Source organism: Ranitomeya variabilis, chromosome 1, assembly GCF_051348905.1.
Source record: "Ranitomeya variabilis isolate aRanVar5 chromosome 1, aRanVar5.hap1, whole genome shotgun sequence".
In the NCBI taxonomy this organism is placed as follows: domain Eukaryota; kingdom Metazoa; phylum Chordata; class Amphibia; order Anura; family Dendrobatidae; genus Ranitomeya; species Ranitomeya variabilis.
The window spans coordinates 907594600-907666688 of record NC_135232.1 but is presented as its reverse complement, the minus strand read 5'-3'; the positions used below and the strand labels follow the sequence as shown (position 1 = coordinate 907666688).

Below are 72089 nucleotides of genomic sequence, written 5' to 3'. Positions count from 1 at the left end.
TAGAGACTTGTTACCGGCGTGCACTCACCCAGGGAAACTGGATAGAGGGAAGTTCGGCCTGTGTATTGACTGCATCATATAGCCATGCATTATTAATGGACTGTATGAAGAAGCTGTATGCTATATTGACTGTGTGAAGTAACACAATAAAAGAACGTTTTGTTTGAACTTGTTTGGGTCACTGCCGTTTCACTGTGTATGGTCCTACCGCTGCATAACAATATATATATATATATATATATTATATATACAGTGTGTGTATATATATATATATATATATATATATAACATTCCCTTTAGTCTGGTCTTCTGGTCAGGTGTGAGTGTTGTGAAATTGGATTCTGGGCTCCCCCGGTGGCCACTGGTGGAATTGAACTTGTGTGCATCATCCTCTCTGTTCACCTGTTCCCATCAGGATGTGGGAGTCTCTATATAACCTTGCTCCTCTGTCAGTTTCATGCCGGTCAACAATGTAATCAGAAGCCTTTCTTTGCATGTTCCTGCTACTAGACAACTCCCAGCTAAGTTGGACTTTCGTCCTAGTTTGTTTTTGCATTTTGTTCCAGTTCACAGCTGCTGTTTCGTTACTGTGTCTGGAAAGCTCTTGTGATCTGAAATTGCCACTCTGGTGTTATGAGTTAATACTAGAGTCTTAAAGTAATTTCTGGATGGTGTTTTGATAGGGTTTTCAGCTGACCATGAAAGTGCCCTTTCTGTCTTCCTGCTATCTAGTAAGCGGACCTCGATTTTGCTAAACCTATTTTCGTACTACGTTTGTCATTTCATCTAAAATCACCGCCAATATATGTGGGGGCCTCTGTCTGCCTTTTGGGGAAATTTCTCTAGAGGTGAGCCAGGACTGTATTTTCCTCTGCTAGGATTAGTTAGTCCTCCAGCTGGCGCTGGGCGTCTAGGGATAAAACGTAGGCACGCTACCCGGCCACTGTTAATTGTGCGGCAGGTTTAGTTCATGGTCAGTTTAGATTCCATCTTCCAAGAGCTAGTTCTTATATATGCTGGGCTATGTTCTCTCGCCATTGAGAATCATGACAGTTTGACCGGCCAGAAAGGGTTAAACTATTGGCTGAGAAAGGAGAGAAAAAAGAAGTCTGCTGAAAATTTTTTTTTTTTTTTCTCTAGTTCTGAGTGTGCTCATAATTGAATCACTTGCTAGTCTGCCTATACTGCAGCCTTCCTCTCTTTCTCTCCTTCTAATCCTTGAATGGCTCTGTGTTCACCTGTTTGAAATGGATCTTCAGAGTGTAGCTACAGGTTTGAATAATCTCGCCACGAAGGTACAAAATTTGCAAGATTTTGTTGTTCATGCACCTATGTCTGAACCTAGAATTCCTTTGCCTGAATTTTTTTCAGGGAATAGATCTTGCTTTCAAAATTTTAAAAATAATTGCAAATTGTTTTTGTCCCTGAAGTCTCGCTCTGCCGAAGATCCTGCACAGCAGGTCAGGATTGTAATTTCCTTGCTCCGGGGCGACCCTCAAGATTGGGCTTTTGCATTGACACCAGGGGATCCTGCGTTGCTCAATGTGGATGCGTTTTTTCTGGCCTTGGGGTTGCTTTATGAGGAACCTCATTTAGAGCTTCAGGCGGAAAAAGCTTTGATGTCCCTATCTCAGGGGCAAGATGAAGCTGAAATATACTGCCAAAAATTCCGTAAATGGTCTGTGCTTACTCAGTGGAATGAGTGCGCCCTGGCGGCGATTTTCAGAGAAGGTCTCTCTGATGCCATTAAGGATGTTATGGTGGGGTTCCCTGTGCCTGCGGGTCTGAATGAGTCCATGACAATGGCTATTCAGATCGATAGGCGTCTGCGGGAGCGCATACCTGTGCACCATTTGGCGGTGTCTACTGAGAAGACGCCAGAAAATATGCAATGTGATAGAATTCTGTCCAGAAGCGAGCGGCAGAATTTTAGACGAAAAAATGGGTTGTGCTTCTATTGTGGTGATTCAACTCATGTTATATCAGCATGCTCTAAGCGTACTAAGAAGCTTGACAAGTCTGTTTCAATTAGCACTTTACCGTCTAAGTTTATTCTATCTGTGACCCTGATTTGCTCTTTATCATCTATTACCGCGGACGCCTATGTCGACTCTGGCGCCGCTTTGAGTCTTATGGATTGGTCCTTTGCCAAACGCTGTGGGTATGATTTGGAGCCTTTGGAAGCTCCTATACCTCTGAAGGGGATTGACTCCACCCCATGGGCTAGTAATAAACCACAATACTGGACACAAGTAACTATGCGTATTAATCCGGATCACCAGGAGATTATTCGCTTTCTGGTGCTGTATAATCTACATGATGTTTTGGTGCTAGGATTGCCATGGCTGCAATCTCATAACCCAGTCCTCGACTGGAAAGCTATGTCTGTGTTAAGCTGGGGATGTAAAGGGACTCATGGGGACGTACCTTTGGTTTCCATTTCATCATCTATTCCCTCTGAGATTCCTGAATTCTTGTCTGACTATCGTGACGTTTTTGAAGAACCCAAGCTTGGTTCACTACCTCCGCACCGGGAGTGCGATTGTGCCATAGATTTGATCCCGGGTAGTAAATACCCTAAGGGTCGTTTATTTAATCTGTCTGTGCCTGAACACGCTGCTATGCGAGAATATATAAAGGAGTCCTTGGAAAAGGGACATATTCGTCCTTCGTCATCTCCCTTAGGAGCCGGTTTTTTCTTTGTGTCTAAGAAAGATGGCTCTTTGAGGCCGTGTATTGATTATCGGCTTTTGAATAAAATCACGGTTAAATATCAATATCCGTTACCACTGCTGACTGATTTGTTTGCTCGTATAAAGGGGGCCAAGTGGTTCTCTAAGATTGATCTCCGTGGGGCGTATAATTTGGTGCGAATCAAGCAGGGGGATGAGTGGAAAACCGCATTTATTACGCCCGAGGGCCACTTTGAGTATTTGGTGATGCCTTTTGGTCTTTCAAATGCCCCTTCAGTCTTCCAGTCCTTTATGCATGACATTTTCCGCGATTATTTGGATAAATTTATGATTGTGTATCTGGATGATATTCTGATTTTTTCGGATGACTGGGACTCTCATGTCCAGCAGGTCAGGAGGGTTTTTCAGGTTTTGCGGTCTAATTCCTTGTGTGTGAAGGGTTCTAAGTGCGTTTTTGGGGTTCAAAAGATTTCCTTCTTGGGATACATTTTTTCCCCCTCTTCCATCGAGATGGATCCTGTCAAGGTTCAGGCTATTTGTGATTGGACGCAACCCTCTTCTCTTAAGAGTCTTCAGAAATTTTTGGGCTTTGCTAACTTTTATCGTCGATTTATTGCTGGTTTTTCTGATGTTGTTAAACCATTGAGTGATTTGACTAAGAAGGGTGCTGATGTTGCTGATTGGTCCCCTGATGCTGTGGAGGCCTTTCGGGAGCTTAAGCGCCGCTTTTCTTCCGCCCCGGTGTTGCGTCAGCCTGATGTTGCTCTTCCTTTTCAGGTTGAGGTCGACGCTTCTGAAATCGGAGCTGGGGCGGTGTTGTCGCAGAGAAGTTCCGACTGCCCCGTGATGAGACCTTGTGCTTTTTTTTCCCGTAAATTTTCGCCCGCCGAGCGGAATTATGATATTGGGAATCGGGAGCTTTTGGCCATGAAGTGGGCTTTTGAGGAGTGGCGTCACTGGCTTGAGGGGGCCAGACATCAGGTGGTGGTATTGACTGACCACAAAAATTTAATTTACCTTGAGTCTGCCAGGCGCCTGAATCCTAGACAGGCGCGCTGGTCGTTGTTTTTCTCTCGGTTTAATTTTGTGGTGTCATACCTACCGGGTTCTAAGAATGTTAAGGCGGATGCCCTTTCTAGGAGTTTTGAGCCTGACTCCCCTGGTAATTCTGAGCCCACAGGTATCCTTAAGGATGGAGTGATATTGTCTGCCGTTTCTCCAGACCTGCGGCGGGCCTTGCAGGAGTTTCAGGCGGATAGACCGGATCGTTGCCCACCTGGTAGACTGTTTGTTCCTGATGATTGGACTAGTAGAGTCATCTCTGAGGTTCATTCTTCTGCGTTGGCAGGTCATCCTGGAATCTTTGGTACCAGGGATTTGGTGGCAAGGTCCTTCTGGTGGCCTTCCCTGTCACGAGATGTGCGAGGCTTTGTGCAGTCTTGTGACGTTTGTGCTCGGGCCAAGCCTTGTTGTTCTCGGGCTAGTGGATTGTTGTTGCCCTTGCCTATTCCGAAGAGGCCTTGGACGCACATCTCGATGGATTTTATTTCGGATCTGCCTGTTTCTCAGAAGATGTCTGTCATCTGGGTGGTGTGTGACCGTTTCTCTAAGATGGTCCATTTGGTTCCCTTGCCTAAGTTGCCTTCTTCTTCCGAGTTGGTTCCTCTGTTTTTTCAAAATGTTGTTCGTTTGCATGGTATTCCGGAGAATATCGTTTCTGACAGAGGGACCCAATTCGTGTCTAGATTTTGGCGGGCATTCTGTGCTAGGATGGGCATAGATTTGTCTTTTTCGTCTGCTTTCCATCCTCAGACTAATGGCCAGACCGAGCGGACTAATCAGACCTTGGAGACATATTTGAGGTGTTTTGTGTCTGCGGATCAGGATGATTGGGTTGCTTTTTTGCCATTGGCGGAGTTCGCCCTCAATAATCGGGCCAGCTCTGCCACCTTGGTGTCCCCGTTTTTCTGTAATTCGGGGTTTCATCCTCGATTTTCCTCCGGTCAGGTGGAATCTTCGGATTGTCCTGGAGTGGATGCTGTGGTGGAGAGGTTGCATCAGATTTGGGGGCAGGTAGTGGACAATTTGAAGTTGTCCCAGGAGAAGACTCAGCTTTTTGCCAACCGCCGTCGTCGTGTTGGTCCTCGGCTTTGTGTTGGGGACTTGGTGTGGTTGTCTTCTCGTTTTGTCCCTATGAGGGTTTCTTCTCCTAAGTTTAAGCCTCGGTTCATCGGCCCGTACAAGATATTGGAGATTCTTAACCCTGTGTCCTTCCGTTTGGACCTCCCTGCATCTTTTTCTATTCATAATGTTTTTCATCGGTCATTATTGCGCAGGTATGAGGTACCGGTTGTGCCTTCCGTTGAGCCTCCTGCTCCGGTGTTGGTTGAGGGTGAGTTGGAGTACGTTGTGGAAAAGATCTTAGACTCCCGTGTTTCCAGACGGAAACTCCAGTATTTGGTCAAATGGAAGGGATACGGTCAGGAGGATAATTCTTGGGTGACTGCCTCTGATGTTCATGCCTCCGATCTTGTCCGTGCCTTTCATAGGGCTCATCCTGATCGCCCTGGTGGTTCTGGTGAGGGTTCGGTGCCCCCTCCTTGAGGGGGAGGTACTGTTGTGAAATTGGATTCTGGGCTCCCCCGGTGGCCACTGGTGGAATTGAACTTGTGTGCATCATCCTCTCTGTTCACCTGTTCCCATCAGGATGTGGGAGTCTCTATATAACCTTGCTCCTCTGTCAGTTTCATGCTGGTCAACAATGTAATCAGAAGCCTTTCTTTGCATGTTCCTGCTACTAGACAACTCCCAGCTAAGTTGGACTTTCGTCCTAGTTTGTTTTTGCATTTTGTTCCAGTTCACAGCTGCTGTTTCGTTACTGTGTCTGGAAAGCTCTTGTGATCTGAAATTGCCACTCTGGTGTTATGAGTTAATACTAGAGTCTTAAAGTAATTTCTGGATGGTGTTTTGATAGGGTTTTCAGCTGACCATGAAAGTGCCCTTTCTGTCTTCCTGCTATCTAGTAAGCGGACCTCGATTTTGCTAAACCTATTTTCGTACTACGTTTGTCATTTCATCTAAAATCACCGCCAATATATGTGGGGGCCTCTGTCTGCCTTTTGGGGAAATTTCTCTAGAGGTGAGCCAGGACTGTATTTTCCTCTGCTAGGATTAGTTAGTCCTCCGGCTGGCGCTGGGCGTCTAGGGATAAAACGTAGGCACGCTACCCGGCCACTGTTAATTGTGCGGCAGGTTTAGTTCATGGTCAGTTTAGATTCCATCTTCCAAGAGCTAGTTCTTATATATGCTGGGCTATGTTCTCTCGCCATTGAGAATCATGACATGTGAGCCAATCACCTGGGGAGCAGAATGCACCAAGAAGCAGGATAGGAGGAAGGCAAGATGGTAGAGGCAGTGTAAGGGTACCGTCACACAGTGCCATTTTCATCGCTACGACGGCACGATTCGTGACGTTCTAGCGATATCATTACGATATCGTAGTGTCTGACACGCTACTGCGATCCGGAACCCCGCTGAGAATCGTACGTCATAGCAGATCATTTGAAACTTTCTTTCGTCGTCTAGTGTCCCGCTGTGGCGGCATGATTGCATCGTGTGACACAGGTTGTATACGATGTGCGCACAGTAACCAACGGCTTCTACATCGCAAATACGTCATGAAATTATCGCTCCAGCGCCGTGTATTGCAACGTGTGACCGCAGTCTACGACGCTGGAGCGAAATGGCACTGTGTGACGGTACCCTAATGTTCTGGGTAATTCTCTGCTGAGAAATATAAGGTTCTTGAATTCATACAGTGGGGAAATAAGTATTTGATCCCTTGCTGATTTTGTAAGTTTGCCCACTGTCAAAGACATGAACAGTCTATCATTTCAAGGGTAGGTTCATTGTAACATTGATTTCAATTCTAATGTCTAACGCTAAGATAGTCCCACTCAGATTAATAAAATAGATGAAAAGATTATTAAAAGGACTGTTCTGTCATAAAATAGTCACCAGCGGAATATATCTGACACATAGGTAGGAACTTAAATGTTTACCTCATTGCTGTACTTTTGCTGATGTTGTGAGGTACATCTATATGCTGGAGTCTACTAGTGCGTTGAATTCCAGTTAGGAATGATGAATTCTCTATGAGATTCTTCCGGAGCGTTGTCCTTCCTACTAGTTTCGGAAATACATAGGTTCCTTCATCAGGCTGGTTCTGAGATTGCTTTTTCGTGACATATTGTATGTTGGTGTACATTTTGGTCACTATACAGTGGGAGAAATAAGTATTTGATCCCTTGCCCACTAACACAGACATGAACAGTCTATAATTTTAAGGGTAGGATAATTTTAACAATGATAGAATATCAAAAATAAAATCCAGAAAATTACATTGTATAAATTATATACATTTATTTGTAGTTTGCAGTGAGAAATAAGTATTTGATTCATCTGGCAAATAAGACTTAATACTTGGTGGCAAAACCCATGTTGGCAAGCACAGCAGTCAGATGTTTTTTTAGTTGATGATCAGGTTTGCGCACATCAGGAGGAATTTTGGTCCACTCCTCTTTGCAGATGATCTCTAAATCATTAAGATTTTGAGGCTGTCGCTTGACAACTCGGAGCTTCAACTCCCTCCAAAAGTTTTCTATGGGATTAAGGTTTGGAGACTGGCGAGGCCACTCCATGTGTGTCATGCCCTCAGCCTCGGGCACGGTCTCTCTTGATCAGGGAGACAGGCGCCTATCACGCAGATCCACTGGTTCTGCTCCCCCTATCCGTGGCTCCAGACGATCGGCGGCTCCTTTCTCTGTTTGGAACCTGCATCCCGTTGGCAGTTCTCCTGGAAATGCTCTTAGGAGGCGCGCCCTGCTTCCTGCACATACTTAAAGCAGAAGGGCACCTGTTCCCTATTAAGGCTGTCTGTGCTGTGATGCTCTGTGCATGAAAGCCATCCTCCCCTTAAGGGAGGTGCCTGGGCAAAGTGTTCATTCTTAGGATTGGTGCCTCCTGCTCAGATCACACTCTGCTGTGCTCTGCGATTGGAAGTCTGTGGATTTGTACTATAATAATATCTCTGTTTCCACAGAATCCTCTGATGGCTAGTGTTGAGCATTCCGATACCGCAAGTATCGGGTATCGGCCGATACTTGCGGGTATCGGAATTCCGATACCGAGATCCGATACTTTTGTGGTATCGGTATCGAAACAACATTAATGTAAAAATGTGTAAAAGAGAGAATTAAAATAAAAAATATTGCTATACTCACCTCTCCGACGCAGCCTGCACCTTACCGAGGGAAGCGGCAGCGTTCTTTGTTTAAAATTCGCGCTTTTCTTTCCTTACGTGAAGTCCCGGCTTGTGATTGGTCGCATGCCGCCCATGTGGCGGCGACGCAACCAATCACAGCAAGCCGTGACGTAATTTCAGGTTATTCAGTATTTTAAAATTACGCTCCGGCTTTGTGATTGGTTGCGTCGCAGTCACATGGGCGACGCAACCAATCACAGCAAGCCGTGACGTAATTTCAGGTCCTTAAGGATTTTAAAATTACGTCCCGGCTTTGTGATTGGTTGCGTCGCAGTCACATGGGCGACGCAACCAATCACAAGCCGTGACGTCACGGGAGGCTGGACACGCGCGCATTTTAAAATGCGCGCGTGTCCAGCCTCCCGTGACGTCCCGGCTTGTGATTGGTTGCGGCGCGGTCAACCAATCACAAGCCGGGAGGCTGGACACGCGCGCATTTTAAAATGGGCGCGTGTCCAGCCTCCCGTGACGTCCCGGCTTGTGATTGGTTGCGGCGCGTTCAACCAATCACAAGCCGGGAGGCTGGACACGCGCGCATTTTAAAATGGGCGCGTGTCCAGCCTCCCGTGACGTCCCGGCTTGTGATTGGTTGCGGCGCGGTCAACCAATCACAAGCCGGGAGGCTGGACACGCGCGCATTTTAAAATGGCTTCCCGGCTTGTGATTGGTTGACAGCGACGCAACCAATCACAAGCCGGGACGTCACGGGAGGCTGGACACGCGCCCATTTTAAAATGCGCGCGTGTCCAGCCTCCCGTGACGTCCCGGCTTGTGATTGGTTGCGGCGCGGTCAACCAATCACAAGCCGGGAGGCTGGACACGCGCGCATTTTAAAATGGCTTCCCGGCTTGTGATTGGTTGACAGCGACGCAACCAATCACAAGCCGGGACATCACGGGAGGCTGGACTCGCGCGCTTTTTAAAATGCGCGCGTGTCCAGCCTCCCGGCTTGTGATTGGTTGACAGCGACACAACCAATCACAAGCCGGGACGTCACGGGAGGCTGGACACGCGCCCATTTTAAAATGCGCGCGTGTCCAGCCTCCCATGACGTCACGGCTTGTGATTGGTTGCGTCGCCCATGTGACTGCGACGCAACCAATCACAAAGCCGGGACGTAATTTTAAAATCCTTAAGGACCTGAAATTACGTCACGGCTTGCTGTGATTGGTTGCGTCGCCCATGTGACTGCGACGCAACCAATCACAAAGCCGGAGCGTAATTTTAAAATACTGAATGACCTGAAATTACGTCACGGCTTGCTGTGATTGGTTGCGTCGCCGCCACATGGGCGGCATGCGACCAATCACAAGCCGGGACTTCACGTAAGGAAAGAAAAGCGCGAATTTTAAACAAAGAACGCTGCCGCTTCCCTCGGTAAGGTGCAGGCTGCGTCTGAGAGGTGAGTATAGCAATATTTTTTATTTTAATTCTTTCTTTTACACATTAATATGGATCCCAGGGCCTGAAGGAGAGTTTCCTCTCCTTCAGACCCTGAGAACCATCAGGGATACCGTCCGATACTTGAGTCCCATTTACTTGTATTGGTATCGGGTATCGGTATCGGATTGGATCCGATACTTTGCCGGTATCGGCCGATACTTTCCGATACCGATACTTTCAAGTATCGGACGGTATCGCTCAACACTACTGATGGCAGTTCCCTTTCCTGAATTGCTCTGGGATCTATCCAGATAACACTACAGGCTGGATCTGTCTTTCCAGGATTACACGGAAATCCCTGGATTCTCTCCACTGACAGAGCCAGTATTTTACGATACGATACAATACACTTTATTGATCCCAGGGGAAAATTACAGTATTACGGCAGCAATACAAACAGCAGTACATAAAATATTAGGACACAAATCTTGCACGGGTATACCAACATTACATAACAAATAAAAGTGGGTAGTTCACGTGTATATAAGTCACTGTTAATTGACATTAGCACACCAGCAATCAGTCATTATTGTCTACCGCCCTGAGGAAATTATTATACATCCCCATAGCAGTAGATACAAACGATTTCCTGAATTTCTCCTTCTTGCACCTTAGTAGGATTATACGGCTGCTGAATGTGCTCTTGGAGCGGCCCCCAAATGCAGGGCAGCGGGGTACTCGGTACCGGGTCCCTCGGTCTCGGTTCTAGGGATGTCACGGTGGCCCGATCCGGTCTGTGGCCCTGCTAAGGGGCGCCCAAATAAAGGTGTAGGTAAGAGTTTGTCAAGTGTTCGTGACGCCACCTGTGGTATTCGGTCTGGGTGACCGACGCTGCTAGGGGTCCGCTGGGGTGATGGAATGGCAGCTAGATGGTGTAACTTCCCACAGGTGAAGTATGTCCCCAGGGCTTCCCTTGATGAGTAGATGGTAATGATGTAGGTCACAGTAAATGACGAGGACACAGGGTTGCAGTCTCTTTACCTTTTTACCGAAGGCTTCGGCATCCGCGATCCAGAGCACTGCTAACAGGGCTGGCTGAGACCGGCCGGTCCGAAGACACATCCGGAGTTCCCTTTGCAGGTGGAAATCAGTAGCCTTCCTACTAGCGCCTGGGTGTTGTAGTACCTCCCTGCTGAGCACCACGGGATAGTCCTCACAACTGTCGTGTATGTTTCTGTTCTTTCTCTCCGTCCCCCAGATGATATGGATAGGACGCACCCATATGACGAGGTATGCCTGGAGTTATTTTATAGGGACCCTAGAGACACCCCTCTCCCACAATTGCCTCCGTTGTCTTCATTAGGTGAAAAAGGTGAGGCAGCCAACCTAGAGTTAACTGCCCTGCCGTAGTTTAAAGTAATGTGTAGAGTCTATTACTTCCTCGGCGTTCCGGCCGCCGGCTACGCGCCTCAGAAGGATGTTGCCGATCTTGGGGCACGACTCCTTCTGGTTCTATCGCCTTTGTGTGGTGATCTCGTTTCTCACTTCTCCACAATATACTTTGCTTCGTGTCCTTTCTTAAGATGCCGCCGCAATCAGGTGCAGGCACGGCTCCGTAACGATCTGTCCTGTGCTAGGCCACTGTCAGGATCCCACCCCTGACAGGGACCCCCCTGAATCTTCCCAAGCAACCTCTTCTCTCACTAGATGTTACCTGGGCAAAACCCAGTCAGCTTCTCTCTAACTTCCTATCCGACTCCCAGTTTTACCAGAGTGTGAGGAGTGGCCTAATACATAGAACCTTTTGCTCCCCCTGGTGGCCAGAGTGTGAAGTGTAATGTGTGACTGTGATACCTGGTCAGGTGAACTCTTTTAGTGCCATCAGACGTACCATCACTCCCCTTAGCGGCAGAGCGACATTACTGCAACGACCAGGACTCTGGGGCGCTGCACTCTTCTGCTTCAAGAACAGCTTAAATACCCACTTACGGTTGAATACTGCATGGTACAAGAATCCTAATATACAATAAGTACCAAAAGCATAAGACCATATCTTGACTGATCATCGTATAACATAACTGACTCAGAAAAAGATGACACAGTCTGAAGTAGAAAACTATCAAAATCTTTATTATTAAAAATATTATATCAGGCATGAGGAAATGAAAACAAACAGAAAACAACTAGAAAAAAGCTGCACAGGCAATGGCAGGAGGCATGTGACAGGAGGTCAGATACTCACTACAGTGGTGGGCCACAAATCAGAATGTGCATCTTAGTCATTAAATGTGCTTAATGCCAGGCACACTTCTATATTACCGTATGTTAAATCTGCATGCTAGATGCCGTGGCAATATAACAATGACAAAATACCAGCAAATGCTTGATTACAAAAACCAACAGCGCCACACAATTGATGAAATAAGCAGAGAACATACCATAACAAATAATTACCCACCGCAATTGAAGGGGACTCTCCTGGCACACGCCTCCGCCCCAACGCGCATTTCGGTAAACAACCTTCGTCAGGGGGCACCACCCACCGCAATAATTACCCACCGCAATTGAAGGGGACTCTCCTGGCACACGCCTCCGCCCCAACGCGCATTTCGGTAAACAACCTTCGTCAGGGGGCACCACCCACCGCAATAATTACCCACCGCAATTGAAGGGGACTCTCCTGGCACACGCCTCCGCCCCAACGCGCGTTTCGGTAAACAACCTTCGCCAGGGGGCACCCCTGACGAAGGTTGTTTACCGAAACGCGCGTTGGGGCGGAGGCGTGTGCCAGGAGAGTCCCCTTCAATTGCGGTGGGTAATTATTTGTTATGGTATGTTCTCTGCTTATTTCATCAATTGTGTGGCGCTGTTGGTTTTTGTAATCAAGCATTTGCTGGTATTTTGTCATTGTTATATTTCCACGGCATCTAGCATGCAGATTTAACATACGGTAATATAGAAGTGTGCCTGGCATTAAGCACATGTAATGACTAAGATGCACATTCTGATTTGTGGCCCACCACTGTAGTGAGTATCTGACCTCCTGTCACATGCCTCCTGCCATTGCCTGTGCAGCTTTTTTCTATTTGTTTTCTGTTTGTTATCATTTCCTCATGCCTGATATAATATTTTTAATAATAAAGATTTTGATAGTTTTCTACTTCAGACTGTATGTCATCTTTTTCTGAGTCAGTTCAAGAACAGCTTGTATAGTGGATGTGTATTATTGTTCATTATAGCCCTACACTTCTGAATTCTGTCCTCCAATACCTCCTCAAAAGAGTCCAGATGGAGGCCAACAGCCGCGCTTGCCTTCTTGATAAGTTTGTTGAGCTGCTATCCAGTCTGTATGGGTTCTTTCTGGTCTGGGATTCGCGGCACTGAGGCCTCCTGGTGTTGTGACGGGGGAATCCCTAGGGGAATACCTTGCCCAGTGCTCCACTACATGGTACAATGTCATGATCCAGATGGTCCTCCCCTCAGGCACTTTTTCCCTTTTGTTAAACTTCCTTTAATAAATATCTTTGTTTTTATGAAGCTCATTCTCTTGAGTATTGGGTATACAGCTACCACTGCACCTTCGGTGGTCTAGTGAGTCCACTATACATCATCACACCCTGTGGGCGTAACAATGTGCTTCTTTTAAGCCACTCCTTTTTGCCTTGACTGAATGTTTTGGGTCACTGTCTTCCTGGAAGACCCAGCCACGACCCATTTTTAATGTCCTGGCGGAGGGAAGGAGGTTGTCACTCGGGATTGTACGGTACATGGCTCCATCCATTCTCCCATTGATGCGGTGAAGTAGTCCTGTGCACTTAGCAGAGAAACACTTCCAAAACATAATGTTTACACCTCCATGCTTGACAGTGGGGACGGTGTTCTTTGGGTCATAGGCATTTCTCTTCCTCCAAACACGTCGAGTTCAGTTAATGCCAAAGACCTCAATCTTTGTCTCATCTGACCACAGCACTTTCTGCCACTCACAGAATCATCCAGGTGTTCATTGGCAAACTTCAGACGGGCCTGCACATGTGCCTTCTTGAGAAGGGGGACCTTGCGGGCACTGCAGGAGTTTAAACCTTTACGGCGTAATGTGCTACCAATGGTTTTCTTGATGACTGTGGTGCCACCTGCCTTGAGATAATTAACAAGTTCCCCCCGTGTAGTTTTAGGCTGATCTCTCACCTTCCTCATGATCAAGGATACCCCACCAGGTGAGATTTTGCATGGTGCCCCAGATCGATGTCAATTGACAGTCATTTAGTATTTCTTCCATTTTCTTACTATTGCACCAACAGTAGTCTCCTTCTCACCCAGCATCTTACATATGGTTTTTGTAGCCCATTCCAGCTTTGTACAGGTCTATGATCTTGTCCCTGACATCCTTATAAAGCTCTTTGGTCTTGCCCATGTTGTAGAGGCTAGAGTCTGACTGATTAATTGAGTCTGTGGACAGGAGTCTTTTATAAAGGTGACTATGTAAGACAGTTGTCTTTAATGCAGGTAACAAGTTGATTAGGAGCATCTAACTGGTCTGTAGGTTAATGGTTATAGGGTATCAAATATTTATTTCTTACTGCAAAAGGCAAATAAATGATTTTCTGCACTTTATTTTTGATATTCTAATCTCTCGATGTTAAAATTAACCTACCATTAAAATGATAGACTGTTCATATTTACTGTTCATGTCTTTGTCAGTGGGCAAACTTACAAAAAATCAGCAAGGGATCAAATACTTATTTCCCACACTGTATACATTTTACTTTAATATGTGCCACCTACTTAAACATTATTACATATCAAGTACAACCATGCATGGAAATGGTGTCCTTCAATGGCAATGGCATCTTTCATCAGCATAATGGGCTTTGTCTGCCCCACTGCAAAAATTGTTCAGGGATAGTTTGAGGAACATGACAAAGAGATCAAGGTGTTGACTTGTCCTCTAAGATTCCCAGATCTCAATCACAGAATCTGTGAGATTTGCTGGAAAATCAATTCTGATCCATGGAAACCGTACCTCACAGCTTAGAGAACTTAACCCCTTCCCGACCTGTGACACAGCGTATGCATCATAAAAGTCGGTGCCAATCCGACCTGTGACGCATATGCTGTGTCACAGAATGATCGCGTCCCTGCAGGTCAGGTGAAAAGGTTAACTCCAATTTCACCCGACCTACAGGGACAGGAGCAGTGGTACTTCAGCCCAGGGGGGTGGCTTCGCCCCCCCCCCCCACCCCCGTAGCTAGGATTGCTCTGATTGGCTGTTGAAAGTGAAACAGCCAATCAGAGCAATTTGTAATATTTCACCTATGAAAAGTGGTGAAATATTACAATCCAGCCATGGCCGATGCTGCAATATCACCGGCCATGGCTGGAAACCCTGATCTGCCCCCCGCCACCACCACCGATCTCCCCAGTGCTCCGTTCTGTCCCGTACTCCCCTCCGTCCTCCTGTCCGCTCCCCCGTCCTCCTGTCTGCTCCCCCCCGTGCTCCAATCCACCCCCGTGCTCCGATCCACCCCCCCGTGCTCCGATCCCACCCCCTCATACTTACCGAGCCTCCCGGGGTCCGTTTGTCTTCTCCATGGGCGCCGCCATCTTCCAAAATGGCGGGCGCATGCGCAGTGCGCCCACCAAATCTGCCGGCCGGCAGATTAGTTCCAGGTACATTTTGATCACTGTGATAAAACTTGTCAAAGTGATCAAAAAAAAAAAAATAGTAAATGAACCCCCCCTTTATCACCCCCATAGGTAGGGACAATAATAAAATAAAGAAAAAATATATTTTTTTTTCTCCACTAGGGTTAGGGCTAGGGTTAGAACTAGGGTTAGGGTGAGGGCTAGGGTTAGAATTAGGGTTAGAACTAGGGTTAGGGTTAGACCTCGACTATGTGCACACGGTGCGGATTTGGCTGCGGATCCGCAGCGGATTGGCCGCTGCGGATTCGTAGCAGTTTTCCATCAGGTTTACAGTACCATGTAAACCTATGGAAAACCAAATCCGCTGTGCCCATGGTGCGGAAAATACCGCGCGGAAACGCTGTGTTGTATTTTCCACAGCATGTCAATTCTTTGTGCGGATTCCGCAGTGTTTTACACCTGTTCTTCAATAAGAATCCGCAGCTGAAATCCGCACAAAAAACACTGGAAATCCATGGTAAATCCGCAGGTAAAACGCAGTGCCTTTTACCTGCGGATTTTTCAAAAATGGTGCGGAAAAATCTCACACGAATCTGCAACGTGGGCACATAGCCTTAGGGTTAGGGTTGGAATTAGAGTTAGGGTTGGAATTAGGGCTAGGGTTCGAAATAGGTTTAAGATTAGGCTTGTGGTTAGGGTTATGGTTAGGATTAGGGGTGTGTTGGGGTTAGGGTTGGGATTAGGGTTGGGATTAGGGGTCTGTTGGGGTTACAGTTGTGATTATGGCTAGAGTTGGGATTAGGGTTAGGAGTGTGTTGGGGTTAGTGTTGGAGTTAGAATTGAGGGGTTTCCACTTTTTAGGCACATCAGGGGTCTCCAAACGCAACATGGCGCCACCATTGATTCCAGCCAATCTTGCGTTCAAAAAGTCAAATGGTGCTCCCTCCCTTCCGAGCCCCGACGTGTGCCCAAACAGTGGTTTACCCCCACATATGGGGTAACAGCATACTCAGGACAAACTGGGCAACAATTATTGGGGTCCAATTTCTCCTGCTACCCTTGTGAAAATAAAAAATTGCTTGCTAAAACATCATTTTTGAGGAAAGAAAAATGATTATTTATTTTCACGGCTCTGCGTAGTAAACTTCTGTGAAGCACTTGGGGGTTCAAAGTGCTCACCACATATCTAGATAAGTTCCTTGGGGGGTCTAGTTTCCAAAATGGGGTCACTTGTGGGAGGTTTCTACTGTTTAGGCACATCAGGGGCTCTGCAAACGCAACGTGACGCCCGCAGACCATTCCATCAAAGTCTGCATTTCAAAAGTCACTATTTCCCTTCCGAGCCCCGACGTGTGCCCAAACAGTGGTTTACCCCCACATATGGGCTATCAGTGTACTCAGGATAAACTGGACAACAGCTTTTGGGGTCCAATTTCTCCTGCTACCCTTGTGAAAATAAAAAATTGCGGGCTAAAAAATAATTTTTGAGAAAAGAAATTATTTTTTATTTTCACAGCTCTGCGTTATAAACTTCTGTGAAACACTTGGGGGTTTAAAGTGGTCACCGCACTAGATGAGGTCCAAAATGGGGTCACATGTGGGGGATCTCCAATGTTTAGGCACACAGGGGCTTTCCAAATGCGACATGGTGTCCGCTAACGATTGGAGCTAATTTTTCATTCAAAAGTCAAATGGCGCTCCTTCCCTTCCGAGCCCTGCCGTGTGCCCAAACAGTGGTTTTCCCCCACATGTGAGGTATCAGTGTACTCAGGAGAAATTGCCAAATAAATTTTAGGATCCATTTTATCCTGTTGCCCATGTGGAAATGAACAAATTGAGGCTAAAATAATTTTTTTGTGAAAAAAAAAGTACTTTTTTTATTTTTACGGATCAATTTGTGAAGCACCTGGGGGTTTAAAGTGCTCACTAAGCATCTAGATAAGTTCCTTGGGGGTCTAGTTTCCAAAATGGGGTCACACGTGGGGGAGCTCCAATGTTTAGGCACACAGGGGCTCTCCAAACGCGACATGGTGTCCGCTAACGATTGGAGCTAATTTTTCATTCAAAAGTCAAATGGCGCTCCTTCCCTTCCGAGCCTTGCCGTGTGCACAAACAGTGGTTTGTTACCACATATGAGGTATCGGTGTACTCAGGAGCAATTGCCCAACACATTTTATTATCCATTTTATCCTGTTGCCCATGTGAAAATGAAAAAATTGAGGATAAAAGAAACTGTTTGTGAAAAAAAAGTATTTTCTCATTTTTACGGATCAATTTGTGAAGCACCTGGGGGTTCAAAGTGCTCACTATGCATCTAGATAAGCTCCTTGGGGGGTCTAGTTTCCAAAATGGGGTCACTTGTGGGGGAGCTCCAATGTTTAGGCACACAGGGGCTCTCCAAACGCGACATGGTGTCCGCTAAAGATTGGAGCCAATTTTTCATTGAAAAAGTCAAATGACGCCCGTTCCCTTCCGAGCCCTGTCGTGCGCCCAAACAGTGGTTCCCCCCCACATATGGGGTATCGGCGTACTCAGGACAAATTGTACAATAACTTTTGTGGTCCTGTTTCTTTTTTTACCCTTGGGAAAATAAATTGTTGCTAAAAGATCATTTTTGTGACTAAAAAGTTAAATGTTCATTTTTTCCTTCCATGTTGCTTCTGCTGCTGTGAAGCACCTGAAGGGTTAATAAACTTCTTGAATGTGGTTATGAGTACCTTGAAGGGTGCAGTTTTTAGAATGGTGTCACTTTTGGGTCTTTTCAGCCATATAGACCCCTCAAACTGACTTCAAATGTGAGGTGGTCCCTAAAAAAAATGGTTTTGTATATTTCGTTGTAAAAATGAGAAATCGCTGGTCAAATTTTAACCCTTATAACTTCCTAGCAAAAATAAAATTTTGTTTCCAAGATTGTGCTGATGTAAAGTAGACATGTGGGTAATGTTGTTTATTAACTATTTTGTGTCTCATAACTCTCTTGTTTAACAGAATAAAAATTCAAAATTTTAAAATTGCGAAGTTTTCAAAATTTCAGCCAAATTTCCATTTTTTTCACAAATAAACGCAAAAATTATCGACCTAAATATACCACTAACATGAAGCCCAATATGTCACGAAAAACAATCTCAGAACCGCTAGGATCCGTTGAAGCGTTCCTGAGTTATTACCTCATAAAGGGACACTGGTCAGAATTGCAAAAAACGGCAAGGTCATTAAGGCCAAAATAGGCTGGGTCATGAAGGGGTTAAAATATATTCTGAAGTTCACTCTAGAGGTCTAATAGAGTCTATGGCTCTGAGGGTCAAGGCTTTAGAAGTGATTTAGCAGCACAATATTTAGCTATTATGGCCGATCAGTTTTATGACCGATTGGCATATTTGTTCATATGGACTCATATTAGACATAGTTTTTTGCTTTAACTACATTGGCTATAGAATCAATTACTGAATAGTCAATTAATAATAAATAAAGATTACATGCGGTGTGAGAAATTTTGTCTTCATTATTTACTGACTCTTATTAGCATGTTCAACATACATTGCATATAAAAAGTCTACACACCTCTGGAAAAATGTCAAGTTTTTGTCATATATAATAAAAAAATCATACCAAGAAGAATCATTTCAGACTTTTTTCCTCCTTTAATGTCACCCATAATCTGCACAATTTAATTGAACAACAAATTGAAATCTTTTCAGGTAGAAAAAAAGTAAAGAAGTAAAATATGGTTGCATACGTATGCACACCCTTAATCATGCCTCTGCTAAAAAGTTGATGATGAATTGCACGTTTTAGACCGACAACAACCTTAACCTCTTAACCTCCAATGATGGATATATCCAACATTGGACGACTTCCCCTGTCCCTCATCGCCGGAGCCCGCACCTTTTCTGGCACGTGACAGCTGATCTGATCAGCTGCCATGTGCCCCTAACAGCCGCAGATGGAATCGCGATCCACCCGCGGCTGTTAACATGTTAAATCCCGCTGTCAAACTCGGATAGCGGCATTTAACATGTATGAGTAGGAAGCACGTCATTAACCCCGACCATTGGAGCCCGAATTACATGACCGCGGGTCACCGATGGGTTGGCATGAGAACCCAGGGTTTGCAGGAGACCCCTGTGGTTGTCATAGCCGAATAGCTATGAGCCCCACCCATTGGTCGCTGCTCATGGCAAGTGATGATCGCAGCTTCTAGTCTACCATGGAGACTACTGAAGCAAGTAAAAAGTAAAAAAAGTTTTAAAAATATAAAAAAAATAAAAGTTCAAATCACCCCCATTCACCCCATTCAAAACAAATAAAAAAAATCAAATATACACATACATGGTATTGTCGCGTTTAGAATCGCCCGATCTATCAATATATAAAAAGAATTAATCCAATCGGAAAAACGACGTAGCGATAAAAAAAATCAAAACGTCAGAATTAAATTTTTTCCGTCAGTGGAACATTACAATAAAATGCAATAACAGGTGATCAAAAGATTGTATACACACCAAAAGGGTATCAATAAAAATGGCAGATTGGCACTCAAAAAATAAGCCCTCACCCAGACCCAGATCACAAAAAATAGAGACGCTACGGGTCTCAGAATATAGCAACTTTTTTTTTTTTAGAAACTTTAGATTATTTTTTTACCACTTAAATAAAATAGAATCTAGACATGTTTGGTGTCTGTGAACTCATAATGACCTGGAAAATCATATTGGCAGGTCAGTTGTGGAATGTAACTTTTTTTTGCAATTTCACCAAATTTGTATTTTTTTTCCCATTGTCCAGTACATGATATGGCAAAATCAATGGTGACATTCAAAAGTACAACTCGTCCCGCAAAAAACAAGCCATAACATGGCCATATTGACAGAAAAATAGAAAAGTTATGTCCATGGGAAGAAGGGGAGCAAAATGTGGAAATGCAAAAACGGAAATACCTCTGGTCCTTAAGGGGTTAAGTATGCCTCCAAAATATCAAAAGAATGGCTTTGCCAGGAAGAGACAGATGTTTTGGAATGGCCCAGTCAATATCCAGACTTAAATCGAATTAAAAATCTGAGTGACCTGGAGAGGGCGCTGTACGCAAGAAATACCCTCGGAATCCAACAAATTTGGAATGGTACGTCACGGAAAAGTGGGCAAACATTGCCAGTTCTAGATGTGACATTCTGATAGACTCAAATCCCAAAAGAGTCAATGCTGCCATAAATAAAAAAGTGTACTTCAACAACGTATTAGTTTAAGGGTGTAAATACTTATGCAACCACATTACTTTAGCTTTTTTTTTTTACCACCCAAAAAGATTTTAGTTTGTTTTTCAATTGAATTGTATGGGTGACATTAATTTTTGATAAAATTATTGACTATGATTTTTTTTTTGCATGAAAAAAAAATAATGACAATTTAACATGGATGTATAGACTTTTTATATTGATTGTACATGTATTTCTATTAATTGACATCTTCAGTTAGGCTATACCCATACCCCCGGACGAAGCTAACGTGAAACGCGCGATGGGGCTCAGGATCGCACAAAACAGGTCATGTAACAGAATTTGTACTATTTATTTGGCTATTTACATGTTTGTATGCAGATGTATGGGGCCAAATAGGCTATAGCAGCAAGGATTCCCTATTGGTGGCTGTGGTGTTTCTGTGGAGGTGTAATGTGGATAAAGGTTTAGCACAATGCACTGAGCACTTTATTATATATATTACCACAACACCTCCGCAGGGATAATCACCTCCACCTTATATTGGGGTAGCTCCAAATATATGAATAAGGCACTGTCACAATGAGAGGTTAAGCCATTTTGCAGAGGGGCACCAATACCTTTTGAACAGGTTCCCCACATATCTGCATACACTTAAAGCATATATATAACATGTGTTGCATGTGAAGGTTCTGTGCGGTCTTTTGTATATGTTGTCTCCATTTTTAAATTTCATTTTTTGTTTCATGGTTTTAAAATATTCAATAAAGTATACTTTTTTGTGAGATAAATATGACGTTTACTTCCGGTTTCTTTCTTTTTTGGATTTGTTGACTTTATGGAAGTGTCATGTATATAGGCCTGAAGTTCTATATATGCAAATATAGGCTCAAAAGAGGTTGGGTGCATTCAAATGGACAATAATATCTCAGAAAACCTGTTCTCCATCCTCAGTGTGTTACCATTGCCTAGAGTCTGGATACCACTACATCACATGTATTGTCCATGTGTTCAGCTCGAAATATTTCTCTATTGATTACTATACTATCCAATTCTTATTCCATGTCCTCCTTTCCTATTATCTCCTCTGGTGACATAACCTCACATGAGCCCCGGGAACGTAAGTGCTGACACCGCTGGAACAGCAGCGGCAGATAACATAAGTATAAGCATTTTTATTTTAACGAGGGGCAAGCATTCTGATTGACAAGGGATTGTCCTAGTAGTGGACATCCCCTTTAAATAAAGGTATAAATAACCAGACACTACACTCCTTCCTTCCAGCAGCCTCGCCCCACTCCTGCTTCCTTCAGCAGCAACCCTGGTACCCCTCTCCACTGCAGACGCCACCCCCAGTAAGCAATAAGATGCACGTGTTATAAGCATCAATATTTTACTAAAGTTTTTTTCCTATTTTTCTCTCCAAAATTTGGGGTGCATTTTATAATCTCGTGCGTCTTATAAACCACAAAATGTGGTATAAAGTTTTTTCTTTGCAAATCGGAATTCAATAATTTAGAGGTAATATTACATCTCAATTTGATTATTTATTTAAAATTAGGCAAAATATAAGTCATCCCTCTGAGAGATGAATATCCTAATAATTCCCAGTAGTAAATCTTTTTCCCCATGCATTTAATTGATAATACATATCCTTCCCTTCCCGTCACTCTCCAACGATGACCCGTTCTAACCTCATATCATTAGGCAGACTAACGCCAGGCTGCAATAAGCAGTTCCTCCATTCCCACCCTCTTCGCTCGGATAATATGGCTATAAGCAGTAGGGATGTGATGCGGCTTTTTATCTCCCTGTATTTTGGCATGAATATCAGGCAGCAGCTGGCACAAGCGCGTACACGGAGCAGTTCTGCATCTGTTCTAATCTGCAACTTTAAGCAAACCCAGAACTCTCATTAGAAAAGATAAAATCAACAGCCGAGCACTGTGATTCATTTACACTTCAAATAGATTTTCAGTTGGTTATTCCTCAAATAATCAAATAGCTGGTGTGTCCCTAAAGTAGTGTAAAGTGACACGCTGTGTGAAATCAATTTTCCCTTCCAAAATCATTAAATTCAGATACTGGAGCCTCCATCCCTGCTAATTCTGGGAGTCAGGCTTTTCATCCACCATTAACTTACTGAGCCTAACGAGCTGTCAGATATAATTTCCCAGGACGTAAATAATTCAGAAATTAAAAATTAATAAATAATAACAGTGTGCTCCTGGGAGAGAGACTGGGTCAATTAGGCGGCTGTGCATTCTGTTTCTTCACAGCGGGGGGGCAGCTCTATTCGTTACTAGACTCTCTCCCTCCATTCCAAGCGTTGATCTGCGGCTCTTCATTACTGGGTTCAGTCAGGCACAATTACCTCCATCACATTCTCCATTGCTAACTTCAAAGAAACACACATTTTCCTAGTCTTCGTTTTTTTCCCCTTCTCCCTCTCTCTCTTGCAGAAGCCACAGCTTGATGTCCCAGAAAATTTCTTCCACGCGGACTAATTAATAAGACTTTGAGTTATCATATTCGTCTTCGCTCTTTGATGTGCTACCTTTGTCAATCATCCTCCTTAATTAGAATTCCAGCGATAACTTTACTTATCTTGTAACAAAATGGAAATTAAAATTTCCTGACACGGATGATGCGGTTTGGTGGCGGTTCACATTGATAGGATTAAGAAATAAGGAAACGGATTATTTTGTTTTCATTGTGAAAGAACATAAATAATCTGATATAATCAAAATAAGGGACTAAGTAATGGTATGTGCTGAAATTGAAGGGGGTGTCTTAGACACGTTCCTAATTACCCCGGTAGGCGGTAATTGAGATACACAAATCCTCCCTCTCCACTTTATACATACATTAGAATTGGCATAATTGTAGTGATAATTTTATGCGTTAAACTAATTGGATGCTGCTTACTTTTAACAGCGGGATTCTTAAACCCTAAGTATATAGTAAAAACCCAGCGGAATTCATCTTTCAAAGATTTTTCATTGTTGATGATTCATGAATTTCTCTGCATACTGTAGTATTGTATGCAATTAATCACCATTTTTTTTTACATTGTTGGGTATAAAATGCAAAAATTGCTTATATAATTTATTATATTGTTTTATGATATTAAATACGATTTAAGATATAATATAGTTACATTCAATTAGATTATTTTACAGTATAATTATAAGATAATAATGTAAATCACTATAGGGCTACATTTTGTATTTTAATTATAACTATCTAAAAAAATGTACATAATTATATATTCAAAGTAATTTTTATAGTCAAATAGTAGTTGAAAAGGAGGCGATTCCGGCACCTGGGACTATAATCTTCCAAAACTTTATTCACATTTTCTTACAAGCACATATAGAAAGTATATGTGAGAAATTCCAACGCGTTGAATGAAGCTCTTGTTCACTGCATAAATAGAATTGAAACAGAACAGCTAGGCACAAAAACATGAGTGCCAATTACTAATTAAAAACAGTTAATACCTCTCTCTTAAAAAGAGAACAGTGATAGGTTACTAGAAGGAACAAATGAGAAACAAAATAATTGAGATCTATCAGTCTGGAAAAGGTTATAAAGCCATTTCTAAAGGTTTGGGACTCCAGCGAACCACAGTGAGAAAACATTGAACAGTGGTGAACCTTCCCAAGAGTGGCCGCCCAACCAAAATTACCCCAAGAGTGCAGCGATCACTGAAACATGAGATCACAAAAGACCCCACAACAACATGCAAAGAACTGCAGGCCCCACTTGCTTCAGTTAAGGTCATTGTTCATGACTCCACCATAAGACAGAGACTGGGCAAAATGGCCTGGATTGCAGAGTTCAAAGACTCCAGAAAACATCTTGATGATCCCGAAGATTTTAGTGGAAATACTCTGTGAACTGATGAAACAAAAGTTTAACTTTTTGGAAGGTGTATGTCCCATTTCAGCTGGAGTAGAAATTACAAAATAACATCATTTCAGAAAAGAAGCATAATACCAACAGTAAAATGTGGTGGTAATGTGATGGGCCGGCGGCTGTTTTGCTGCTTCAGTCCTGGAAGATTTGCTGTGGTAAATGGTACCATGAATTCTGCTGTCTAACATTTCGTTAAAGGGTTGATTGTGACTTGTAGGATCGCTACTTCCAATAGGTGGCACTATAGAGTTAAGTCCTCTTTTTTTCAGCAGAGGCAATTTGCATAGCTGTCTAACATAAAATCTGGAGAACGTCCAGTCATCTGTTCATGACCTCAAGCTGATGTGCACTTGGGTTATGCAGAAGGACAATGATCCAAAACACACCAGCAAGTCCACCTTAGGAAAAACAAAATTAAGACTTTGCGTTGTCCTAGTGAAAATCCTGACCTTAAACCAATTGAGATGCTGTGGCATGACCTTAAAAGCGGTTCATGTTCAGAAACCCTCCAATGTGGCTGAATTACAACAATTCTGCAAAGATGAGTGGGCCAAAATTCCTCCAGAGCATTGTAAAGCACTCATTGCCAGTTATCGCAAATGCTTCATTGCAGTTGTTGCCACTAAGGGTGGCCCAACCAGTTATTAGGTTTAGGGGGCAATCACTTTTTCACACAGGGCTCTGTAGGTTTTGATTTCTTTTCCCTTAATAATAAATACCTTTTTTAAAAACTGCATTTTATGTTTACTTGTGTTATCTTTGCTTAATATGTAAATGTGTGTGGTGATCAGAAACATTTACGTGTGACAAACATGCAAAAGAATAGGAAATCAGGATTGGAGCAAACACTTTTTCACACAACCGTAATTGCAATGAAAAACAAATGGCAAAAACCCAGCAGAATTCCTCTTTTAAACATTCTCAGTTTTTCACTGTTGATGATTCACATATTTCTCTCTGAACCGTAGTATCACATGAAATTAAACACAGTATTATTTTTTACATTATCTCCTCCAGTCCATACATCTGTGACATGGTCTCCCGGTACTTACCTACACGCAACCTTCGATCCTCACAAGATCTCCTCCTCTGCTCCCCTCTCATCTCTTCTTCCCACAACCGCATCCAAGACTTCTCCCATGTTGCCCCCATACTCTGGAACTCTCTACCCCAACACATCAGACTCTCGCCTACCGCAAAAACCTTCAAAAAGAACCTGAAGACTCACCTCTTCTGACAAGCCTACAGCCTGCAGTGATCCGCAACCTACTGAACCGCCACACAACCAGCTCTACCCTCTCCTAGTGTATCCTCACCCATCCCCTGCAGACTGTGAGCCCTCAAGGGCAGGCAGGGTCCTTTCTCCTTCTGTACCTGTTAGTGTCTTGTTTTTTATTCATGTCTATTGTATTTGTCTATATTTGCCCCCTTTTCACATGTAAAGCGCCATGGAATAAATGGCACTATAAAAATGTATAATAATAATTATAATAATAATAATAATAAAGAGCAAAGATTGGCTAAATAGTTCATGATATTGTGTTATATTTAATATATATAATCAATAAGGTTATTTTATAGTTTCATAAGATAACAAAATAAGAAACTAGTTGGCCCGTGCAACATTTTCGCACATTGGTTGTCGGGGGCGCAGGCAATTTCAGGAAAATTAAGCTCGTCATATGAAAATGTATTTAATGAGATGATAAACACAGAGAAGTATGTGTGTCACTGACATTATATATATATATATATATATATATATATATATATATATATATACATACTGTATATATGTTTTCACGAATATTTGAGACCATGGAACCATTATATGTCCATTTGGAAGCCGGCGAGCAGCAGCATTTTTTTCCCCTCCACAGCAGCACTGCCATCTATCTGCAGTGTAGGGAAATGCAACACAGCCTTATGTATATGAACGGAGCAGCTCCCTGTACAGCAGTGCCACTTTGACAGTAAAAATTATGAAGGAGAATTGACCCAATAACTGAGCATATTTACACCATTGTATAATAATTGGAACATCCCTTTAAAAAAAAAGTAATATCTGCATATTATTTTACCTTTCTTTTCCCTACGGTTGGATTTTTTTTTTCAATTTTTGCAAGGTTGATCCCACCAATCTCTCCCATCGGTAGACAATGTACAGTCTGAGTTATGTGAACCCTGCAGTTTTTTACTTGGAACCAGAGGTGACTCCAGGTCACCAATAAGCGGCAACCTTAGAAGGAAGATAGACTTTTCAATGACTGTCCAATAATAGGGAGAATCTGATGGTTCAGAACCTATCCGGTCCCTTTTAGGCTGCATTCATTTATATCTTCAGTTTTAACCCCTTAACGACCGCCGATACTCCTTTTAACGGCGGCCGCTAAGGGTACTTAAACCACAGCGCCGTTAATTAACGGCGCTGTGGAAAAAGTGAATAGCGCCCCCCAGAGTCGGATTTTCTCTGGGGTCTCGGTTGCCGGGGGTAGCCGAGACCCCAGAGAACATGATTCGGGGGTTTTTTACCGACCCCCGAGTTGCGATCGCCGGTAATTAACCGTTTACCGGCGGTCGCAACAAAAAAACCAAAACGCGATTTGCCATTTAATTTCTCTGTCCTCCGATGTGATCGCACATCGGAGGACAGAGAAATGTGGTCCCCGATAGCCCCCCAATACTCACCTACCTCCCCTGGTGCTCCTCGTGGCTCCCGATGGGCGCCGCCATCTTTTTCCGGGGAAATAATGGCGGGCGCATGCGCAGTGCGCCCGCCGCCCGGATGTTCTTTGGGGTCTCGGCTGCCGGGGGTAGCCGAGACCCCAAAGAACATGATCGGGGTCGGTTTTTACCGACCCCTGTTTTGCGATCGCCGGTAATTAACTGTTTACCGGCGACCGCAAAAAAAAAAAAAAGCGATGTCATTCTCTGTCCTCTGATGTGATCGCACATCAGAGGACAGAGAAATAGGGGGATTCGGGGACCCTGTTATACTTACCGGTGTCCCTGGGTCCTCCTGCTTCTTCTGCTGGCCGCCGGCTTCTTGCTCCGGTAAGAAAATGGCGGGCGCATGCGCAGTGCGCCCGCCATGATCTGCCGGCCGGCAGAAGAAAATTCTTCCTCTTTTTTTATTTTGGTCACTGTGAGATCCTATCACAGTGATCAAAATAAAAAAAATAGTAAATAACCCTCCCCTTTATCACCCCCTTAGTAAGAAAAAAATAATAAAATAAAAAAAAGTATGAATTTCTATTTTCCAAATAGGGTTAGGGTTAGGGGTAGGGTTAGGGTTAGGGCTAGGGTTAGGGCTAGGGTTAGGGTTAGGATATGTGCACACATAGAATGGTTCTCTGCGGATTTTTCCGCAGCGGATTTGATAAATCCGCAGGACCAAAACACTGCGTTTTTCCTGCGGATTTATCGCGGATGTACCGCGGTTTTTGTGCGGATTCCACTGCGGTTTTACACCTGCGGTTTTCTATTATGGAGCAGGTGTAAAACCGCTGCGGAATCAGCAGAAAGAATTGACATGCTGCGGAATGTAAACCGCTGCGTTTCCGTGTGGTTTTTTCCGCAGCATGGGCACAGCGTTTTATGTTTCCCATAGGTTTACATTGTACTGTAAACTCATGGGAAACTGCTGCGGACCCACAGCTGCGGAAACGCTGCGGATCCGCAGCAAAATCCGCAACATGTGCACATAGCCTTAGGGTTAGGGTTAGGGCTTGGGTTAGGGATAGAGCTAGGATTAGGGTTAGAGCTAGGGTTAGGGCTAGGGTTGGGGCTAAAGTTAGGGTTAGGGTTCGGGCTAGGTTTAGGGCTAAAGTTAGGGTTTGGGCTAAAGTTAGGGTTAGGGCTAGGGTTGGGGCTAAAGTTAGGGTTAGAGTTGGGATTAGGATTTGGATTAGGGTTGGCATTAGGGTTACATTTGGGATTAGGGTTAGGTTTGGGATTAGGGTTAAGGCTAGGGTTGGGATTAAGGATAGGGGTGTATTGGGATTAGGGTTAGGTTTTGAGGTTAGGGTTGAGATTAGGATTAGGGGGGTGTTGGGTTTAGGGTTTTGATTAGGGTTATGGTTAGCTTTGGGATTAGGGTTAGGGGTGTTTTGGGGTTTAGGGTTGTGATTAGGATTATGGATCGGGTTGGGATTAGGGTTAGGGGTGTGTTGGGGTTAGGGTTGGAGTTAGAATTGGGGGGTTTCCACTGTTTAGGTACATCAGGGGGTCTCTAAACGCCACAGCCAATTTTGTGCTCAAAAAGTAAAATGGTGCTCCCTACCTTCTGAGCTCTGCCGTGCGCCCAAACAGTGGTTTACCCCCACATATGGGGCATCAGCGTACTCGGGATAAATTGGACAACAAATTTTGGGGTCCAATTTCTCCTGATACCCTTGTGAAAATAAAAACTTGGGGGCTAAAAAATATTTTTTTGTGGAAAAAAAAATATTTTTTATTTTCACGACTCTGCATTATAAACTTCTGTGAAGCACTTGGGCATTCAAAGTTCTCACAACACATCTAGATAAGTTCCTTGGGGGGTCTAGTTTCCAAAATGAGGTAACTTGTGGGGGGTTTCTGTTTAGGTACATCGGGGGCTCTGCAAATGCAACGACACCTGCAGACCATCCCATCAAAGTCTGCATTCCAAGCGGCGCTCCTTCCCTTCCGAGCCCTGATGGGTGCCCAAACAGTGCCCTCCCCCCACATATGGGGTATCAGCGTACTCAGGACAAACTGGTCAACAGATTTTGTGGTCCAATGTCTCCTGTTACCCTTGATATAATAAAAAATTGCAGGCTAAAAAATCATTTTTGAGTGAAAAAAAAGGATTTTTTATTTTCATGGCTCTACGTTATAAACTTCCGTGAAGCACCTGGGGGTTTAAAGTGCTCACCACACATCTAGATAAGTTCCTTAAGGGGTCTAGTTTCCAAAATGGTGTCATTTGTGGGGGGTTTCCACTGTTTAGGCACATCAGGGGCTCTCCAAACGCGACATGGCATCCGATCTCAATTCCAGCCAATTCTACATTGAAAAAGTAAAACGGCACTCCTTCTCTTCCAAGCTCTGCAGTGCGCCCAAACAGTGGTTTACCCCCACATATGGGGTATCGACGTACTCAGGAGAAATTGCACAACAACTTTTGTGGTCTAATTTCTCCTGTTACCCTTGGGAAAATAAAAATTTTGGGGCAAAAAGATCATTTTTGTAGAAAAAATGTGATTTTTTATTTTCACGGCTCTACGTTATAAACTTCCGTGAAGCACCTGGGGGATCAAAGTGCTCACCACACATCTAGTTAAGTTCCTTATGAGGTCTAGTTTCCAAAATGGTGTCACTTGTGGGGGGTTTCCACTGTTTAGGCACATCAGGGGCTCTCCAAACGTGACATGGCGTCCGATCTCAATTCCAGCCAATTCTACATTGAAAAAGTAAAACGGCACTCCCTCTCTTCCAAGCTCTGCGGTGCGCCCAAACAGTGGTTTACCCCCACATATGGGGTATCGACGTACTCAGGAGAAATTGCACAACAACTTTTGTGGTCTAATTTCTCCTGTTACCCTTGTGAAAATAAGAATTTGTGGGCGAAAATATCATTTTTGTGTAAACAAATGCGATTTTTTATTTTCACGGCTCTACGTTATAAACTTCTGTGAAGCACTTGGGGGCTCAAAGTGCTCACCACACATCTAGTTAAGTTCCTTAAGGGGTCTAGTTTCCAAAATGGTGTCACTTGTGGAGCGTTTCCACTGTTTAGGCACATCAGGGGCTCTCCAAACGTGACATGGCATCCGATCTCAATTCCAGCCAATTCTGCATTGAAAAAGTCAAACGGCGCTCCTTCTCTTCCAAGCTCTGCGGTGCGCCCAAACAGTGGTTTACCCCCACATATGGGGTATCAGCGTATTCAGGAGAAATTGCACAACAAAATGTATGGTTAAATTTCTGTTTTTACACTTGTGAAAATAAAAAAATATGGTTCTGAATTAAAGTGTTTGCAAAAAAAGTTAAATGTTCATTTTTTCCTTCCACATTGTTTGAGTTCCTGTGAAGCACGTAAAGGGTTAATAAACTTCTTGAATGTGGTTTTAAGTACCTTGAGGGGTGCAGTTTTTAGAATGGTGTCACACTTGGTTATTTTCTATCATATAGACCCCTCAAAATGACTTCAAATGTGATGTGGTCCCTAAAAAAAAATGGTGTTGTAAAAATGAGAAATTGCTGGTCAAATTTTAACCCTTATAACTCCCTAACAAAAAAAAATTTTGTTTCCAAAATTGTGCTGATGTAAAGTAGACATGTCGAAAATGTTATTTATTAACTATTTTGTGTGACATATCTCTCTGATTTAAGGGCATAAAAATACAAAATTTGAAAATTGCAAAATTTTAAAAATTTTCACCATATTTCCATTTTTTTCATAAATAATCGCAAGTAATATCGAAGAAATGTTACTACTAGCATGAAGTACAACATGTCACGAAAAAACAATCTCAGAATCAGCAGGATCCGTTAAAGCGTTCCAGAGTTATAACCTCATAAAGTGACAGTGGTCAGAATTGTAAAAATTGGCTTGGTCATTAAGTACCAAATTGGCTCTGTCACTAAGGGGTTAAAGCTGAAGTCTTAAACAGGTAAAGTTTTACTTTTATTCTACTTCCACATATGTAGCAAATATTTTATATATACCTGCCAGAAACCGGCTGGGCAAGGAGTTGGCAAGCTGGAAAGCCCCCAATGCAAATGTTAGGATTTGTTTCAGTTTGTATTAGTATGCTTTGGGGTAGTGTGGTGCCACCTGCAGGTCATTTTTCCTTATTACAGGTTTATGAAAATTAATGTTTAAAGTGTATTTTGTGATCACATCGTGGATGTGTGGTTTGGCTATTTTTTTGCTGAAGGGGGCAAGTTTACCTTTCAAATGGTATATCATTTGTGTGTGTGGGTGCAGTATGAACAGAGATACAAAGTAATCACCAAAAAAGAGTGTTTTGAAATAATATAGAAGGATAATAATAAAGGCACATTTTATATCTAAAATAATGTAGATAATTATATAGTCATGCACAATTCTATAGTCACTTAGTTTTTTTCAGAGTGGCTTTACATGCTTGATAATAGGATACATGGGATGCACCAGTTCGATTTCTTGATGAGTGTATGACAGGCACTTACAAGTGATGAATTTAATATTGTGATATTTGATATTACAATCAATTCAAAATCACAATCACAAATGTACACGTAATTAGATTTTTTTTATTTTTGTAAGACTATTGATCATTAGCATTCACACACAGTAATTTGCTGATCTTGCAATCCCAATTGCAAGACATTTTAAAATTTGAAGTTATTTAAAAGAAATTGTTTACAAGTCTCAACACATTAATTAACACTTAGACAGCTCAAAATGTTGCATTTCAGAGTTTTTAAATGTTGGCACTACTTGCAATGTATTGTAATCTGTAGTGAAAATTTACAAAAGATTCATCCTCTCAAATCTGCACTGTCATTGGTACCACCCCAGAATCAGTGCCATTTCAAACCTCTCAAACAATTTGTTCTTTCATCTCTGGATATTTTTTGTATCTGAGCTGATCATAATATGAAACACCCATTTTTATTTCTACTTTCTACCTTTTTTTGCTGTACTTTTACATTGAGTGAGAAGAAAACATTTTTTACTGGTGAAGATATGCAGGGAAGAACATGTCCATAATTAAAGGGGTTGTCCAGTAATGGCATGAAAGTCTGAAACCATTCTATGTGACTGCAGACTTGAGTAACCTCATGGCGCACGCTGGCGGGATAATCTGGTGTCAGAGGCAGTCGGCCATATGACTGCAAATATGTGATATGCATACACCCAATCACATTCCAACTAGAGGTGCGCAGCCTTGCTCATTACAAGTAAATTGAGTGAGGCTGCGCAATGTCTAGTTGGAATGTGGCTAGAAGTATGCATATCACATATTTGTGGTCACATGATCGCCCATTCTCTCCTCTAGCACCGGAGGATTCTGATAGCAGGTGCATGAGGATTTACAAGTCTGCAGTCACATAGAATGGCTGCAAACTATTGGAAAAGACTTGGACAACCCCTTTAAATGATCAAATATATATCAAATATCAATCATAATCATTGATAAATATCAATCACCAGACTATGCTACCCTGTATAAAGGCAACATAGTATAGGCAAAACAACACAAAAAAATATTAATCTGTATGTCTAAGGCCGGGTTCACATTAGCGTTTCAGTCCGCAGTGTGGTGCTGCGGACTTCTTTCCCTAAGATCCGCCTACTTCTGCATGTGTCCTGCGTACCTATCTTTAACATTGTGTACGCAGGAACATGTGTTGTATGCGGATGCGTCCGCGTGTGTCGTTTTGAAATGCCCTCCGAACGCAACATGTTGCATTTTCTTGCGTTTAGCGGGCATGTCAAAATGACGCACGCGGACGCATCCGCATACAACGCATGTCCCTGCGTACACAATGTTAAATATAGGTACGCAAGACGCATGTGGAAGTAGGCGAAGTTTAAGGAAAGAAGTACGCAGCACCACGCTGCGGAATGAAACGCTAATGTGAACCTAGCCTAATAGAAGCTATTAGAGAATATCGTAATCACAGATGGAAAAGGCTTCACCACACTATTGTCTAGGTCAGTGATGGCGAACCTATGACACGCGTGTCAGTGCTGACACGCGTAGTCATTTTCAGTGACACGCCGGCCGCCGGCCGCGGCCCCATAGAAATTGCTTCTTTCCCAGGGTCTGAAGGAGAGGAAACTCTCCTTCGGGCCCTGGGAACCATATTAATGTGTAAAATAAAGAATTAAAATAAAAAATATAGCTATACTCACCTCTCCGACGCAGCCTGGACCTCAACGAGGGAACCGGCAGCGTTGTTTGCTTAAAAATCGCGCTTTTCCTTCCTTACGTGAAGTCCCGGCTTGTGATTGGTCGCTTGCCGCCCATGTGGCCGCGACACGACCAATCACAGCAAGCCGTGACGTAATTTTAGGTCCTTCAGGATTTTAAAATCACGTTCTGGCTTGTGATTGGTCGCGTCGCGGTCACATGGGCGGCAAGCGACCAATCACAAGCCGGGACTTCACGTAAGGAAGGAAAAGCGCGATTTTTAAGCAAACAACGCTGCCGGTTCCCTCGGTGAGGTCCAGGCTGCGTCGGAGAGGTGAGTATAGCTATATTTTTTATTTTAATTCTTTATTTTACACATTAATGTTGTTTCGATACCGATGCCCGATACCACAAAAGTATCGGATCTCGGTATCGGAATTCCGATACAGCAAATATCGGCCGATACCCGATACTTGCGGTATCGGAATGCTAAACAATGGCATCCGATCCTATTTTTTATCGGATCGGATGCCATGCAGGAGGTCTGTGGGTCCAAACAACAGAGCTCCGGTGCAGAGCGTCTAGGCCTGGGACTTCCGGTAGGCCAGGCGCAGCTCCCGGAAGTCCCAGGCCTCTGCGTCGGATCTGTGTTGTTTGGGCGACATTGCGCTGCTCCCTGCTGCGCCGACCAGAAGTCCCAGGCTGCACCGACCAGAAGTCCCAGGCTGCACTTCTGAGGCCTGAGGAGATAGCTGTCTGGAGGCCCTGTGATAGCTGTCTGGAGGCCCTGTGATAGCTGTCTGGAGGCCCTGTGATTGCTGTCTGGAGGCCCTGTGATTGCTGTCTGGAGGCCCTGTGATTGCTGTCTGGAGGCCCTGTGATTGCTGTCTGGAGGCCCTGTGATTGCTGTCTGGAGGCCCTGTGATTGCTGTCTGGAGGCCCTGTGATTGCTGTCTGGAGGCCCTGTGATAGCTGTCTGGAGGCCCTGCGATAGCTGTCTGGAGGCCCTGCGATAGCTGTCTGGAGGCCCTGTGATAGCTGTCTGGAGGCCCTGTGATAGCTGTCTGGAGGCCCTGTGATTGCTGTCTGGAGGCCCTGTGATTGCTGTCTGGAGGCCCTGTGATTGCTGTCTGGAGGCCCTGTGATTGCTGTCTGGAGGCCCTGTGATAGCTGTCTGGAGGCCCTGTGATAGCTGTCTGGAGGCCCTGTGATAGCTGTCTGGAGGCCCTGTGATAGCTGTCTGGAGGCCCTGTGATAGCTGTCTGGAGGCCCTGTGATAGCTGTCTGGAGGCCCTGTGATTGCTGTCTGGAGGCCCTGTGACTACTACAGCAACCATCATCCAGTGAACTGTGGGGTGTCATTGGCCATTACTGAGATAAGTGAGAGGGAGGCATCAGTGATGGCGAACCTGTGGCAGTCCAGCTGTTGCAAAACTACAATTCCCATCATGGCTGGCCATTCAAAGCAAAGGCTTTGGCTGTGAAGACATGATGGGAATTGTAGTTTTGCAACAGTTGGAGTGCCACAGGTTCGCCATCACTGGAAGAATTCCCCCTCCCCCTCACTTATCTTAGTTCACGGCACCCCACACAAGTTAAATAATAGCAAGACCAACAAAAGAAACCAACTGACAGATGAACAAAGAAGTCACTAAGCAGGTAAGTTAATTCTAATTATACATATTTGTTATTTAAACTATACATGTCGCAAAATTATGTTTTTTTATCAAGGTGACACACCACCCAAGTTATGCTCGGTTTTTTGGCGAATTTTGACACACCGAGCTCAAAAGGTTGCCCATCACTGGTCTAGGTCATCTTCAAGGTGGTTAAGAGGCAACTGCATATACAGATAGCCATCAGACATCAATGAGAGGTGGGTACTCTTCTGATTAATATACCGAACTCAATGATTGCTCATTTCAATCAAAATATTTTACTTAACTTTTTGGGTAGAGCGGAGCAGTCTCTATAGTTTGCTGTTCTTACACAATCTGATAACAGATTCATTTTATCTTTATTTGATATTTTGGTGACACCTAAAACCGAAGCTATACCCCAATGTTTAATGAAACTTCATCCAATGTCATTAATTGAGTGTTCCAAAATTTCAGACATAATTATGAATTGATTAAATGTATGTAATAATAGGTAATTGAGGCTTACATGAAAGGCAACATTGTACATCTATTTGGCACTGCATCAGTATGATTACTATTTAATTGTCATATAGGTTTATTCCATTATTAATCTGGTCTTATTTTATGCTCTTACATTATATGATCCTTAAATTAATCATCTTTGAACACAGATTAACCTTTTGCAAACATATTTTTGTCTAAAAAGATACTCCAAGATGGTGGTCCAAAACAGTGAAAGGATACATCAGGAAGCAAAACAGTTAAAATACAGAAAGAGCTGTCATTGATTAATGCACACTTCTGACTAGTGACCCCGCTGTGAGTGCACCTAATAAAACAGATGAAAGGAAAAATCTTGACAGGTAAGTGTATGAAATCATCTCACTGCTCCTGGAAAAGAATTAATTAAGAGGAAAACTGGGACACGAAAACAAGATGTAGCAAAAACAGGTTCTCCGAGCAATGAATACGACACTTGTACTCATAGTATTATTCTATATCTATTTATTACGAAATTAAATTGGTCCAGATTAAAAATATAGCGTTATAGAGGTTGTCAGACAGCATAAAAACCTTGTAAATCAACACATAGTATGATTGCATTGTTATCTTTTTAGTCATTACTAAAGGCCCCGTCTCACATAGCGAGATCGCTAGCGAGATCGCTGCTGAGTCACAAGTTTAGTGACGCAACAGCGACCTCAGTAGCGATCTCACTATGTGTGACACGTACCAGCGATCAGGCCCCTGCTGTGAGATCGCTGGTCGTGTCAGAATGGCCTGGACCTTTTTTTGGTCGTTGAGGTCCCGCTGACATCGCTGAATCGGTGTGTGTGACACCGATCCAGCGATGTCTTAACTGGTAACCAGGGTAAACATCGGGTTACTAAGCGCAGGGCCGCGCTTAGTAACCCGATGTTTACCCTGGTTACCAAAAAAAACAAACAGTACATACTCGCCTTTCGGTGTCCGTCAGGTCCCTTGCCGTCTGCTTCCTGCTCTGAGTGCCGCCGTACAGTGAGAGCAGAGCGCAGCAGTGACGTCACCGCTGTGATCTGCTCTCACTGTACGGCGGCTCAGTCAGAGCAGGAAGCAGACGCCAAGGGACCTGACGGACACCGAAAGGCGAGTATGTACTGTTTGTTTTTTTTGGTAACCAGGGTAAACATCGGGTTACTAAGCGCGGCCCTGCGCTTAGTAACCCGATGTTTACCCTGGTTACCCGGGTGCTGCAGGGGGACTTCGGCATCGTTGAGGACAGTTTCAACGATGCCGAAGTCGTTCCCCTGATCGTTGGTCGCTGGAGAGAGCTGTCTGTGTGACAGCTCCCCAGCGACCACACAGCGACTTACCAACGATCACGGCCAGGTCGTATCGCTGGTCGTGATCGTTGGTAAATCGCTATGTGAGACGGGGCCTTAGTGTACCTATTGAGTCCCTCTGCCTGTATTGAAAACCACTGGAATGTCAACACTGACATGATAACCCTTAGGCTATAGGTATATGTGAAAATCTGAGGTTGTGGGTTGTAATAATCACCTAGGCAGGTTAACAATGCAGCATGCTTTATTTCTTCCATCCTCGCTTATACCTCAAATCCAGGTAGATGGCCAAAATACAATGTCCTTAGTCCTCAAGTTCCCAACCCAACCTGGGATCGGTAGTTAAACTGCCCTCGTACCAGGTGATACAGTCTCCCAACTTTTGGTTGGCATACAGCTTTTTGTATCTCTCACCGGTATAGTGTACAGTCATAGCCTAAGTACCTTGATACTATGAATATCACGACCGTAGCTCGTGGATCCCCTCTAGCCAACAACAACCCCTTTTCTCGTGAGAGTCTTCAATGCTCCAAGCCGTCCTCTGAAATTTAGCACAGCCCTCAGTTAACACCTCTCTCCCAAAGCTAACTGTGCATTGGTTTGGGTGTCTCACTCAGACTGAGCCCCATCACCTGACACTGCATGTGAGACCACCTGTTTTGAAGTCTCCTCTGTATCGAAGGCCTGTTTTAAGGAGATAAAGGCACTTTTGGCCTCTGGAGTCTACACCCTGGGGTTAACACCCTTGTGGGTCATGGTAAAGATTAGAGCAGACTGAGAGGAGAAATGCTGGATGAATTAGCAATAGTAATTGGCAAATCTGAGGAACTGTCTCAGAGATGATGTACCCAAGGAACGGAAGAGAAGTTTGCTCGAAGACAGATTTTTCAAACTTTGTGTACAAAAATTTTTTCTTCAGTCCCTCCAGAACCTGGCAAACATCACTCCTGTGTGGACACATCGGGAGAGAACACTAATATGTCGTACAGGTAAATCCCCACGCACTAGTAGAGAAGGTCCTGTACGATATAATTCACCAGTTCTTTAAAGAGTGCTGAGGCATTACAAAACACAAACGGCATTTCACTACATCCATAATAGCCATGCCGGGAGTTAAAGGCAAAAAACCGCACTCAAACTGTAGTTTTGCGTCATAAATGTAAGGAATTTAATAGGGACACCACAGTGATACAATCAATTGTTCAGGTATTGCAGAGGTAACGTTTCGACCCTGATATGGGCCTTTGTCAAACCTCACTGAAAAAGTACAGAAACAAAAAATTAGAAACATGTATGGAACAAAAAGAAACATGTATGGAACAAAACGAAAATATACATATGCTGCTAGCTAAATGAAAGAGTATACACAGGAGGACCCCATACAATATCACAATATATACAATATATACATAGTATGTACAAAAGAAGCCCTAGATAATGTAGGAAAGACTGGCCGAGTACTGCTGCATAGCAAGGGGGTAGAGGCCAAGGGGGAAGGCAACGTTGTCTACTAGAGTTCCAAAATAACATTGTCTGTTAAGGCAAAAATAAATATAGATGTAAGACAATAAATTGATACATGGGATAAATAGTAATAATAGCAGTATAAATGCAGAGTGTTACGCATACCTGACCTTCAAGAAAGAAGAGAAGAAAGCAACGCGGAACGCAATGGCTCCTAGGGAAAGCAAAGAGATTTATAAGAAAACTGTAACAATAGGGAGGGAGGGGTAGAGATATAGATAGGAGCGCAGCAACACAATAGTGAATAACTGGATAGTGGCAGAAAGTCCAGTAATAAAGGATGAAATGCACATACCGCTAGGACAAGAGAGTTTGGAGATCCGGAACGGCACAGATGAGGGATTCAGTCCCTGTAAGAGCTGGAGCGCAAATGAAAGGGGGAGGGGCTGGTGAAATAAGCAAAAAACTGGGAAGGATGTACAGGAGCGTATGTCAATGTACAATACCTGTGGGTCCTATGTCCGGGAAAAGCGGCTATGGTGTGTGCTTAAGCCGGTGGGTGTGAGTAATATAGACCCAGTACAGGAAATGGGAATGACGGCAGGGGGGAGCGACAGCGTCTCACATGGTGGCGGGGAACTGTGGTGGAACGCATGGTGAAGCGCAAGGGGCGGGCGAATGCGCTATGCTGAAGGAATGGTGTGCGGCGACTGTGTGCTGCGGGGATGACGTGGAAAAAGGGCGACAGGGACGCACAGGGAAGGGACCAAGGTGGAACGCAGGGTGGAGCGCAGAGAGCAGGAGCATGCGCTGTGCTGAGAGGATGGTGTGCGGCTACTGTGTGCTGCGGGGATAAACTGGAGGCAGGGCGGCAGGGACGCACAGGGGAGGGACAAAGAGTGGCATGCAGGGTGGAGCGCAGAGAGCAGGAGCATGCGCAGTACTATTGAGTTGGTAGTGTGACGCCTATGTACTGCAGGACTGAGAGCGTAGTAGTCTGATACTGGGCCAGGCAGTGGCGGCACAGCAAAAGGAGGGGGCCAGCGATAACAATATAAATGGGCTAGAGTATGTAATGTGAGTAACGAGAATGGAAGGGGCGAGTAGAGTGAAGGCAAATGATACTGGAGTAAAATAAGATGAAATGATGGGAATAAAACAAACGAGAATGAAAAAATGAATGTGTAATGTGAGTTGGAAAAAGAAAAAACTGGTAATGGGGAAATGTGCACATAAAGGTAAAAGTAGTACTGGAGAAAATAAGGGAGACAGAAAAGCATGATGGAGAAAAAAAAGGGGGGGAGGGGGTAAAAGAATGGAAAACATGAAATGAAGTGAAAAGAATGGAAAAAAGAATGAAGTGGAAAAGGAAAAATAAAAATAAAAAATAAAGGAATGAAAGAAGTGAATGGAATGAAAAATTGAAAGAGCTGAAAAAATAACTGAAAAACTGAAAAATAGTGAAAAATATATAAAATATATATAAAAATATAAATATATAGAATGAAAAAAAGAAAAGAAACAAAATGTAAAGAGTAATGAGCAAAAATGTAAAATAGAAATGAAAGATAAAAATAAAAAATAAAAATAATGAAAATATAAGAAAAAAATGAAACTAAAGATAAAAATGAAAAAATAATGGAAATATAATAATAATAAAAATAAAGATAAAGAAGTAAAAAATAGAGAGAAAATAAAAAATGAAAAGTAAAAAATAAAAATAAAAATAAAAATAAAAAATAAAAATAAAAAATAAAAATTAGATTATGAGTCTGGGTACTTACCCCAGTGGAATACAGTAGATAACAACATTCAGGCTACCTGCAAGTAGGGGATAGGTTAGTGAAATCAGAATAGAGAAGGTCAGCATACTCACACCTGCAAAAGACAGTCAAATATAATGAACAAAATGTACAGTATACAATAACATCATATAAAATAGCAGGAGACTCAGCAGGTGATCCGATAGAGAAATATTAATTGGGGCAAATCAGATTAGATCGAGTTCCCTATTAAGGCCTTTGGGTATTAATGTCTGTAAGGTAAAGATCCAATAGGATTCACGTTGGCGTAGTAGTTTTATGTGATTCCCACCGCGTCTGGGGCGCTCAACCTGCTCGAGCACCTGGAAACGTAGCTGGGAAACTGAGTGGTTAGCTGCTACGAAGTGATGTGGGAGAGGGAGCCAAGTTTTTTTGCACCTAATGGTGGACTTGTGGCTGGAGATACGTTCGCGAATGTGTTGCGTGGTTTCTCCCACGTAGAGAAGCCCACATGGGCATTTAATGGCATAAACGACGTTCCTAGACTCACAAGTGAAAAATCCTCGAATGGAGAATTGTTTGCCAGACTGTGGATGGGTGATGGTATTGGATTTGATCACATTGGAGCAGCATGCACAATTAAGGCATGGATACGTGCCGCGCCTCTCGGTGCCCAAGAAGGTATGGCGTGGTGGCCTAAGAGAGCTACCTATGTCCGCCTTCACAACTCGGTCCCTAATGTTGTTAGGCCTACGTTTGCACATAAGTGGCGGTATTCGAAATGCTTCAATGTGTGGGTATGCATTGTGTAATAGGGACCAGTGACTGCGAATGGTGTTATAGATCAAGGGCATGGCCGGGTGGGGGGTATGTACAAAGGGAACTCGCTCTGGTTTAGTTGTTTTTTTGAAATTCAAAGATGGGTCAAGGGCTGACTCCTTCTCTCTGGCAAGTAAACTGCTAGGGTAGTGTCTAGCTGCGAATTTGAGGGACATGTCATCCAGACAGGTAGGTAGTAAATCTGGATTAGACACAATCCGTGCCACTCGTTTAAACTGTGACCGGGGTAGGCTATTTTTGGTTGATAATGGGTGGCAACTCTGATAATGTAAAAGGCTGTTGGTGTCGGTGGGTTTTGAAAAAAGGTCTGTGCTGAGCTCTCCAGTAGGACTTCTGATGATCATAGTGTCCAAAAATGAAATTTGAGATGTGCTGAAGCTCAATGTGAACTGGAGTTCAGCGCGGACCGAATTGAGCTGCTCAGAAAAAACGATAAGAGAATCAGGTGGGCCCGTCCATAGACAAAAAACGTCATCTATGTAACGGAGCCAGCAGCGACTGTGGGACTGAAACAAAGAGTTATTGTATACATACTCCTTTTCAAAAGAATCCATATAGGTATTGGCGTAGGCAGGGGCCACGTTGGCACCCATGGCTGTACCTTGAGTTTGGAGAAAAAATTGATCCCCAAATAGAAAGAAATTGTTACGTAAAATCAAAGACAAAAGGTCAATGCAAAGCTGTTTAGAGTGGTGTGAAAATGCAGATTGCTCGAGAAGATCCCCAACTGCTGCTATACCCAGATCGTGTTTAATAGAGGTATAAAGGTTTTTAACGTCAAATGTGACTAAGAGACAATCTGACGGGGTGGTGGCAAACTGCTTTAGAATTTGAAGGAAATGGCCCGTATCCAGGATGAGATCGTATCCAGGATCCACCACAGTTCCCCGCCATGTGAGACGCTGTCGCTCCCCCCCTGCCGTCATTCCCATTTCCTGTACTGGGTCTATATTACTCACACCCACCGGCTTAAGCACACACCATAGCCGCTTTTCCCGGACATAGGACCCACAGGTATTGTACATTGACATACGCTCCTGTACATCCTTCCCAGTTTTTTGCTTATTTCACCAGCCCCTCCCCCTTTCATTTGCGCTCCAGCTCTTACAGGGACTGAATTCCTCATCCGTGCCGTTCCGGATCTCCAAACTCTCTTGTCCTAGCGGTATGTGCATTTCATCCTTTATTACTGGACTTTCTGCCACTATCCAGTTATTCACTATTGTGTTGCTGCGCTCCTATCTATATCTCTACCCCTCCCTCCCTATTGTTACAGTTTTCTTATAAATCTCTTTGCTTTCCCTAGGAGCCATTGCGTTCCGCGTTGCTTTCTTCTCTTCCTTCTTGAAGGTCAGGTATGCGTAACACTCTGCATTTATACTGCTATTATTACTATTTATCCCATGTATCAATTTATTGTCTTACATCTATATTTATTTTTGCCTTAACAGACAATGTTATTTTGGAACTCTAGTAGACAACGTTGCCTTCCCCCTTGGCCTCTACCCCCTTGCTATGCAGCAGTACTCGGCCAGTCTTTCCTACATTATCTAGGGCTTCTTTTGTACATACTATGTATATATTGTATATATTGTGATATTGTATGGGGTCCTCCTGTGTATACTCTTTCATTTAGCTAGCAGCATATGTATATTTTCGTTTTGTTCCATACATGTTTCTTTTTGTTCCATACATGTTTCTAATTTTTTGTTTCTGTACTTTTCCAGTGAGGTTTGACAAAGGCCCATATCAGGGTCGAAACGTTACCTCTGCAATACCTGAACAATTGATTGTATCACTGTGGTGTCCCTATTAAATTCCTTACATTTATGACGCAAAACTACAGTTTGAGTGCGGTTGTTTTCTTCTAAAAATTCATATTATCTGGATTCCTCCGGGTTCAACCAGCACCTACCACACGACTCTCAGAGTGCACGTCTTGTTTCTCTATTGGGAGTTAAAGGCAGTCTTCCATTTGTCCCCCTGGCATACTTGAATTAGGGTATATGCCTCTCGCAGGTCAAATTTAGTAAAGACTCTGGACCCCTTGAGACGATTAAACAGCTCTGATATGAGAGGCAGAGGATATTTATATTTGACTGTTATCTGATTGAACCCGCTATAGTCTATACAGGGACGAAGTGAAACTTCCTTTTTCTTTACAAAGAAGAATCCTGCTACAGCCGAGGAGGTAGACTTTCGGAAAAATCCCCTAGCTACTTTCTCCTTGACATCCTTGACATTCTTGGACATGTCTCGAGACAGGGGGTGTTCTGTCCTCACTAAATGAGGCAGGCTCATGTAGCTATCCAGTCAGCTAAACCGCTATACCGGGTCCAATAAGGAGACTGTGGTTGAGTCTGTGCTTTATTAAACGTATTGGTATATTGATGCGGTGAAACTGTGAACAATGATATACATGGAATCAGTACATGGTATAGAACGATACATACTACACATGATAAACATTATGCATTACATTTAGAAGGCTAGTAACTGAACTAGGAGTGCAACTGGTTAAGCTAGGCTAATATAGAGCAGAAATATCTAGAGAAAAAACATAAAGACATACCGGCAATGCAATCGCAAGGGGAATGAAGTGTAAGCGTCTTCCCTGGAAGGCAAACTAGAGGAAGTGAATGAAAACTGGAGGGAAATGTGGGCTGAGCTACCATAATGCATTGCAAAGGAGGATCAGACATAAAAAATACATAGCAGAAAAATAGAACAGTCAACATATCTCTGACCGCTAGAGGGAGCCAAAGCACTACAGATGAATAAAGGCATGAATATATCAATACTGTATACTGAGAAACTGCGATTATGCAAACAAATAATTGGAGGCAACAAATTAGATGGCGGAGACAGAACACTCCCCGTCTGACATCAACGGATGTCACTACTCCTTTCTTCCGAAGGCAACAATAGGACCAGTTCAGATACCGGTCTGGAAAATGTCTTAGGTTCATTCCCTTTGGTCATCCTTAGTTCAACTTTGCGGACATTGCCATCCTTGCTGGGGAACGTTGCGGTAACTAGACCAAGTGGCCACTGGTTCCGGTGAATTTGACAGTCCTTCACAAGAACAAGGTCACCTACGTTCAGATTAGGTTTAGTAGATTGCCACTTCGTACGTGGCTGCAGAGTAGACAAATATTGTTTGCGCCACCTGTCCCAGAAAGTATTTGCAAGACTTTGTACCTGTCTCCATTGGCGCTTGTAGAGGTCCTTAGCGTCGAATCCTCCTGGAGGGGCACTGGACAGTCCCGTTTTCTGGGTAAGTAGAGTAGCTGGAGTCAATAACAAGGGCTCCTCAGGGTCGTTAGGAACTGGAACCAGGGGTCTTGCGTTAATTATAGCTGCAGCTTCTGCCATGAAGGTGATGAGGCTTTCATGGGTGAGCCTCGCTGCCCCTTCTTGAAGAAGAGTGGAGTCAAGAATTCTCCGTACTAGACCAATCATTCGCTCCCAAGATCCTCCCATATGTGAAGAATGAGGTGGGTTGAATGACCATGTGCAACTTTGGTCACTGAGGAACCTCTCAAGAGTCTTATAGTCTAGATTTGAAGGTATTCCCAATTCCTTTGCTGCACCGACGAAGTTGGTACCTCTGTCTGAGCGTATGTGCTTGATAGGACCACGGATGGCAATAAAGCGTCTTAAGGCATTGATGAAGCTTGACGTGTCGAGGGACTCAATGACCTCTATGTGGACGGCTCTGATTGACATGCAAGTGAACATGACTGCCCAACGTTTACTATTGGCTTGGCCGCCTCTAGTACGACGTGTAACAACTGACCAAGGCCCGAACACATCGAGACCAACGCTGGTAAAGGGAGGGTCTGGGCTGAGTCTATCTGCTGGTAGGTCAGCCATCTTTTGAGTTTGAGTCGAACCACGAAGCTTACGGCAGGTAATACATTTGTAGATGACACTACTGATGAGTCTCTTTGCACCAACGATCCACACACCGGCAGACCTGATGGCTCCTTCAGTAAATAGTCTTCCTTGGTGCTTGACCAGATTGTGGTAATGTTGTACGATTAGGTAGGCAACATGACATTTTCCGGGAAGTATAAGAGGGAATTTCTCCACAAACCCCATCTCAGCTTCTTTGAGTCGGCCTCCTACTCTCAGTAGGCCACTGTTGTCGATGAATGGGTCGAGTTTTCTCAATACGCTGCTCACTGGTATTGGAGCTTTGTTGATAAGACATTGGATTTCTGCAAAGTAGGATTCTCTTTGAACAGTGAGGATGATGTGATTTCTAGAGAACTCTAAGTCGGAGGTAACATAGGTATTTTTACAAAGATGCCAACCTTTACATTTTTCTGTGCCACAAGTTCTGGTGGTCTTGAATGAGCGAGCTATATGAGTCAGGCAGGTAATAGCTCGAGTAAGTGACTTCCAACTTGAGAATCTGTCGAACCTGCAAGATCCAAGCTAGATGACAGAGGTCATTGTATGAAGTGTAGACACCTGAGGGCGGATTTCAACATCTGAGTCCTCTCCTACTAGTTCAAAGGTGTCTGGAAAACATTCCTCAATGTGCAATAATTTTGGTCCTGACAGCCACGTTGTGCTTCCTAGTCGACTTGCGTCAACTGCTCTAGTTGCATGATCTGCAGGATTCTGGTCTGTGGGTATGTAATGCCACTGCTTTGGATGAACTGATCTCCTGATTCGTAGCACTCTGTTATTGACATAAACGTAGAATCGCCTGGTTTCGTTGTGGATATATCCCAGGACTACTTTGCTGTCCGAGTAGAACTTGGCCTGTGTCAGGTCGATATCCATTTCGGATGTGATGAACTCTGCTAACTCAATGGCTAGGACTGCGGCACAAAGCTCTAACCTGGGTATAGTGTGCTCTGGTTGTGGTGCGAGTTTGGCCTTTCCCATAATGAAACCAATGTGGCACTGACATTTGGAATCTACAGTTCTCAGGTAGGCAACAGCGGCAATCGCTTTGACAGAAGCATCTGCAAATACGTACAGTCTTTGGCTTTGTATTTCAGTAGATGGCACAGGGGCGTATGGTCTTGGCACATTCAGGTTGGAGAGTGCCGCTAACGAGTTCTTCCACTCTTCCCACTGGATCCTCTTATCAGGTGGCAGAGGTGCATCCCAGTCAGATGTTTCCCTAGTTAAGTCTCTTAGTAGGGCCTTGCCTTGTATAGTAACAGGAGCTGCGAAACCCAAGGGATCGTACAGACTGTTGATGGTAGACAGGACGCCTCTACGTGTGAAAGGCCTTTCTTCCTGGTTGACCTGAAAGGTGAAAGTGTCTGACTGTAGATTCCAGAGAAGCCCAAGGCTGCGTTGCATTGGTGCGGGGTCTGACCCAAGGTCCAGGTCTCTGAGACCATTACATAGGTCCTGAGAAGGGAACGCTTCCATGAGTTCTTGGCTGTTTGAGGCTATTTTATGAAGCCTAAGGTTCGAGCAGGCAAGCATGTCCTGGGCTCTCCTGAGAAGACTGATGGCAGTCTCAATTGAAGGCATTGCTTTGAGACAGTCTTCGACATAAAAGTCCTTTTCTATGAATCTTCTGACATCTTCTCCGTATTCTGCTTCTCCTTCCTGAGCTGACCTTTTGAGTCCGTAAATGGCGACGGCAGGGGAAGGACTGTTGCCGAAGATGTGCACTCTCATGCGGTACTCTGTGACTTCTTTAGTAGGATCATTGTCTCTGTACCAGAAGAATCTTAGGAAGTTCCTGTCTCTCTCTCTCACAAGGAAACAATGGAACATTTGCTGGATGTCAGCGATGAAGGCAATGGAATCCTTACGGAAGCGCATAAGTACTCCCAGCAGTTTGTTATTGAGGTCTGGTCCTGTTAGTAGAACGTCATTTAGGGAGACATCATTAAATTTGGCACTGGAATCGAACACGACTCTAATCTGGCCTGGTTTCTTAGGGTGGTATACTCCGAACATGGGTAGGAACCAGCATTCTTCAGAGTCTTTGAGAGTGGGAGCTAGTTCTGCGTGACAGTTTTCAAAAATCTTTGACATGAAGGAGAAAAAGTGATCTTTCATCTCTGGTTTCTTTTGCAGATTACGTTTGAGAGAGGAGAAACGTTGTAATGCCTGATTTTTGTTGTTCGGTAGACGTGGTCTGTGGGTTTTGAAGGGAAGAGGTGCGACCCAGCTGTTGGTCTCATCTTTAACGAGTCCCTTGTCCATTACCTCTAAGAACAACTTGTCCTCTACCGACATTGCCACTTGGTTGTCCTGTTTAGTTCTCTGGAAGACTGTGCACCCTAACTGATCCTCATAGCTTCCCGACACTATACTGCTGTCGTGAGTAAAGTCTATTAAATGATTGGGCAGTTGGATGCTGTGTGGCAGTTCCCTGACATGGAACTCATTGTTACAAGGTTGAAACAGAGATGGTCGTCCTTTCTCCAATGTATTTGTCAGCATGCTTGTCACAGAAGATGGGGCGTGCATGTGTCCCAAGCATACGTTGCCAATTATGACCCATCCTAGGTCTAGCTTTTGGGCATAGGGAGCATTGTGGAGTCCATTGATATGACGTCTCACTTTATGAACCTGCAGGATATCTCTCCCCAACAGCAGAATTATCTGGGCCTGATGGTCGAGTTCTGGTATAAGGTGTGCTATTTGCTTTAAGTGAGCGTGATGGATTGCTACATCTGGCGTAGGGATTTCAGATCTGTTGTCTGGGATCTGGTTACATTCGATGATCGTAGGTAGTGGTAGGCAGAATTGTCCGTCTAATGACTCGATTTGGTAGTCTGTAGCTTTCCTGCCCGCTGTTGTCACAGTACCTGCACATGTCTTTAATGAGTAGGGAGTGCTTGGCCCTTTGATGTTGAATAGGTCAAAGAAAGTTGATCTAGCCAAGGATCGATTACTTTGATCATCCAAGATAGCATACAGTCTTACAGCCTGGTCTCTATGGCCTTTTGGGTATACTCTGACAAGGCATATTTTTGAACAGGACCTACTGTCTATTGTCCCTTTGCAGACCTCGGTACATTGTGAAGTGATCTCTGGCGTAGCTGTATCAGTGTTCCTTTCCTCCCCGCCATGCTCACTGTCAGCTGGCGTGTTTTGTGCACTCCATGGAGCTGGGCCTGGGTGTAGAGCAGTGTTATGGTCTGTGGTGCCACATTCTGTGCATTTTACACTGACCTTGCAGTCCTTGGCGAGATGAGTTGTGGACGAGCAGCACTTGTAGCAGATACCGTTCTCTTTCAGGAAGCTTCTGCGGTCTGGCATAGATTTTCCTCTGAAGGCTCTGCATTTCAGGAGAGGATGAGTCTTCTGATGAAGTGGGCACTGCTTGTCAGGGTCCTGCACCTTTGTCTCTGATTGGGAGCAGCCAGCAGACCTGTAATTAGAACCTGGAGAAGAAACATAAGTCTTGTGTACTGCCACAGATGTTCTGCGTGGATTTGCAGGTGGTGACGGTGTGGCATATGGCATTGCAAAGTCAAAGCTGGGATCGTTTCTAATTCTCGCTTGTTGGTGTATAAAGTCTACAAAAACGGAGAAGGGGGGAAATGGAACACTGTGTTTGTATTTGTACGTGGAACCATGTGTGAGCCACCTCTCCTGTAGATTATAAATAACAACTTATAGAACTAGTCACCATGGTAACACATAATAAAACGACCATCCGTACCAATAGTGACAAAAGACCCTTCGGGCCTATCATCAATTACATAAACCACAAACAAAAAACGATGAAATAACGGTCCAGCTCAAGATATACACATATATAGACTTTATTGATGCTTAATATGACCAGAGTGCAAGGAGGGAAAGTGACACTAACAAAATAACGCTGGAAAAAGCAGGAGGCGCGTGCCCAGGGCCATATCTACGAACAATTATTTACCTAATACATAGGTTTTTGCCATGAAAAAACTAAGCAAAAATGCAAAATAAACAATAAAAAATGAAAAAACACAACGCAAAAACCAAGTACTGATTGGTGCAAATATAGTGCGGCAATGAAACAGATAATCTGCGGCAATCAATAAACCATCATAGAGGCAGCTGAAGGTAATGCAAAAGATGGTAGCCGGCCATGTATACGGCACTTTTTAACCATACAATCTTTCCTGCAACATGCCAACAACTATGATCATAGAAATAGCTTACCGCACTTAGAAATAATGGTGCCTGGGACCGCGCCTCCGCCCCAACGCGCGTTTCGGCAGGAACACCTTCGTCAGGTATTAGGTAAATAATTGTTCGTAGATATGGCCCTGGGCACGCGCCTCCTGCTTTTTCCAGCGTTATTTTGTTAGTGTCACTTTCCCTCCTTGCACTCTGGTCATATTAAGCATCAATAAAGTCTATATATGTGTATATCTTGAGCTGGACCGTTATTTCATCGTTTTTTGTTTGTGGTCTCTCCTGTAGATTGTAGGGCAACTTCTGGACTATAGGGTTAACACCTCTGGCTGTGTCGAGAAATGCAAGTCCCTGTAGGTCGTCCTCGTATTTGGCAACTTGGACTTCCTTTAGTAGGTCGCTTAGCTCTCTAAGTTTCTGGAGACCTTTGTTAGAAATTTTAGGAAAGTCATCGATTCTTTTGAACAAGGCTCTTTCTATTACTTCTGCTGAGCCGTAACACTCATCCAGCCTCTTCCAGATCTCTTTGAGGCCGGTCTCAGGGCGGTTTATATTAATGTCTCTGATCCTTACTGCGTGTTTGACTGACTCTCCTCCCAGGTATTTGACTAACAGGTCTATCTCTTCCCTGTGTTGTAGCCCCAAGTCTCTAATGACATTTTGGAAGGAAGCTTTCCAAGCTCTGTAACCTTCAGCTTGGTCAGTGAATTTCATGAGTCCCTTGGCAACCAGTTCACGTCGTGTGAAGAACTTGGCAAATTCTGTTGTGAACCGGTTGTCGGTGGAGTACACTGGTGATGGATCGCCCTGATAGTGATGTGAGGTGCGTTCATACCTGTTAGTGTCCTCAGGGTGGCGCCAGCCGGTGTCGTATTGCTTCGGTCTGACGTACGGTGTGTCAGCAGGGTGATCCACGTTGGTTACCTGGTGAGGGGCAAGGTAGTCATTAGCAGAGTCGTTTTGTCTCACGTTTTCGAGTTTGTTTCTGTCCTGGAGCTGAGCCTCGTGGTGACTCTCGCTCACTTCGCTGGAGACGTCGTATTCTCGTTCTGGTGCTGGTTCAGGGTTATAGTTTGGATCAGGAAGTTCATTAACATACTGAGATGTGCGTTGTGGTGTGTCTTGTAGTGGAAACTCCAGACTTGACGTACTGCTTTGGCTATGCAGCTTGGGGCTTTGCGCGGCTTCTAGCGATTCCGCTTCAGCGAGGGCTGCGGCAGCTTCCCTTTTTGCTGCTAGGCTTTCTAAGGCGGCATCCACACGTGCCTTTTCTAACTGCATCCTTCTCTCTTGATCGGCTCTCTCATGATCTATGCGTGCTCTCTCTAAGTGTGACCTTCTCTCTTCATCATCTAGGCGTGCTTTTTCTAATTTAAGTTGCATCTCTTGGTCAGCAAAGCTAGCTCGTATTTTGGCGGCTTCAGCATTTGCGCGGGCAATGGCAACCGCGCTGGTGATGGATGTTGTCTTTGAGGAAACGGAAGTAACAGATCTTGTTCTATGCGATTTGTGAGACATGGTGTCTTGGGAAAGTGCTTGGCTGTGCAGAGATTGCTGTAGCTGTATTTAGTCTCTGAGTAGCCGGTGACTTGAATCCCACTAGTTGGATGGCTGCCGTTTCACTGTTCTGTCCTCACTAAATGAGGCAGGCTCATGTAGCTATCTAGTCAGCTAAACCGCTATACCGGGTCCAATAAGGAGACTGTGGTTGAGTCTGTGCTTTATTAAACGTATTGGTATATTGATGCGGTGAAACTGTGAACAATGATATACATGGAATCAGTACATGGTATAGAACGATACATACTACACATGATAAACATTATGCATTACATTTAGAAGGCTAGTAACTGAACTAGGAGTGCAACTGGTTAAGCTAGGCTAATATAGAGCAGAAATATCTAGAGAAAAAACATAAAGACATACCGGCAATGCAATCGCAAGGGGAATGAAGTGTAAGCGTCTTCCCTGGAAGGCAAACTAGAGGAAGTGAATGAAAACTGGAGGGAAATGTGGGCTGAGCTACCATAATGCATTGCAAAGGAGGATCAGACATAAAAAATACATAGCAGAAAAATAGAACAGTCAACATATCTCTGACCGCTAGAGGGAGCCAAAGCACTACAGATGAATAAAGGCATGAATATATCAATACTGTATACTGAGAAACTGCGATTATGCAAACAAATAATTGGAGGCAACAAATTAGATGGCGGAGACAGAACAGGGGGTATATATGGCCTCATGAAGAAGAGCCAGGAAAGAAGTCTATAGGACAATCGTTCGGCCTTTGTGGTGGTAGTGTCTCCGCCTCTTTTTTATTGAAGACATCCTAAAACGTCCAATAAGCAGGAGGCAGGCCAGGTAAGTTTGATGGAGTAGCCGGAGGTCTGGCAGGATGAATGAGGACAAGGCACCTCTCCTGACAGGCCAAGCCCCAATGGAGTAGTTCTCCAGATCTCCAATCTAAGACAGGCTCATGTTTTCTTAGGCATGGGAGGCCCTGGAGCAGGAGACAGACAAGACAGAACATAAAGAGAGATTCTCTTCGAGTGCAACATTGTGACCCGAAGTTCCATGGGCTTAGAAATGTAAACAACGGCCTAGGATAGAGGTCTCCCATCCACAGACACCACCAACAGATTCTGTAGACATTGGGTCAGGATTTAATACTGCTCCACAATTGCCTGTTAGATTAAATTTCCTGCGAATCCAGAGTCAAAATAGGTCGATTCGACAAAGCTGATGTTGCCACTGGAAATTGACCGACTCCTCTCAGGGTAGCCTCTCCAACAAATCCTAGTCTACAGAGTTTCCCACTTTTTCAGGGCAGAAGCGGATTAAATGTTCAGGACTGCAGCAATACAAGCATCTTCCTCAGCACGATGGACCTCCTGTTGATGCTTGGCCAGCTTCACCTGGTCGATCTGCACAGATTCAGAGGAGGGTGTTGAAGCTGAGGTCTGCGGCATGATCGGCCTTTGAAAGGTATGAGCCAATTGCATAGCTCTTTTCTCACCTCCTTGGAATGCTCCTGGAACCTGATGTCGATCCTGGTAGCCAGGGGCACCAGGATATCCAATGAGGTGGGAATATCACGGCCAGCAAGCTCATCCTTAAAGTCCTTCCAGAAGGTGGCCACCAGCACCTCGTTAATCCAAGCGATTTTGGCAGGCAGGGTCCAGAAACAAACAGCGTGCTGACCCATTGTGAGGTAACCCTGGTGCAACCTGAGGGGAGAAGATGCTGTGAAGGAAACATGACCTGGCTCATCAAAGATCTTGCAGTAGGCTTCTTAGAAGGTTGGAGACAAGAGGATCCCCTCTTCCATAGGGGATTGAGCCATGTCATAGCTTCGTCATTGACATGGGACATGATAAAAACCATTTTGGCTCGATCTGACGTGAGCTGGTGTGCCAAGAGCTCAAAATGCAGCGTGCGTTTGTTGATGAACGCTCGACGTACAGCACCATTTCTGTCATAATGTGATGAAACTTGTAGATGGCGTCTGGAACCAGGAACATAGATGGTAGACTGGAGGGTCTCTGCCGGGGTTGCCACAGCTTGGGGAGGAGCGGATGTGGCTGCAGATGTGAGTTTGTCCTATGAGTGGTAACTGCCCACAGATAACAAAAGATATCTTGCTGCCGTTTTTTCTCATGGGAGACCTCCAGGTACAGGTCAGGGATAGATGACTGGAAGCAAGCAAATTCCATGCCCTGAGCAAACTGTAAAGGGATCTGTGGAACCACTGTGCCGTGATCTGAGGAGAGACTGGAGGGGTGCAACGAGGTGAATATCTAACTCTTCACTAGAGCTTCTGATGGTGGGATTAGACTTGGCTCCAGATGGACACCAGGTGCTACAAAGGGCAGGAAGATGGAACGGCCTAGAAGGGAAAGTTCAGTTGGCACAGCAGGAACACAGGAGCAGCCTGTGCTGGCGGGCAAGGCTGGTATACAGGCAGGCATTGGCCTTAAATAATAATAAGTATCTATCAGCCATTAGCTGGAGACAATTTAGGACTCTGCATGCTTTAAAGAGGAAGTATGCAAGCATTAAGTACAGTACCCGAGGATCTGCAGTGCGCAGACCCTTGGCAGCCGGAGGGGAAGGAATTACAGAATGTGGGCTGTGGCAGTGAGTCAGCATCCATACCGGAGGGGAAAAACAACAGGGACGTCGACGCTACAATGATGTATGCATATATGAGGCTGTTGAGTCCAGGTCAGGAAACTTGCGGCAGTACATCACAGTCTGTACGCGGATCACAGCATATAAACATGTGAATCCGACTTTATGGTGTCATTGTGTCCTTGTATTGTTGGCACTCAATAGTTGTTATAGTAAATATTAGGATTCCATTTGTGCTAAGTAAACCCTCATGATGTCATTGTTGTGCCAACACTGTGACAACCATTAGAATGGTAACTTCTATCTGTATATACCATAAATTTAAAGTTAGTTTGGGACATTTATGTATTGTCCTCAGGAACACCTGGGAGAACACCTGGGAACTTGATTGCTTAAGTATATTGTGACGTTGCGCTCACTAACGGGTTGGGGAATACTCGCTTAGCAACGGGATTCAAGGTACACAGGAACACTTTTTCACTTAAAATAGTCTAATTATGTGTGGGACTACAGGTTCAAGAAAAAGCTTACTTCAGGCTGGCAGTGCAGAGTATCGTCCTCTGTGACACACATACCGGCCAGTCACAATAATGCCTGACTTTGTCTCATCACCACAGTTATACCTGCGACTGCCATGCATTCCTATGGCCTCAATACACCTCCATGCGTATTCTGGGGAGACTATGCAGCGCCCCCTACCTGTAACAGGGGTCACTGCATCAAAATATCTATATTTATTTTTCTTAAAGGGAACCTATCACCCCGTTTTTTAAAGATTAGATAAAAATAGTGTGAAATAGGGGCAGAGCTGGGCTTTACATTAGTGCCTTTTTGGTGCCTTTACACCCCCGTTAAGCTGCCGAAATACCTTAGTGAAGTGTCCGTTTTGTCCTGTCACTCAAGCTGGTCAGGTCGGATGGGCGTGGTCACAGCGCTGTTTGTCCCCCAGGATCCTGCTCATCATTACGTTGGTGGCGTAGTGGTGTGCGCATGTCCAGCAGATGAATCCACTGCCCAGGAGATGAATAATGGTGCGGTCTTCGCTATTCAGCCGTTTACCGGTGGGCGCGGCCATCTTTCCTGTGGCCGCGCCTGCGCAGATGGAGCGCTCTGCTGCCCGGGGCTTCAGGAAAATGGCCGCCGCGATCTCCATCTGCGCACGCGCGGAATCCCGCGGCCATTTTCCTGAAGCCCCGGGCAGCAGAGCGCTCCATCTGCGCAGGCGCGGCCACAGGAAAGATGGCCGCGCCCACCGGTAAACGGCTGAATAGCGAAGACCGCGCCGTTATTCATCTCCTGGGCAGTGGATTCATCTGCTGGACATGCGCACACCACTACGCCACCAACGTAATGATGAGCAGGATCCTGGGGGACAAACAGCGCTGTGACCACGCCCATCCGACCTGACCAGCTTGAGTGACAGGACAAAACGGACACTTCACTAAGGTATTTCGGCAGCCTAACGGGGTGTAAAGGCACCAAAGAGGCACTAATGTAAAGCCCAGCTCTGCCCCTATTTCACGCTATTTTTATCTAATCTTTAAAAAACGGGGTGATAGGTTCCCTTTAAGAGTCGCTATAAATTAACAACATAGCATAATAGGCGTACTATATGAAAAAGTGTCATTTGTACAAATAGTGACATTACACACTATGCACAATCATTAGCCAATTTATATTTTGATGATTCATTTTATTATTGAACTACAGTGCTGTCAGTAAATGTAAAAGGTTAATAAACCTGAATAATTTAGGAAAGTGACATTTTGTCTTTACTAGGAGAATATTTATGAGTTATTATTGTGCAACTATTAGTATGAAGAATTGTTATTCAACTAAATGAATAATGTAAATTTTCCCATCTCAATTGTTTTTTCATCTGTTAAAGTGAGAATAATAATCAAACAACTCAAAATGTACAAAAATAAATTTCTGACATTTCAAAATAATATCAATGATCAATACAGCCCCTCTTCCTTACAATAACGGTCATAAGCCTTCAATCCATAGTCTGTCAGTTTCTTTTTTCTTAATGTGTTGATTATCAACTTTCTTGGCAGCACCAACCACAACCTCCCAGATACTGATCAAAGAAATGTGAAGTGTTTTGCTTTCCATTACCATAAATCTCTCATTTAAGAAGGGTCCAGAGTTAGGCGAGGTAAGGAAGTGGGCTGAGTCATTAATGGGAACCTGTCAGCAGGATTGTGCTCAGTAACCTACATGTTGCGCGCAACCTTCACCAGGGGGCGCTGGTGGGGGAAAAGGTTTACACACACAGCGTGAGACAGCAGTGCCATCAGCGCAGTCACCACTAGGTGACGGATGATTAGTCAAACAAGCCAAGTCAGAAACAAGTCAAAGAAGTCAGAGCCAGTCGGCAGCAAGAACGCCAGAGACGGAAGACAGAAAGACAGGTCAGATACCAAGGGGTCAAAGCACGGGGAGTGAACACTAAGATGAGCGGGATAACGGGAGCGGGCAAACACGGGCGCTAAACAGGCAGAGGACAAATCAAGGTGTATCGGGGTCAGCCGTCAAGCCGAGGCAGGAACTATAACTGACGCCGGCGGCGGCGGTCAGAAATAGCCTAACAGATTCCACAGAGAGGCAGAAAAAGTTAACCTCCACATGATCAGGCCAGGAAAAGGATTACAAGAAGCAAACCCCGACCTTGATCATGACACTGCAGTGTCAGGTCAGCGCCATTATACTGATTAGAATGATACCTTGGCTGATGAAATCCGTCTTGTGGTTGTTGTTTAATCTTTATTTTCAATTTTGAGTTAATGATATGGTTGTGCTAACGAGGCGGCCTGTGGGGGGTCTTCATGTGGGGCTCTGCTTAGGTATTCATCTGTATGGCTTATGACAGGTCACTCATCCCTCTCTGACCTGTCCCCTATTTTACATACTGAATATTATACTGTATGTATTAAAAAAAAAGAATCACATTCAGCAGCCAGACGCCGATGCCTGTGCTGCAGCCTGATCGTATGTGTAATGTGCGTTAAATCATTAAATTGTTTTGTTTGCTGATATAAATTTATTCAGGAAAAAAATTCTGCCTCAAAATGGCTGCAGCATCCAATAGATGCTACTGCGCAGGCACCGCCACCTTGCTAGAGAAAAAAAAAATTCTCTACGAATATGGTGCCAGCAGAGCTTGTGCAGTAGCATCTAATGGAGACCAGCAAATAAAACAATTTAATGCACATTATACATGTGATCATGCTGCAGCACAGGCACCACCACCTGTCTGCTGAATGTGTTTTTTTCCGCTGTCTCCAGGGCTGTGGAGTCGGTAAGCCAAACCTTCAACTCCGACTCCCTCATACATGGCTTATGTTTAAGTGATACATTTAGATAGAACATAAAAATATAGTTACTTACCGATAACGGTATTTCTATGAGCCCATGATGGCACCACAGAGAGAGGGGATCTGCCCATCAAGGACAGGAAACCTACAGATAAAAAGGCGGTACCTCTCTCCCACATCAGTTTGTTTACAGAGTATGAAGGGAACATCAGGTTAATAATTAAAATATTCAACATTATTAAAGTCTTAGTAGAGATACCGCGTAATTATTACTTAAGTACTAACGAAATACTATACTAGTGTGCACACCTGTTATGATCCCAATGGCAGAGGATCTCTGATATTCCGGCAAGATAGCAAAAATATAAATACTGCTCTAGGGAGGTGGAAACTGGGCTAACCGCATACCTGATCCTGACACAAACAACTAAAAGTAGCCGGTGAACGTGCCTACGTTGGTTCTAGACGTCTCGAGCCAGCCGGAGAACTGACTACTCCTAGAGGGAAAGAATAAGACCTCGCTTGCCTCCAGAGAAATTGAACCCCAAAGATATAGAAAGCCCCCAACAAATAATAACGGTGAGGCAAGAGGAAAACACAAACGTAGAGATGAACTAGATTCAGCAAAGTGAGGCCCAATAGTCTAGATAGCAGAAAATAGATAGTGGACTATGCGGTTAGCAGAAAACCCTACAAAACATCCACGCTGAACATTCAAGAACCCCCACACCGACTGACGGTGTGGAGGGAGAATATCAGCCCCCTAGAGCTTCCAGCGAGTCAAAAATCAAATGTAAAGCAAGCTGGACAAAAACACTGAATAATGCAAACAATCCAAATTGTACAAAACAGACTTAGCTTTTCTTGCATGAGGCAGACTGAAAGGAATCCGGAGGAGACCAAATAGGTCTGGATACAATGATGCCAGGCAAGAGACTGAGTCCAGAGGAGACTCAAATAGGAAACACCCGCTGCTTAACCCCTTCATGACCCAGCCTATTTTGGCCTTAATGACCTTGCCGTTTTTTGCAATTCTGACCAGTGTCCCTTTATGAGGTAATAACTCAGGAACGCTTCAACGGATCCTAGCGATTCTGAGATTGTTTTTTCGTGACATATTGGGCTTCATGTTAGTGGTAAATTTAGGTCGATAATTTCTGAGTTTATTTGTGAAAAAAACGGAAATTTGGCGAAAATTTTGAAAATTTCGCAATTTTCACATTTTGAATTTTTATTCTGTTAAACCAGAGAGTTATGCGACACAAGATAGTTAATAAATAACGTTTCCCACATGTCTACTTTACATCAGCACAATTTTGGAAACAAATTTTTTTTTTGCTAGGAAGTTATAAGGGTTAAAATTTGACCAGTGATTTCTCATTTTTACAACAAAATTTACAAAACCATTTTTTTTAGGGACCACCTCACATTTGAAGTCATTTTGAGGGTTCTATATGGCTGAAAATACCCAAAAGTGACACCATTCTAAAAACTGCACCCCTCAAGGTGCTCAAAACCACATTCTAGAAGTTTATTAACCCTTCAGGTGTTTCACAGCAGCAGAAGCAACATGGAAGTAAAAAATGAACATTTAACTTTTTAGTCACAAAAATGATCTTTTAGCAACAATTTTTTTATTTTCCCAAGGGTAAAAGGAGAAACTGGACCACGGACGTTGTTGTCCAATTTGTCCTGAGTACGCTGATACCTCATATGTGGGGGTAAACCACTGTTTGGGCGCACGGCAGGGCTCGGAAGGGAAGGAGCGCCATTTGACTTTTTCAATGAAAAATTGGCTCCAATCTTTAGCGGACACCATGTCGCGTTTGGAGAGCCCCCGTGTGCCTAAACATTGGAGCTCCCCCACAAGTGACCCCATTTTGGAAACTAGACCCCCCCAAGGAACTTATCTAGAAGCATAGTCAGCACTTTAAACCCCCAGGTGCTTCACAAATTGATCCGTAAAAATGAAAAAGTACTTTTTTTTCACAAAAAAATTATTTTAGCCTCAATTTTTTCATTTTCACATGGGCAACAGGATAAAATGGATCCTAAATTTTGTTGGGCAATTTCTCCTGAGTACACCAATACCTCACATGTGGGGGTAAACCACTGTTTGGGCACATGGTAAGGCTCGGAAGGGAAGGAGCGCCATTTGACTTTTTGAATGAAAAATTATCTCCATCGTTAGCGGACACCATGTCGCGTTTGGAAAGCCCCTGTGTGCCTAAACATTGGAGCTCCTCCACAAGTGACCCCATTTTGGAAACTAGACCCCCCAAGGAACTCATCTAGAGGCATAGTGAGCACTTTAAACCCCCAGGTGCTTCACAAATTGATCCGCAAAAATGAAAAAGTACTTTTTTTTCACACAAAATTTCTTTTAGCCTCAATTTTTTCATTTTCACATGGGCAACAGGATAAAATGGATCCTAAAATTTGTTGGGCAATTTCTCCTGAGTATGCCGATACCTCATATGTGGGGGTAAACCACTGTTTGGGTGCACGGCAAGGCTCGGAAGGGGAGGCGTGCCATTTGACTTTTTGAATGGAAAATTAGCTCCAATCGTTAGCGGACACCATGTCGCATTTGGAGAGCCCCTGTGTGCCTAAACATTGGAGCTCCCCTTCAAGTGACCCCATTTTGGAAACTAGACCCCCCAAGAAACTTATCTAGATGCATAGTGAGCACTTATAACCCCCAGGTGCTTCACAGAAGTTTATAACGCAGAGCCGTGAAAATAAAAAAATAATTTTTCTTTCCTCAAAAATGATTTTTAGCCCAGAACTTTTTATTTTCCCAAGGGTAATAGGAGAAATTGGACCCCAAATGTTGTTGTCCAGTTTGTCCTGAGTACGATGATACCCCATATGTGGGGGTAAACCACTGTTTGGGTGCACGGCAGGGCTCGGAAGGGAAGGCACGCCATTTGGCTTTTTGAATGGAAAATTAGCTCCAATCATTAGCGGACACCATGTCGCGTTTGGAGAGCCCCTGTGTGCCTAAACATTGGAGCTCCCCTACAAGTGACCCCATTTTGGAAACTAGACCTCCCAAGGAACTAATCTAGATGTGTGGTGAGCACTTTGAACCCCCAAGTGCTTCACAGAAGTTTATAACGCAGAGCCATGAAAATAAAAAATAATTTTTCTTTTCTCAAAAATGATTTTTTAGCCCACAATTTTTTATTTTCCCAAGGGTAACAGGAGAAATTGGACCCCAAAAGTTGTTGTCCAGTTTCTCCTGAGTACGCTGATACCCCATATGTGGGGGTAAACCACTGTTTTGGCACAAGTCGGGGTTCGGAAGGGAAGTAGTGACGTTTTGAAATGCAGACTTTGATGGAATGCTCTGCGGGCGTCAGGTTGCGTTTGCAGAGCCCCTGATGTGCCTAAACAGTAGGAACTCCCCACAATTGTCTCCATTTTGGAAAATAGACCCCCAAGTTCCCCAAGGGAACTTATCTAGATGTGTAGTGAGCACTTTGAACCCCCAAGTGCTTCACAGAAGTTTATAACGCAGAGCCGTGAAAATAAAAAATGTGTTTCCTTTCCTCAAAAATATTTTTTTAGCCCAGAATTTTTTTATTTTTGCAAGAGTAATAGGAGAAATTGGACCCCAAAAGTTGTTGTCCAGTTTCTCCTGAGTACGCTGATACCCCATATGTGGGGGTAAACCACTGTTTTGGCACACGTCGGGGGTTCGGAAGGGAAGTAGTGACGTTTTGAAATGCAGACTTTGATGGAATGCTCTGCGGGCATCAGGTTGCGTTTGCAGAGCCCCTGATGTGCCTAAACAGTAGGAACTCCCCACAAGTGACTCCATTTTGGAAACTAGACCCCCAAGGGAACTTATCTAGATGTGTGGTGAGCACTTTGAACCCCCAAGTGCTTCACAGAAGTTTATAACGCAGAGCCGTGAAAATAATAAATGTGTTTCCTTTCCTCAAAAATATTTTTTTAGCCCAGAATTTTTTATTTTTGCAAGAGTAACAGGAGAAATTGGACCCCAAAAGTTGTTGTCCAGTTTCTCCTGAGTACGCTGATACCCCATATGTGGGGGTAAACCACTGTTTGGGCACATGTCGGGGCTCGGAAGGGAAGTAGTGACGTTTTGGAATGCAGACTTTGATGGAATGGTCTGCGGGCATCATGTTACGTTTGCAGAGCCCCTGATTTGCCTAAACAGTAGAAACCCCCCACAAGTGACCCCATTTTGGAAACTAGACCCCCCAAGGAACTTATCTAGATGTGTGGTGAGCACGTTGAACCCCCAAGTGCTTCACAGAAGTTTACAACGCAGAGCCGTGAAAATAAAAAATCATTTTTCTTTCCTCAAAAAAGATGTTTTAGCAAGCAATTTTTTATTTTCACAAGGGTAACAGGAGAATTTGGACCCCAATATTTGTTGCCCAGTTTGTTGTTAGTACGCTGATACCCCATATGTGGGGGTAAACCACTGTTTGGGCACACGTCAGGGCTCGGAAGGGAAGTAGTGACATTTGAAATGCAGACTTTGATGGAATGGTCTGCGGGCGTCACATCGCATTTGCAGAGCCCCTGATGTGCCTAAACAGTAGAAACACCCCACAAGTGACCCCATTTTGGAAACTAGACCCCCAAGGAACTAATCTAGATGTGTGGTGAGCACTTTCAACCCCCAAGTGCTTCACAGAAGTTTATAACGCAGAGCCGTGAAAATAAAAAATAATTGTTCTTTCCTCAAAAATTATGTTTTAGCAAGTAATTTTTTATTTTTGCAAGGGTAACAGGAGAAATTGGACCCCAACAGTTGTTGCCCAGTTTGTCCTGAGTACGCTGGTACCCCAAATGTGGGGGTAAACCACTGTTTGGGCGCACGTCGGGGCTTGGAAGGGCGGGAGCACCATTTGACTTTTTGAACGCAAGATTGGCTGGAATCAATGGTGGCGCCATGTTGCGTTTGGAGACCCCTGATGTGCCTAAACAGTGGAAACCCCTCAATTCTAACTTCAACACTAACCCCAACACACCCCTAATCCTAATCCCAACTGTAGCCATAACCCTAATCACAACCCTAACCCCAACACACCCCTAACCACAACCCTAACCCCAACACACCCGTAACCCTAATTCCAATCCTAATCCTAACCCTAACCCCAACACACCCCTAACCACAACCCTAACCGCAACACACCCGTAACCCTAATCCCAACCGTAACCCTAATCCCAACCCTAACCACAACTGTAACCCCAACACACCCCTAACCCTATCCGTAACCCTAACCACAAGCCTAATCTTAACCCTATTTCAAACCCTAGCCCTAATTCCAACCCTAACTCTAATTCCAACCCTAACCCTAAGGCTATGTGCCCACGTTGCGGATTCGTGTGAGATTTTTCCGCACGATTTTTGAAAAATCTGCAGGTAAAAGGCTCTGCGTTTTACCTGCGGATTTACAGCAGATTTCCAGTGTTTTTTTGTGCGGATTTCACCTGCGGATTCCTATTGAGGAACAGGTGTAAAACGCTGCGGAATCAGCACAAAGAATTGACATGCTGCGGAAAATACAACGCAGCGTTTCTGCACGGAATTTTCCGCACCATGGGCACAGCGGATTTGGTTTTCCTTAGGTGTACATGGTACTGTAAACCTGATGGAAAACTGCTTCGAATTCGCAGCGGCCAATCCGCTGCGGATCCGCGGCCAATCCGCTGCGGATCCGCGGCCAATCCGCTGCCAATCCGCTGCGGATCCGCTGCCAATCCGCTGCGGATCCGCGGCCAATCCGCTGCCGATCTGCTGCCGATCCGCGGCCGATCCGCTGGGGATCCGCTGCCAATCCTCTGCGGATCCGCGGCCGATCCACTGCGGATCCGCGGCCGATCCACTCTGTGTGCACATGCCATAACCCTACCCCTAACCCTAACCCTACCAGTAACCCTAACCCTACCCCTAACCCTACCCCTAGTTCTAACCCTAGTTCTAACCCTAACCCTAGTGGAAAAAGAAAAAAAAATATTTTCTTTATTTTATTATTGTCCCTACCTATGGGGGTGATAAAGGGGGGGGGTTTATTTATTATTTTTTTATTTTGATCGCTGTGATAGAACCTACCACAGCGATCAAAATGTACTTTGCCGGCCGGCAGATGCGGCGGGCGCACTGCGCATGCGCCCGCCATTTTGGAAGATGGCGGCGCCCAGCGAGGAGGCGTATGGACACCGGGAGGATCGGTAAGTATGAAGGGGTGGTGGGGGGGTGGATTGGAGCACAGGGGGGGGTGATTGGAGCACAGGGGGGGTGATCGGAGCACAGGGGGGAGCGGACAGCAGGACGGGGGAGCCGGCAGGCGGACGGAGGGGACCGGAGGACTAACGGAGGACTGGGGGGGCGATCGGTGGGTGTGGGGGGGGTGACTTCAGGTTTTCCAGCCATGGCCGATGATATTGCAGCATCGGCCATGGCTGGATTGTAATATTTCACCAGTTTTTTAGGTGAAATATTACAAATCGCTCTGATTGGCAGTTTCACTTTCAACAGCCAATCAGAGCGATCGTAGCCACGGGGGGGTGAAGCCACCCCCCCTGGGCTGAAGCACCACTCCCCCTCTCCCTGCAGATCGGGTAAAATAGGAGTTAACCCTTTCACCCGATCTGCAGGGACGCGATCATTCCATGACGCCACATAGGCGTCATGGGTCGGATTGGCACGGGTTTTCATGACGCCTACGTGGCGTCATGGGTCGGGAAGGGGTTAACGACACAGCTGGAGCTCAGGCCTGCAACAAGACATACCTAACACAATACCGTTAGTGACCACCAGAGGGAGCCCAGAAACACAGTTCACAACACACACCCACACGTGAAGGGAGGGAATGTACGGGTGCCGCATGGGCTCAGAGAAATACTGCTATCGGTAAGTAACTATATTTTTCTCTGTCCCCCATGATGGCACCACGGAGAGAATTGCAGTGACTGTACATTTAGGGAGGGACCACCGCTTCCAGAACCCTTTTACCAAAGGTAAGGTCTGAAGAAGTTAGGTCCAACCGATAGTGCTTAAAGAATGTTGAGGGTGAAGACCAAGTACCAGCTCTACATACAGTATCTGGTCAATTGAAGCACCGGCTCTTTCCACCCAGGAGGCCGCCACTGCTCTCATTGAGCTTTAACTTCCCCTGGAGCTGACACTCCGCTTGAGGTGTATGACAGGTTGATGGTATCTTTGATCTATCTTGCTAATGTACCTTTTGAGGCTTTTTTACCTTTCCGAGGGCCCTGAAACCAAACAAAAAGAGAAACAAAAAGAGATCTATCCTCCCTACACTCCCTAGTGGCTTCTAGGTAATGAATCAGACACCTTCTAACATCTAATGTGTGTAAGGTTTTTTCCCCCTCATTTTTGGGGTTGGGCAGAAGGAGGGAAGGGAAATCTCCTGAGATCTTTGGAAAAGGGAGGTTACTTTTGGTAGACAGGCCGCGTCTGTTTTTAGGACCACCCTGTCTTCTAAGATTTGTATAAAGGGTGGGTTAGCTGAGAAGGCTTGTATGTCACTAACCCTGCGGGCCGAAGAAAGGGCTACCAAAAGGGAGGTTTTGAGGGACAGGATCTTTAAGGGCGCCTTCTCCAAGGGTTCAAAGAAGGATTTAGTTAAGGCTGTGAGAACTAAATTTAAATCCCATTGTGGGGCCTTCCGTAAGGGTAGGGGTCTAGATCTTTCCGCCGCCTTAATAAACCTGGAAACCCAGTGATTCCTTGCTAGGTTGCAGTTAAACAATGCTCTTAGAGCTGCGACATGGACTTTAAGGGTATTTGTAGCTAGACCTTTTTCTAACCCATTTTGTAGGAATTCCAATATAGCTTTAAGCGGGACTCCCTCAGACACTTTAGAGCCTGAGGAAGAAAGGAATTTCTTCCAGATTTTACCATATTGCTTGGTAGTTATTAGTTTCCTACTTTTCAGGAGGGTCGACACTAGACCTTGTGAAAACCCCTTATCCCTTAGTAACCCCCTTTCAAATTCCAAGCTGTCATGTGTAGCCTTGCCACCTGCGGATGTGTTACTGGTCCCTGGAATAGAAGATTGGGCAGGTCTGGGAGTACCCAAGGGTCAGAGATAGACATCCTCCTGACCCAAGAAAACCAAATTCTTTTTGGCCAAAAAGGGGCTATTAACACTACCTGAGCTCTGTCTTCCCTTATCTTCTTCAGAACTGCTGGTATTAATGCGATTGGGGGAAAAGCATAGGCTAGCCTGTAATTCCATGGAATTAGAAATGCATCTAATGCAACAGGGTTCCCTGCTGGAGTTATGGAACAGAAAGTGGCCACCTTCTGGTTCACATTGTTCGCGAATAGGTCTATATCGGGTGTCCCCCATTTCTCTGCGATCTTGTTGAATATGGATTGGTTCAACTCCCATTCCTCTTGTCTCAGACGAGACCGACTTAGGAAGTCTGCTCTGAAATTGTCCACCCCTTTTATGTGAAGGGCCGACAAGGATGCTAGGTTGTCCTCGGCTATCTGGCAGATTGATTTTGTTACTTCCATCAATGGTTGTGAGCGAGTACCCCCTTGGTGGTTCAAGTATGCCACTACCACTCTGTTGTCTGAAAATATTCTTACATGATGAGAGTGAAGGGAGCTCAGGAATTCTATAAGTGCAAACTTCACCGCTAGTAGTTCTTTCATATTGCCCGGGATACTAATCCCAGTATCTTTTGAATTTTCCCTGGGGGTAGGCGGCACTCTTGATGAATGGAATCTAGCGTAATGCCTAGGTATTCCTGAATTTGACTTGGTATTAACTTGGACTTTTCTAGATTCAGAAGACAGCCCAAGTCTTTTAAAGGGAACCTGTCACCACGTTTTTGGAAGATGGGATAAAAATAGCGTTAAATAGGGGCAGAGGTGGGCATTACATTAGTGTGTTTGTTATGCGTTTATTACCCACCTAAGTTGCCGAAATACGTTTGCAAAGTCTCCGTTTTCGCCTGTCAATCAGGCTGGTCTGGTCAAAAGGGCGTTGTCTTCCCCCAGATTTTGCGTAGTTTTCCGTTGGTGGCGTAGTGGTGTGCGCATGCCCAAGGTCCCGAATCCTCTGCCAGGGGATTTAAAAGAGCGCGCTGTTCGTTTTCATTGGTGATCGGTGGGCGCGGCCATCTTCCTTTGGCCGCGCGTGCGCAGAAGCGGCGCTCTGCTGGCCGCGGCTTCAGGAAAATGGCCGCCGCGATATCCATCTGCGCACGCGCGGCATCCCGCGGCCATTTTCCTGAAGCCGCGGCCAGCAGAGCGCCGCTTCTGCGCACGCGCGGCCAAAGGAAGATGGCCGCGCCCACCGATCACCAATGAAAACAAACAGCGCGCTCTTTTAAATCCCCTGGCAGAGGATTCGGGACTTTGGGCATGCGCACACCACTACGCCACCAACGGAAAACTACGCAAAATCTGGGAGAAGACAAGACGCCCTTTTGACCAGACCAGCCTGATTGACAGGCGAAAACGGAGACTTTGCAAACGTATTTCGGCAACTTAGGTGGGTAATAAACGCATAACAAACACACTAATGTAATGCCCACCTCTGCCCCTATTTAACGCTATTTTTATCCCATCTTCCAAAAACGTGGTGACAGGTTCCCTTTAAGGAACTCATGACCTTCTTCAACTGGTTTTTGCAATGTTGGGGAGAATTGCCAATCACCAAGAATTGTCTAGGTATGGGACGATTAGGGTGTTTTGTTCTCTCAGATGTGCCATGACTTCTGCTATCAGTTTGGTGAACACCCGGGGGGCTATTGCGAGTCCGAAGGGAAGAGCTGCAAATTGGAAATGTCTTATGACCCCCATGATTTCGATCGCTACCCTGAGGAATTTCTGGAAGTCTCTGTGAATGGGGACGTGGTAATATGCGTCCGTTAAATCTAGTACTGCCATAAAACAGAGCGGAAACGACATTTTTACCGATGTTTTTATTATTTCCATTTTGAATGGCTGCACTATCAGGTATTTGTTCAGGCCTTTTAAATTTATGATTGTCCTGAAAGACCCGTCTGTTTTTTTCCTGAGAAAAAACGGTGAGTAGAAACCTTTACCCCTTTCTTGGGGGGGGGGGGGGCTTCTAGAAGAATTCCTTTGTTTAGCAGTGCAGTGACTTCCTGTTCCAGAGCTATTTGCTCCTCTGCTGAAGATCTTCGAGATGTTAACAGGAAGGATGGCTGAGAGAAAGTGTGAAATTAGAACTTTAGTCCCGACTTTATTGAATCCAGTCGCTGCTGGTTATCTTTGTCCCTCTTTCTCTCAGCCTGGGAAATCTTCCTCCCACCTGGGGCAAGAGTTCATTGGGGGGGGGGGTTAGTACTGGTGGAGCTTTTGTTGAACATAAACCCCTTGTTTTTGTTCTTTTTGAGGTCTCCTGGCCAGCATTTAAGCCAGAGAGCTCTTCTGGCCGCATTGGAAAATACTGCTGATCGGGCAGCGAGTCTGATAGAGTCTGCTGACGCATCTGCCAGGAAAGCAGCTGCCCTTCTCATTACTGGCAAGGTGTTCAACATGCTATCTCTGGATGTTTTTCCCTTAAGCTGAGATTCTAACTAGTCCAGCCACACCATCAGAGAGCGGGAAGTACAGGCGGCGGCCACTGCTGGTTTTAGCCCCCCCCGGCTGCTTCCCAGGAACTTTTCAAAAAAGCATCCCCTTTTTTGTCCATGGGGTCCCTTAAGACCCCCATATCCTCAAACGGTAAAGCAAGCTTTTTTTATGCCTTACCAATGGCTATGTCCAATTTGGGAGCTTTTTCCCAAAAGGAGCATGCTGGGTCTTCAATATTTCCTTTTGGGTGTAAGGCTTTCCTTATGGGCTTTTTCCATTCTTTGTTAATTGAAGCCTGTATTTTATCATTGAGTGGGAACGCTCTCCTTCTCTTTTGTTCAAGCCCCCCAAACATAATATCCTGGACCAATTTTTTGGGATGGGAGTCAGTCAGTCACATGGTGTTTCTGACAGCTTTAACTAGGCTATCTGTTTCCTCTAATGGGAAGCAACAACGGCCCCCCTTGAGGAAGATGATGATGAAGATGATGATGATGATGATGAATTAGAAGAGTCTGAATTACTTCCTTCACTATCTGTGTCATTAGAATCAGAGACAGGAGATCTGTGTCTGATCTTCCTTCGTTTTTTACCCTCCTGGAGGGATCTAAAGGTGTCTTCTACTTGGGTTTTGATTAACGATTTGAGTTCTGTTGCAAACCCGGGAAGCCCTTCACAGAGTGTTTGCTCTATACATGAATTACACAGTCTTTTCTCCCATGTGGCAGGCAGATCTTCTTTACAAAGCGCACAGACTCTGTGATTGGATTTCCCTGAGCTTTTCCTCCCTTACAGAAGAGATAAGCAGAAAAAGAGTGAGCTCTATTAGCCAAAGCTTTCACGAAGATCACTCACCACCTGATGGACCCATCAGTACCGGCTGTGGATGATCCGTATCTACTATAGGATTCTCCTTTACTCTGGACGCTGCACTGGAGTCCTTGCTGTGCTGAGATCCTGACCGTCTTTTCCCAGCCGTTCCATGTTGTTGGCGATGAGGGGTTCCTTTCCCCTGCGGCCGATGCTTTTGCTGCTGCGCTGGCAACCTGTTTTGTGCCTCTTGTTCTGGGTCACTCATTGTCACTGGGGAACACTGACTGAGCTCCATTAGAAGCATTCAGCCAGTGTGTCATCCCTTTTAAATAATATCTGACTGGGTTACCCAGTCTCCAGCCAGGGCGCCGTTATATGCGCGCACGCACTGACTGGTTACCCAGTCATGCATTGCGGCCGAGCACGTCATCGGTCCCCGTGCATGCACAGTACCTCATTCCCTAAGGTGCGTTGTGCAAAAAGGGCCGTGTTGCCGCGCGTGCTCTTGATTTCCAGCTTCGGTAGTGCAGCTGCTTAGGGCGTCCCTTACCCGCTCTGTATACTCACACCTGGAGGGACCCCTCATGGTGTTTATGGAGCCCCGGCCGGCTATGGAAGATTTCTTTAGGAGCAGCAGCTCTCCTTGCCACTGCTCCCCGAGCACCCTAGAGACCTACTGATCCCAGCGGTGGCGCTTCGGGTGACCACGCCAGCCGAGGCAATGAACCTCCACTGCCTGAATCGGTCTGACTGGCTCCGGAATTCCAACGATGATCTAGAGGTGAGACTTGCTGCAGGTTCCCTATCAAGGACAGGAAACCAAACTGATGCGGGAGAGAGGTACCGCCTTTTTATCTTTTTATCTGTAGGTTTCCTGTCCTTGATGGGCAGATCCCCTCTCTCCGTGGTGTCGTCATGGGGGACAGAAAAAATATATTTATTGGAATACAACTTTAGAACAAAAAAACTGCAAATTTACAATTTAGTATACACTCTGCAGTAAGTGGGAAAAAACAGTTTTCAACAAAAACGTACTGAATAGCATTTGTGCTGTCTATGAATTTGTTCTGAGAAATAGTATCACCTCCATCAGATCCTCCTGTATAGTTGACCTCAAATCTGACCTAATTAACCCCTTCACAACATGCGCTGCACTAGGCACATGTCATGTCTACCCTTTGATGTGGGCTCAGGCGCAGAGCCCACATCAAAGTCGTGACATGTCAGCTGTTTTTTACAGCTGACATGTGTGCGCAATAGCGGCAGGTGGAATCGTGATCCACCTGCCGCTATTAACTAGTTAAATGCCGCTGTCAAACGCTGACAGCGGCATTTAACTACCGCTTCCAGGCATCGGGCCGGAAATGCGCGCATCGCCGACCCCCGTCACATGATCGGGGGTCAGCGATGCATCGGCATGACATCCTGAGGTCTCCTTCAGATCTCTAGGGTTGTTGATGCCGGCTTGCTGTGAGCGCCACCCTGTGGTCGGCACTCATAGCAAGCCTGTAATTCAGCTACATAGGAGCGATCTGATGATCGCTGCTATGTAGCAGAGCCGATCAGGCTATGCCAGCATGGCTAAAGTTAAAAAAAAATGTTTTAAAAAATATGAAAAAAAATATAAAGCTTAAATCACCCCCCTTTCGCCCCATTCAAAATAAAACAATAAAAAAATCAAACATACACATATTTGGTATCGCCGTGTTCAGAATTGCCCGATCTATCAACTAGAAAAAGGATTAACCTGATCGCTAAACGGCGTAGAGAGTAAAAAATTTAAAATGTCAGAATTACTCTTTTTGGTCGCCACGACATTGCATTAAAATGCAATAACAGGCGATCAAAAGAACATATCTGCACAACAGTGGCATCATTAAAAACGACAGCTCGGTACGCAAAAAATAAGCCATCACATGACCCGAGATCCTGAAAAATGGAAACGTTACGGGTATCGGAAAATGGCACCATTTCTTTAAGCAAAGTTTGGAATTTTTTTTCACCACTTAGATAAAAAATAACCTAGACATGTTTGATGTCTATGCACATGTAATGACATGGAGAATCACAATTGCAGGTCAGAAAAAAAAAACAAGTGTGGGATTGCACTTTTTTTGCAATTTCGCACTAGGAATTTTTTTCCCGTTTTCTAGTACAAGACATGGTAAAACCAATGGTGCCGTTCAAAAGTACAACTCGTCCCGCAAAAATAAGCCCTCACATGGCCATATTGACAGAAAAATAAAAAAGTTATGACTCTGGGAAGGAGAGGAGAGAAAAACGAAAACGCAAAAATGAAAAAGGCTGCGTCATGAAGGGGTTAAAGGCTAGAGAACAACCTCTCTTCACTAACTTGGGTTGGTAGCAAAGCAGTAACCACATGGGCAACATTTCTAACAATTTCAGGGTATAAAAGAATTGCCTCGTGCACTGTCAGTTTTGATGAACGATTGAACTCTTCTACTTCTTTGAGAGCAAGTGAAAAATTTTGCTGAAATATAGTCTGTTTTCTATGGGAGTGGAATCATTTTCGCTGCAGCAACCCTTGGCCTGCTCCCAGAGGCGTAGCTAGGGTTTTGGTCCAGGGGGGGCGAAGGTTCTGAGTGGGCCCCTAACCAGGTAACCTTCATTACAATTCAGTGATGCGCCCTAATAGTGGAGGAGAACCTCAGCAGATGACCGCGCTGTTACTGAAGATAATCTCTATATAAAGACCAACACTGATATTACCGCCATATGGTCAGTGGTAGATACCAGTCCTACAGAACATATAACAGATCACTGCACAGTTACAGATAATGACTTACCTCTGATGTTCTTTCTGATAGAATTGTTCATTTTTCCCGTCTTTTCCATCTGGCCCAGACCGACATGACAACTTCTTCCAGCTACAACTCATCTGCAGAGAATACAACAAAGACACGTTTCACTTCTCACATTCCAGCACCATCACCATCTATTCCCAACCTGCACAACCTCCTCATCCTGCTGATACCTCAATACAGAGCCGCTGCTGCCGTATGTGTCCCTATTACTGCACCTGCTGTGTGGTTCTCTGTGCCCTCTAAATTCTAAAGCACCCCTCTATAATATAGTAATGCCGGGTGCAAGTGTCCTAGAAAACAGTGCCCACATTTTGTCCCCTAGAAAGTAATAATGCCTTCTGTGTGTGACCCTTTGATAGTCACAGTAACCTGAGTTCCCCTGTAAGAATAAGTGCCCACTTTACATTTATTAAAGTCCCAAGTCTCCCCCACTGTACAGCTCCCCTATACACAGTATGATGCCCCCCACTGTATATACTGACCCGTTAATATCCTCCAAACTGGCTCCAACACTGTATGATGGCCCCGTCGCTGTAATCTCCACACTGAATGATGGCCCTCTAGATAGCCTCCATATAGCATAATACACCGGATAGTCCTCAATATGGTATATTACATTCCCCATAGGCCTCCATATAGTATCATGCACTCCCCATAGGCAGACCCTATAGTATAATGCCCTTCACATAGGAAGACTATATAGTATAATGCAGCTCCCATAGGCAGCCTCTATAGGGAAGGCTGTAAATGTGTCCCCAATCCCCTCCTCAAGGCATAAAAATTACCTCTCATTATACTCACCAATGGCTCTCACCAAGGCATTGCTGGTCTTGACTTAATATCGCCATCCTCCATTACTGCTTCATCTGTATGACACATCCTACGTCATCCACACAGTGTCACCCATCGCGCTCCTGTGCAGGCACACTTCTCTCTAGGCTGCTGAAAGCAGAGCCAAGTACTGTAGTGCATGTGCGCTGGGAAAGGCCAAAGGGCGCTGATGACCTGGAAATAAAGCTGGCGCATGCGCACTACAATACTGTGCTCTGACTTCAGCAGGGCAAAGAGAAGTGCGCCTGCACGGGAGTGTGATAGAGGACACTGAATGCATGATGTAGGACGCATCTTCCACACGAAGAGGGACAGAGATCACAGGAAGAGGGACGGAGCCGGGTCAAGACTGTGACGCCCGGACTGCGCCATCCGTGATTATAATAAAAGCTCTTTTTTGTGCCTTGCATAGAGGATTGGGGACATAGAGAGCATTCTAGAACACTATGTTAGGGTGTACAGATGCTGGCCGGACCTTATATGATGACAGGCTCCCACATGTAAAAGCCGTCCTGCAAGATTCCAGCCGCTAGCAAACTTAAGAAAATAATCATTCTCCTTCTCATAAGCTAATCAGCAGTAAATACATTATGTGCAAGACACTTATCGATCACATGTCAGTGTTCAGTGTCTGTCCAGATTGCAGGATAAACAAGACATACAAGTTTAAAGGGAACCTGTCACCCCGTTTTTTAAAGATGAGATAAAAATAGCGTTAAATAGGGGCAGAGCTGTGCTTTACATTAGTGTCTTTTGTGTGCCTTTATTCCCCAGCTATGCTGCTGAAATACCTTTGTAAAGTCGCCATTTTGGGCTGTCACTCACGCTGGTCTGGTCAAATGGGCGTGGTGACATCGCTGTTTCTTCCTCCAGACCTTGCTTATCTGTCCGTTGGTGGCGTAGTG

General features: G+C 44.6%; 1 long non-coding RNA gene across 1 annotated transcript; it reads right to left on the bottom strand.

The window, feature by feature from the left end:
- Positions 1-38035: 38035 nt before the first annotated feature.
- LOC143776326 (uncharacterized) lies at positions 38036-70572 on the bottom strand. The gene is made up of 3 exons (XR_013215806.1): positions 70336-70572; positions 39758-39794; positions 38036-38187 (listed from the first exon to the last, which is right to left on the bottom strand). It is a non-coding gene; the product is annotated as an uncharacterized LOC143776326 (long non-coding RNA).
- Between the last annotated feature and the right edge of the window lie 1517 nt (positions 70573-72089).